The sequence below is a fragment of the Nicotiana tomentosiformis genome, chromosome 7 (assembly GCF_000390325.3).
Source record: "Nicotiana tomentosiformis chromosome 7, ASM39032v3, whole genome shotgun sequence".
Classification (NCBI taxonomy): Eukaryota; Viridiplantae; Streptophyta; class Magnoliopsida; order Solanales; family Solanaceae; genus Nicotiana; species Nicotiana tomentosiformis.
This window is the reverse complement of record NC_090818.1, coordinates 130,747,837-130,819,925: the sequence shown is the minus strand read 5'-3', so window position 1 is coordinate 130,819,925 and position 72,089 is coordinate 130,747,837.

Here is a 72,089-nt window from a genome sequence, read left to right as displayed (position 1 = left end):
CCGGGTGGATTACTTCAGAGGTTGGAGATCCCAGAGTGGAAGTGGGAGCGTATCACCATGGACTTTGTGGTTGGACTTCCTCAGACTTTGAGGAAGTTCGATGCTATTTGGGTGATCGTGGATCGACTGACCAAGTCAGCCCATTTCATTTCGGTGCTGACTACATACTCTTCGGAGAGGTTAGCTGAGATTTATATCAGAGAGATTGTCCGCCTTCATGGTATTCCAGTATCCATCATTTCAGACAGAGGTACACAGTTCACATCACGGTTTTGGAGAGCCGTACAACAGGAGTTAGGTACTAGGGTGGAGTTGAGGACAACCTTTCACCCTCAGACGGACGGGCAGTCCGAGCGCACAATTCAGATTCTTGAGGATATGCTCTATGCCTGTGTGATGGAGTTTGGAGGGTTATGGGACCGATACTTGCCAAATGTAGAGTTCGCTTACAACAATAGTTATCAGTCCAGTATTCAGATGGCACCGTATGAGGCTTTGTATGGTAGGCAGTGTCGGTCCCCAATGGGATGGTTTGAGCCGGGCGAGGCCCGATTGTTGGGTACAGATTTGGTCCAGGATGCCCTGGATAAGGTGAAGGTGATTCAGGAGAGACTTCACACAGCCCAATCCAGGCAGAAGAGTTATGCAGACCGTAAGGTTCGTGATTTGGCATTTATGGTTGGTGAGCGGGTCTTGCTTTGGGTATTGCCTATGAAGGGTGTCATAAGGTTCGGGAAGAAGGGCAAGCTGAGCCCGAGGTTCATTGGTCCTTTTGAGATATTTCGGTGAGTTGGGGAGGTTGCTTATAAGCTTGCCTTGCCTCCCAGCCTAGCAGGAGTTCACCCGATATTCCACGTGTCCATGCTCCGGAAGTATCACGGTGATCCGACTCATGTATTGGATTTCAGCTCAGTCCAGTTGGACAAAGATCTATCTTATGTTAAGGAGCCAGTAGCCATTTTGGACAGGCAGGTCAGAAAGCTCAGGTCAAAGAATATTGCTTCAGTAAAGGTCTAGTGGAGAGGTCAGCCGGTCGAGAAGGCGACTTGGGAGACCGAGCAGGATATGCGCAGCCAGTACCCTCATCTTTTCACAGTTTCAGGTATGTCTTTATACTCGTTCGAGGACGAACGATTGTTCTAAGAGGGGGAGGATGTAACGACCCGGCCGATCATTTTGAGAGTAATAGCCCCGATCCCCTATTAACTTCTTTCCCCAAATCTTTTTCTGCTATTGTGACTTGCCGGGATGATTGGTTTTGAGTTTCGGAGTATTTTGGGACACTTAGTCCCTAAATGAGAGCTTAAGCCCTAGGATTTGGACCGTAGTCGGAACTATATGAAGACGACCTTGGAATGGAATTCTGTCGGTTCCGTTAGCTCCGTTAGGTGATTTTGGGTATAGGAGCGTGTCCGGATTGTGTTTTGGAGGTTCGTAGCCCATTTAGGCTTGAAATGGCAAAAGTCAAATTTTTGGAGTTTTGGGCCGGTAGTGGAAATTTTGATATCGGGGTCGTTTTCCGATTCCGGAAGTTAGAGTAGGTCCGTAAAGTTGATTATAATGTGTGCGCAAAATTTGAGGTCATTCGGACGTGATTTGATAGGTTTTGACATCGGTTGTACAATTTTGAAGTTTCAAGTTCTTTAAGTTTGAATTGGAGGGTGATTCGTGCTTTTAGCGTTGCTTGATGGGATTTGAGAGGAATTTCTGAATTTTTCTGGTTCTGGTGTTTTCGCACCTACGGAAAAGAGACCACAGGTGCGCGAGCCGCACATGCGGAGATGGAAGCGCAGATGCGATAAATCGAGAGTTGTCCTAGGTTCGCAGGTGCGAGGAAGTTTCCGTATCTGCGATGCCCGCAAATGCGCAAGGATGTTCGCACATGCGCAAGATGCGCAGAAGCGGAAGGGACTCCGCAGGCGCGAGTACGCAGATGCGGCCCTTTCGTCGCAGATGCGAAGGCAGAGTGGGTAAGTGAGTTGTGCAGATGCGCACGTTTTTTCCGCATAAGCGCACCCGCATGTGCGAGCCCAGGTTCCGCAGGTGCGGAAATACCTGGGCAGTGATTAAAACCGAAGGGCTTCGCGATTTTTATCATTTTTGGCTTTGCAAACTGGGGTTGGGGCGATTTTTGAGAGCATTTTCGAGGCATTTCTTGAGGTAAGTTCCTTGTGCTTATTTTTGGTCAATAATCTTGCCTTGCCATGTATTTTCCCACCTAGTTAATGTGTATTTAAGGTGGAAATTGAAAGTTGGAGACTAGGGATTTGGGAGTTTGAATTGCGGATTGGAGGACCATTTGGTGTCGGATTTTAGTAAATTTGGTATGGTTAGACTCGTGAGTGAATGAGCTTTCTAGTTTCGTGAATTTTTTTGGGTTTCGATACATGGGCCCCGAGGGCCGGGTTTGAGCCAATTTCGGATTTTGGCCTAATTTTGTAGTTTTTCATGTGGGATTCATTCCATTAGCGCGTATTGATGGTATTGTACTGTGTTGAATAGATTCGGGCCATTTGGAGTCAGATATTCATGGAAAGAACGTGATATCAGGTTGATTTGAGCGATTCGGGCCTAGAAAAACATGCTTACGTATTTTAACTACCTAATTGACATTCTGTGCGTCATGTTCAGTTAAGTCCTTATTTGCCTTATCTGTGTCCAGTATAAACTGTATAACTCGATGTCATACCTGTCATTTCATCTTGCGTTGCATATTTAAATTGGGACTACGGACGTATTCCGGGAGATCCCCCTGTACTGCATATTTACTTTGGGACTACGGATGTATTCCTGGAGATTCCCCTGTACTGCATATTTACTTTGGGACTACGGACGTATTTTGGGAGATCTCCCTGTACTGCATATTTATTTTGGGACTACGGACGTATTCCGGGAGATCCCCCAACACTGCATATTGGGACTACGGACGTATTCCGGGAGATCCTCCTGTACTGCATATTCATTTGAAACTACGGGACGGTATCTCGAGAGATTTCCCACTGTGTTTACCTTATTTTGAGCCGAGGGCTCCCTTAACTGTTAAATTTTCAAAAATTTCTTTAACTGTGTTACCGTAAATTTTACTTATATCTTTTACTGTTTAACTTATTATATTTACTCCGGTAGGGCCTTTACCTGAACTCGTCACTACTCGACCAAGGTTAGGCTTGGCACTTACTGGGTACCATTATGGTGTACTCATACCCTTCCCTGCACATGTTTTTGTGTGCAGATCCAGGTGCGAGCTATCAGCCTCGGGGTTAGTACGTGCTGCTGATTCTAGGAGACTTCAAGGTACCTCTACTTGCGTCCGCAGATCTTTAGAGTCCCCTTCTACTCCCTCGTCTAGAGATTTTTCCTTATTATCTTTAGACTTTTGTATAGAGCTACATAGATTATAGCAGCTTGTGACTTAGTGATATTCCGGGTCTTGAGAAATTATTTTGTATATGTCGAGTGGTACTACTCTTGGCTATTTATAATATGTTGTTTATCCTTAAAAATATTGTGTTTCCTTTATATTTTTCGCAATAGTAGGCTTACCTAGTCGTAAAGACTAGGTGCCATCACGACACCTTACGGAGGGTTAATTTGGGGTCGTGACAGTAATAATATTAAGCGTTGAATAATATAATAGCAACACCAAGGAACAAATAGAGAAAAAAATCAAAACTTTCATCATACTAAAGAAGAAGGATAAAACTTATTTAAATTTGAGATGATTTTGTTTAAATTTGATAAGAAATGACATGCATGTGGATAGGGCTATATAACCAAAGTCTAACAGATAAAAGAAAACAAATTAAAAGTATTGAATAATAAAATAAATTAGATATAATGTGAGGATATTTACACTAAGAATTACTTTATAAAATAAAATAAAGTAAGTATACACAACTTAAAAATATTATAAAAAATTTAAGTAATTTAAGAATTTCAATCAATAGTTTAAAAATAAAATAAATATTTAATTTAATTTTAAAAATTACATATCTATCTATATTATATTAAAAATAGTAGTGGATAAAAATATTAAATATCACGACCCAAAATTCCCTCCGTTTGGGTATCGTGATGGCACCTAGTCTTAAGGACTAGGTAAGCCTAACATTAATGGAAGCAACAATATTATTCAAACGACATCTAACAATTTGAAATAGAAATCTCTTAAAGTTTTATAATTCCCAAATCCCGGCAATACAAGTCATAAGCTCTAAAGAGTGTTTGCTAGGAAGCTTCTAAATACAACTGTCCAGAACTAAGAATAAACAGTGCAAAATGAAAATGTGAAGGTGACTCCGAAGCCTGCGAACGCAGCAGCATGTTTACCTTGAGTCTCTACAGCAACGACCCGCACAGCTACTAACGAAACATACCTTGATCTGCACATAAAAAAAATGTGCAGAAGTATAGAATGATCACACCACAGCGGTGCCCAGTAAGTATCAAGACTAACCTCAATGGAGTAGTGACGAGGTGCAGTCAAGAGACTCACTAGTCAAATAACCAATGTCATACTAAATTAATCGAGAATAAATAGCAGTGATATAAACAGTAAGGCAGCAAGAACACCACAATTATTACTCTGACAAGTAAGAAGAACACAAGTACAATCAATTAAACAAGTCTTTCACATAAGAACCCTTCAAATAAATATTTCCTTCGAATTTGTATCCTTCGAATATAAAACCCTTTCAAATAAATATCTTAAAAATAAAATTCTTCAATTTAAAAGTCATCCTGTGACACCTCATTTCATAATCATCAAATACGGGTCTCAACCACTTTTATATTTCCACGGCACCTCGTGCCCATGTTTCTATCACTACTGCACGGACTACTCACGTGCCAATAATATCAATGTATATAAGATCCACATGATCAATTTATTCCTAATAAGGTAAGTTTAAAATATTTAAATCAAGTAGGAAATCAACAAAAGAATGAGTTTATTTTAAAAATCATTTGGGTGGAGAAAATAATATTTCAATAAAAACAAAACACCTGATAGTTGCCGATTTGGATGTGAAACTTATAAGAATTAAAGCATCTAATAATTTCTTTTATTCAAAACAACTTAACCTTAAAAATTAGTAAAAGCTGGAAACACAAATCCTCAGAGTCTCGTACAAGGGCCAAAGCCAACACATTGCAACAAGGAATACAAGCACACAGTAAAATCAAATAATACATCGCGGAAGAACACAAGGATTTACATATCACAAAAAAATAAAATAACCAAAGGCAAGTGCAACCATAGAAAATATCAACAAAAAGAGTACTCCCGAGGTACCGCCTCGTAGTCCCAAAAGTAAATATGCAACATCAACAATGCCCCCAGGCCATCACAAATCAATCCCCGACATAGCCCACCTTGTCTCGCCACGTGTACAATAGTAAAGTGAATGCCCGTCTTGTCTTGCCACACGTGCACAATAATATTCCCACCTTGTCTCGCCACATGCGCAACACTCCTCCCCCACCCCCCCCCCACACACACACACACACACACACACACACACATACACACACACACATATATATATATATATATATATATATATATATATATATATATATATATATATATATATATATATATATATATCCCGTATTGTCACGTCGCATGTGCAAATATCAATAGTAACAATAGCACGGCAGAAACCTCATGCAAACACCCGAACATAACTCCCACAATATAATGTGCCAATATCACATCTCATAAACTGCACCTCAAGTGCTCAGATATTACAACATAGCATAGATTGCACACCAAATGCTCAAATATTACAATTATCATAGATTGCACATCAAATTCTCAAATATCACAACTTGTCACAAAAATTAACCATATCTTATTTTCATAATAAGGAGCCCATGGCTCGACCATAATGTGCACAAAAATCTTAACAAAATATCCGAAAATTAACAACTCAACAAAAATAATATTTTACATAAAAATCAAGGTGGCAATTACACCAAATCATCATGTAAAAATAATTTCAATAAACAAAGATCTAGTCATGACAAATAGAGAATTTAATAGGTGCCAATAATTTCCCATTTAATACATAAGGGCGTCTAAAGATTTTTAACCAATGTAATTTGCACATATAACCCAAGTACGTACTCGTCACCTCGCGTACATGGTTTTCAATTACACAAATTGCACATAAGACTCAATGCCTAAGGGATAATTCCTCCACTCGAGGTTAGGCAAGATACTTACCTTTTTGAAGTTAGGACGATATTCCAAAATAGACTTCTTGCTTGAATTGGCTTCCGGACAGCTCAAATCTATCCAAATTAATTGTATAACTTCATTAAAATTCATTGGAAACAATTCCGGATAATAATACGTCAACTTAAAATTTTATTTCAAAAAGTCAACAAAAGTCAATGCCTGACCCGTCTCTCGGAACCCGACATAATTTTCATGAAATATGAACACCCATTCCGATACGAGTTCAACCATACCAATTTTATCGAATTCCAATAAGAACTCGACTTCCAAATCTTAAATTTTTATTTTTTGGAAGATTTTACAAAACTCTTGATTTTCCTCCATTAAATCCGAATTAAACGATGAATATAATCATATATTCATGAAATATAATCACTTTAGGATATAGAATACTTACCCAAGTCAAAGTCGTGAAGAACTCCTCCAAAATCGCCCAGAAACCGAGCTCAAAAATCTCAAGTCGAAAATGGCAAAATGACCATTTTTGGTCCTTAACATCCTGCCCAGTTTCGCACCTCCGGACGAATTTCCGCACCTGCGTGCTCGCTTTTGCGAGCAAAAATCTCGCTTCTGTGAAGGCCACTTCCAGTCGACCATCGCATCTGCGAAAGCTTTTCCGCTTCTGCGATGCTTCACGCGCACCTGCGATGCCCCTCCGCTTCTGCGCCTTCTCTGTCCGCTTCTGCGCTTCCGTAGGTGCGGGATTTTCTTCGCACCTGCGACCACTGTCATGCCCTTCCATCTTCGCTTCTGCGATGAAATCCTCGCTTCTGCGAGATCGCACCTGCGCCCAAAATTCTGCAGGTGCGAATCCAACAGCTGCTGCCATTTTCCAGCCGCTTCTTCCAAGTTCGAATTGCTCCGTTAATCTTCCGAAATCCACCCGAGGCCCCCGGGACCTCAACTAATTATACCAACATGTCCCAAAATACAATACGAACTTAGTCGAGGCTTCAAATCACATCAAACAATACCGGAATTGCGTATCGCGCATTGAATTGAATTATAAGTTTTCAAATCTTACAACTTCTATATTTGCGCCGAAACGTATCAAATCAATCCAGAATGACTTCAAATATTGTACACAAGTCATAATTGACGTAAGGGATCTATTCCCATTTTCGGAATCGAAATCCGTCCTCGTTATCAAAAATTCACCCTTCGGTCGGACTTTTCCAAAATCTTATATTTTCCAACTTTCGCCAAAATGTGCCGAATTGTCCTACGGACTTCCTAATACAAATCCGAACATACGCCTAAGTCTGAAATCATCATACGGAGCTATTGCCATCATCCAAATTCCATTCCGGGGTCGTTTGCTCAAAAGTCAACTCCCGGTCAACTCTTTCTATTTAAGCTTCAAAATGAATATTTCTTTAAATTAAATTCCGAATCTTCCGAAAACCAAACTCGACCACACACGTGGGTCATAATACATATTGTGAGGTTTATCGAGATCTTAAGTCATTGGACGGGGCGTATTTTCTTAAAACGACAAGTCGGGTCATTACATTCTCCACCTCTTAAACAAACGTTCGTCCTCGAACGTTCTAAGAATTATTCTGAGGTTACCAAATCGATGATTTTACTTTTACACATATACTCACGGTTGATTCCACGCTATCTCATTTGAGATAAGCGTGACAACATCATCTTGTTTGAGTTAATTTCTTTTATCCATATTTGTAAGCTTTAAGATCAATTTCTTACACTCCAAACATTTCAAAAGGTCTAAATTTTTTTCTTTTCACAACAAAGCACAGTATTAGTCTCAACTGGTTATAGCAACTCGTGCCTACGCACACATCAATCTTCTTGATAATGTTGAAGTAATTTAAAACTTTCTCTGGGGTGCTACATTATTCCCCGCTTAGGATCATTCACCCTCAAACACCTAACATAATTTATCTCTTCCTTTGTAAAACTCAATCCCCCAAATTATACTAACTCCCAAATTTTTCAGAAATTTTGGCAGAGTCTCCCCTGTAACTGGGCCTATCCACCTGCCAGAGTAACACCCAAACAACTCCTAACAACATATCCCCAACCTAACAAAATACTACAGGGTATATATCAATAACATTAATCTCATATTAATCACCACCTCATTTCAAATTTTCACAACACTGACAACAGAATGTGAGGCATGAAGATCTCATGATTGCTTACTCGGATTAATGAGTCACATTTAGCGCCGCCCGGGCACTCATCTCATAGGTTAAAACTCAATGTTTACAACACGAAAATGGCTGTATATGAACAGAAAAATATACAAGAGTTATCAAATAAGCCTAACAGGCATGACTCCCTATTAATATTAACAGGCATGAATCCCTATTAAATTTTTTTTTTTTTAAACTCATAATTATTTCATCACAAGGACCTCGTCCTTACATAACTTCCAACGCGACTTGCAACCCGGTTTAAATATTTCACATCATGTAAAAATGTGAGAATCTCATCCCTAACTCCGAATCACAAGTATGTTGCACATTGTGCCAACTGAAATTTTCAATTTCCTTTCTTTCTTCTTTTATATATTTCATAAATAATTTTCACAATAAATAATGAACCCTCATACCGGTAGGGCATATAATTCATAAAAATTGGAATCAATTATTCCGACACACATTAAACCCGCTGTAATGTATAATAAAAAATTACCTTTTGGGTTTATAGCCCTCAATGGTGTACAAAAATAAAATGATAGACAAGGGTTCACATCTTTAAATCTCCCAACAGGGATAAACATATAAGTGAAACACCATTTACGAAGCTCACCCATAAGTGGAGAATAATAGGAGGACCCACCTCAATATTCAAACCCGAATCAAATTGAGGGAAAAAAATATCCTTTTATCACAAAAATCAGGATCGTACCTGTAACGTCACCATCTGGTATATTGGCCTCAGCTGAATCATAGCAATTATATCAACAGGTCGGGTCTCCACCTCTAGCTGACTGAGCACGCGAAGTATTAACTGGAATAAAGCTTGTAGTCTAAATATTCTGATGAAATCTGTCTCTTCCAAGTCTGGGACATTTCTCTTGATGCGTGTGGTACAATCACACTGATAAAAACCCTTCTGAGGTCGCGGATGCTCGTACTGAGTCTGTGCCGGATAATTGGAATAACTACTATAAGAATCTCGCATCGGTGGTGCATTGCAAGAATTTACCGGAGCACCCCGAGTAATCTATTGTGCAGACTGAGCTGTCTGACTGTTCGAGCTTCTGCTATAATGGATCCTAGATGAAGTGCAAAAATTCATTGAACCCTCCAGATCTTCGAGACCTTTTGGCCTCCTTAGACTCTCTTTCCTCACCTAAAACACCCTTAATCTCCCTTGCAATCTCCACTACTTGTTGAAATGGAGTATCAGTTTGCAACTCTCTAGCCATGCATATTTTAATATCATAATCGAGCCCCTCAATGAATCTGCGAGCTCGTTCTCTGATTGTAGGAACTAATATAGGTGCATGACGGCTAACTCACTGAACCTGGCAGCATATTCTGACACTATCATAATGCCCTGACGCAACCGTTCAAACTCTGTATGCCACGCATCTCGGAGAGTCTGGGGAACAAACTCTTTCAAGAACATGTCCGAAAATTGAGCCCAAATTGGTGGCGTTGCATCGGTTGCTCAACCTTCTTCATAGATTTGCCACAACTGACACGCTGTGCCTCACAGTTGAAATGTAGTAAAGGCAACTCCGCTCACTTCCACAATACCCATGGTGTGGAGAATACAGTGACAATTTTCTAGAAATTCTTAGGCATTCTCTGTAGCCGTGCCACTGAAAGTAGGTGGACTATACCTCTTAAACCTTTCAAGTCTCTTTTGTTCTTCTTCTGATGACTCTCGTCTGACCTCAGGCCGAACCAGAATAACAGGTTGTACCGGTACTATACCCGGAACCTGACCAATGTGAACCTACTGCTCTGGAGTTACTCTGGCTGTGACACGTGCTCCTCGTCGGCCTCTGCCTCTACCCCTAGCGACATCCGCTCCGGGGTAACGTTATTAGCAACTGCAGCTCATGTCCTCACCATCTGTGAGAGAATGGGATGATAAAATTTCAAACTTCGAGATCAATGAACTCGCACGATGGAATAAAAGAAGTGAGATTATCCTAATAGTTCTGTAGCCTCTCGAAGATAAGTACAGACATCTCCGTACCGATCCGTAAGACTCTACTAAACTCGCTTATGACTTGTAGCACCTATGAACCTAGAGCTTTGATACCAACTTGTCACGACCCAAAATTCCCTCCGTTTGGGTATCGTGATGGAAACTAGTCTTAAGGACTAGGTAAGCCTAACATTAATGGAAGCAAAAATATTATTTAAACGACATCTAACAATTTGAAATAGAAATCTCTTAAAGTTTTACAATTCCCAAAACCCGGCAGTACAAGTCATAAGCTCTACAGAGTGTTTGCTAGAAAGCTTCTAAATAAAATTGTCCAGAACTAAGAATAAACAGTGCAAAATAAAAACTTGAAGGTGACTAGCCTGCGAACGCAGCAACAGGTTTACCTTGAGTCTCCAAAGCAACGACCCGCACAGCTACTAACAAAATATACCTGGATCTGCACACACAAAAAATGTGCAGAAGTGTGGAATTAGCACACCACAGCAGTACCCAGTAAGTATCAAGACTAACCTCCGTGGAGTAGTGACAAGGCACAATCAAGACACTCACTAGTCAAATAACCTATGTCATACTAAAATAATCGAGAACAAATAGCGGTGATATAAACAGTAAGGCAACAAGAACAAAACAGTTATTACTCTGACAAGTAAGAAGAACACAAGTACAATTAATTAAACAAATCTTTCACATAAGAACCCTTCAAATAAATATTTCCTTCGAATTTGTATCCCTCGAATATAAAACTCTTTCAAATAAATATCTTAAAAATAAAATTCTTCAATTTAAAAGTCACCCTGTGACACCTCATTTCATAATCATCAAATACGGGTCTCAACCACCTTTATATTTCTACGGCACCTCGTGCCCATGTTTCTATCACAACTGCACGGACTACTCACGTGCCAATAATATCAATATATACAAGATCCACATGATCAATTTATTCCTAATAAGGTAAGTTTAAAATATTTAAATCAAGTAGGAAATCAACAAAAGAATGAGTTTATTTTAGAAATCATTTGGGTGGAGAAAATAACATTTCAATAAAAATGAAACACCTGATAGTTGCCGATTTGGATGTGAAACTTATAAGAATTAAAGCATCTAATAATTTCTTTTATTCAAAACAACTTAACCTTAAAAATTAGTAAAAGCTGGAAACACAAATCCTCAGAGTCTCGTACAAGGGCTAAAGCCAACACATTACAACAAGGAATACAAGCACACAATAAAATCAAATAATACATCGCGGAAGAACACAGGGATTTACATATCACGGAAAAACAAAATAGCCAAAGGCAAGTGCAACCATAGAAAATATCAACAAAAAGAGTACTCCCGAGGTACCGCCTCGTAGTCCCAAAAGTAAATATGCAACATCAACAATGCCCCCAGGCCATCACAAATCAATCCCCGACATAGCCCACCTTATCTCGCCATGTGTGCAATAGTAAAGTGAATGCCCGCCATGTCTCGCCACACGTGCACAATAATGTTCCCACCTTGTCTTGCCACATGCGCAACCCCCCCCCCCCCCCCCCCCCACACACATATATATATATATATATATATATATATCCCGTTGTAAAAATAATTTCAACAAACAAGGATCTAGTCATGACAAATAGAGAATTTAATAGGTGCCAATAATTTTCCATTTAATACATAAGGGCGTCTAAAGATTTTTAACCAATGTAATTTGCACATATAACCCAAGTACGTACTCGTCACCTCGCGTACATGGTTTTCAATTACACAAATTGCACATAAGACTCAATGCCTAAGGGATAATTCCTCCACTCGAGGTTAGGCAAGATACTTACCTTTTTGAAGTTAGGACGATATTCCAAAATAGACTTCTTGCTTGAATTGGCTTCCGGACAGCTCAAATCTATCCAAATTAATTGTATAACTTCATTAAAATTCATCGGAAATAATTCTGGATAATAATACGTCAACTTAAAATTTTATTTCAAAAAGTCAACAAAAGTCAATGCCTGACCCGCCTCTCGGAACCCGACATAATTTTCATGAAATATGAACACCCATTCCGATACGAGTTCAACCATACCAATTTTATCGAATTCCAATAACAACTCGACTTCCAAATCTTAAATTTTCATTTTTTGGAAGATTTTACAAAACTCTTGATTTTCCTCCATTAAATCCGAATTAAACGATGAATATAATCATATATTCATGAAATATAATCACTTTAGGATATAGAATACTTACCCAAGTCAAAGTCGTGAAGAACTCCTCCAAAATCGCCCAGAAACCGAGCTCAAAAATCTCAAGTCGAAAATGGCGAAATGACCATTTTTGGTCCTTAACATTCTGCCCAGTTTCGCACCTCCGGACGAATTTCCGCACCTGCGTGCTCGCTTTTGCGAGCAAAAATCTCGCTTCTGCGAAGGCCATTTCCAGTCGACCATCGCATCTGCGAAAGCTTTTCCGCTTCTGCGATGCTTCACGCGCACCTGCGATGTCCCTCCGCTTCTGCGCCTTCTCTGTCCGCTTCTGCGCTTCCGCAGGTGCGGGATTTTCTTCGCACCTGCGACCACTGCCATGCCCTTCCATCTTCGCTTCTGCGACAAAATCCTCGCTTCTGCGAGATCGCACCTGCGCCCAAAATTCTGCAGGTGCGAATCCAACAGCTGCTACCATTTTCCAGCCACTTCTTCCAAGTTCGAATTGCTCCGTTAATCTTCCGAAATCCACCCGAGGCCCCCGGGACCTCAACTAATTATACTAACATGTCCCAAAATACAATACGAACTTAGTCGAGGCTTCAAATCACATCAAACAATACCGGAATTGCGTATCGCGCATCGAATTGAATTATAAGTTTTCAAATCTTACAACTTCTATATTTGCGCCGAAACGTATCAAATCAATCCAGAATGACTTCAAATATTGTACACAAGTCATAATTGACGTAAGGGATCTATTCCCATTTCCAGAATCGAAAGCCGTCCTCGTTATCAAAAATTCACCCTTCGGTCGAACTTTTCCAAAATCTTATATTTTCCAACTTTCGCCAAAATGTGCCGAATTGTCCTACGGACTTCCTAATACAAATCCGAACATACGCCTAAGTCCGAAATCATCATACGGAGCTATTGCCATCATCGAAATTCCATTCCGGGGTCGTTTGCTTAAAAGTCAACTTCCGGTCAACTCTTTCCATTTAAGCTTCAAAATGAGAATATTTCTTTAAATTAAATTCCGAATCTTCCGAAAACCAAACTCGACCACACACGCGGGTCATAATACATATTGTGAAGTTTCTCGAGACCTTAAGTCATTGGACGGGGCGTATTTTCTTAAAACAACAAGTCGGGTCATTACATTCTCCACCTCTTAAACAAACGTTCGTCCTCGAACGTTCTAAGAATTATTCTGAGGTTACCAAATCGATGATTTTACTTTTACACATATACTCACGGTTGATTCCACGCTATCTCATTTGAGATAAGCGTGACAACATCATCTTGTTTGAGTTAATTTCTTTTATTCATATTTGTAAGCTTTAAGATCAATTTCTTACACTCCAAACATTTCAAAAGGTCTAAATTTTTTTTTCTTTTCACAACAAAGTACGGTATTAGTCTCAACTGGTTATAGCAACTCGTGCCTACGCACACATCAATCTTCTTTATAATGTTGAAGTAATTTAAAACTTTCTCTGGGGTGCTACATTATTCCCCGCTTAGGATCATTCACCCTCAAACACCTAACATAATTTATCTCTTCCTTTGTAAAACTCAATCCCCCAAATTATACTAACTCCCAATTTTTTTAAAAATTTCGGCAGAGTCTCCCCTGTAACTAGGCCTATCCACCTGCCAGAGTAACATCCAAACAACTCCTAACAACATATCCCCAACCTAACAAAATACCACAGTGTATATATCAATAACATTAATCTTATATTAATCACCATCTCATTGCAAATTTTTACAACATTGACAACAGAATGTGAGGCATGAAGATCTCATGATTGCTTACTCGGATTAATGAGTCACATTTAGCGCCGCCCGGGCACTCATCTCATAGGTTAAATCTCAATGTTTAAAACACGAAAATGGCTATATATGAACAGAAAAATATACAAGAGTTATCAAATAAGCCTAACAAGCATGACTCCCTATTAATATTAACAGGCATGAATCCCTATTAATTTTTTATTTTTTTTTAAACTCATAATTATTTCATCACAAGAACCTCGTCCTTACATAACTTCCAACGCGACTTGCAACCCGATTTAAATATTTCACATCATGTAAAAATGCGAGAATCTCGTCCCTAACTCCGAATCACAAGTATGTTGCACATTGTGCCAACTGAAATTTTCAATTTCCTTTCTTTCTTCTTTTCAATATATTTCATAAATAATTTTCACAACATATAATGAACCCTCATACCGGTAGGGCATATAATTCATAAAAATTGGAATCAATTATTCCGACACACATTAAACCCGCTGTAATGTATAATAAAAAATTACTTTTTGGGTTTATAGCCCTCAATGGTGTACAAAAATAAAATGACAGACACGGGTTCACATCTTTAAATCTTCCAACAGGGATAAACATATAAGTGAAATACCATTTACGAAGCTCACCCATAAGTGGAGCATAATAGGAGGACCCACCTCAATATTCAAAACCGAATCAAATTGAGGGAAAAAAATATCCTTTTATCACAAAAATCAGGATTGTACCTGTAACATCACCATTTGGTATATTGGCCTCAGCTGAATCATAGCAATTATATCAACGGGTCAGGTCTCCACCTCTAGCTGACTGAGCACACGAAGTATTAACTGGAATAAAGCTTGTAGTCTAAATATTCTGATGAAATCTGTCTCTTCCAAGTCTAGGACATTCCTCTTGATGCGTGTGGTACAATCACACTGATAAAAACCCTTCTGAGGTCGCGGATGCTCGTACTGAGTCTGTGCCGGATAATTGGAATAACTACTATAAGAATATCGCGTCGGTGGTGCATTGCAAGAATTTACCAAAGCACCCCGAGTAATCTGATGTGCGGACTGAGCTGGCTGACTGTTCGAGCTTCTGCTATAATGGATCCTAGATGAAGTGTAAAAATTCATTGAACCCTCCAGATCTTCGAGACCTTTTGGCCTCCTTAGACTCTCTTTCCTCACCTAAAACAACCTTAATCTCCCTTGCAATCTCCACTACTTGTTGAAATGGAGTATCAGTTTGTAACTCTCTAGCCATGCATATTTTAATATCATAATCGAGCCCCTCAATGAATCTGCGAGCTCGTTCTCTGATTGTAGGAACTAATATAGGTGCATGACGGCTAACTCACTGAACCTGGCAGCATATTCTGACACTATCATAATGCCTTGACGTAACCGTTCAAACTCTGTACGCCACGCATCTCGGAGAGTCTGGGGAACAAACTCTTTCAAGAACATGTCCGAAAATTGAGCCCAAATTGGTGGCATTGCATCGGTTGCTCAACCTTCTTCATAGATTTGCCACAACTGACACGCTGTGCCTCACAGTTGAAATGTAGTAAAGGCAACTCCGCTCACTTCCACAATACCCATGGTGCGGAGAATATGGTGACAGTTTTCTAGAAATTCTTGGGCATTCTCTGTAGCCGTGCCACTGAAAGTAGGTGGACTATGCCTCTTAAACCTTTCAAGTCTCTTTTGTTCTTCTTCTGATGACTCTCGTCTGACCTCAGGCCGAACCAGAATAACAGGTTGTACCGGTACTATACCCGAAACCTGACCAATGTGAACCTACTGCTCTGGAGTTACTCTGGCTGTGACATGTGCTCCTCGTCGGCCTCTGCCTCTACCCCTAGCGACATCCGCTTCGGGGTAACGTTATTAGCAACTGCAGCTCGTGTCCTCACCATCTGTGAGAGAATGGGATGATAAAAGTTCAAACTTCGAGATCAATGAACTCGCACGATGGAATAAAAGAAGTGATATTATCCTTATAGTTCTGTAGCCTCTCGAAGATAAGTACAGACATCTCCGTACCGATCCGTAAGACTCTACTAAACTTGCTTATGACTTGTAGCACCTATGAACCTAGAGTTTTGATACCAACTTGTCACGACCCAAAATCCCCTCCGTTTGGGTATCATGATGGCAACTAGTCTTAAGGACTAGGTAAGCCTAACATTAATGGAAGCAACAATATTATTTAAACGACATCTAACAATTTGAAATAGAAATCTCTTAAAGTTTTACAATTCCCAAAACCCGGCAGTACAAGTCATAAGCTCTACAGAGTGTTTGCTAGAAAGCTTCTAAATAAAATTGTCCAGAACTAAGAATAAACAGTGCAAAATGAAAACTTGAAGGTGACTCCGAAGCCTGCGAAGGCAGCAACAGGTTTACTTTGAGTCTCTAAAGCAATGACCCGCACAGCTACTAACAAAATATACCTGGATCTGCACACACAAAAAATGTGCAGAAGTGTGGAATTAGCACACCACAGCGGTACACAGTAAGTATCAAGACTAATCTCAGTGGAGTAGTGACAAGGTACAATCAAGACACTCACTAGTCAAATAACCTATGTCATACTAAAATAATCGAGAACAAATAGCGGTGATATAAACAGTAAGGCAGCAAGAACAAAACAATTATTAATCTGACAAGTAAGAAGAACATAAGTACAATCAATTAAACAAGTCTTTCACATAAGAACCCTTCAAATAAATATTTCCTTCGAATTTTTATCCCTCGAATATAAAACTCTTTCAAATAAATATCTTAAAAATAAAATTCTTCAATTTAAAAGTCACCCTGTGACACCTCATTTCATAATCATCAAATACGGGTCTCAACCATCTTTATATTTCTACGGCACCTCGTGCCCATGTTTCTATCACAACTGCATGGACTACTCACGTGCCAATAATATCAATGTATACAAGATCCACATGATCAATTTATTCCTAATAAGGTAAGTTTAAAATATTTAAATCAAGTAGAAAATCAACAAAAGAATGAGTTTATTTTAGAAATCATTTGGGTGGAGAAAATAATATTTCAATAAAAATAAAACACCTAATAGTTGCCGATTTGGATGTGAAACTTATAAGAATTAAAGCATCTAATAATTTCTTTTATTCAAAACAACTTAACCTTAAAAATTAGTAAAAGCTGGAAACACAAATCCTCAGAGTCTCGTACAAAGGCCAAAGCCAACACATTATAACAAGGAATACAAGCACACAATAAAATCAAATAATACATCGCGTAAGAACACAAGGATTTACATATCACGGAAAAATAAAATAACCAAAAGCAAGTGCAACCATAGAAAATATCAACAAAAAGAGTACTCCCGAGGTACCGCCTCGTAGTCCCAAAAGTAAATATGCAACATCAACAATGCCCCCAGGCCATCACAAATTAATCCCCGACATAGCCCACCTTGTCTCGCCACGTGTACAATAGTAAAGTGAATGCTTGCCTTTTCTCGCCACACGTGCACAATAATGTTCCCAACTTGCCACAAAAATCAACCATACCTTATTTTTCACAATAAGGAGCCCATGGCTCGACCATAATGTGCACAAAAATCTTAACAAAATATCTGAAAATTAACAACTCAACAAAAATAATATTTCACATAAAAATCAAGGTGGAAATTATACCAAATCATCATGTAAAAACAATTTCAACAAACAAGGATTTAGGCATGATAAATAGAGAATTTAATAGGTGCCAATAATTTCTCATTTAATACATAAGGGCGTCTAAAGATTTTTAACCAATGTAATTTGCACATATAACCCAAGTACGTACTCGTCACCTCGCGTCCATGGCTTTCAGTTACACAAATTGCACATAAGACTCAATGCCTAAGGGGTAATTCTCCCACTCGAGGTTAGGCAAGATACTTACCTTTTTGAAGTTAGGCTGATATTTTAAAATAGCCTTCTTGATTGAATTGGCTTCCGGACAGCTCAAATATATCCAAATTAATTGTATAACTTCATTAAAATTCATCGGAAACAATTCCGGATAATAATACGTCAACTTAAAATTTTATTCCAAAAAGACAACAAAAGTCAATGCGGGACCCGCCTCATGGAACCCGATATAATATTTTTGAAATCTGAACACCCATTCCGATACGAGTTCAACCATACCAATTTTATCAAATTCCAATAACAACTCGACTTCCAAATCTTAAATTTTCGTTTTTTAGAAGATTTTACAAAAAACTTGATTTTTCTCCATTAAATCTGAATTAAACGATGAATATAATCATAGATTCATGAAATATAATCACTTTAGGATATAGAATACTTACCCAAGTCAGTCGTGAAGAACTCCTCCAAAATCGCCTAGAAACCGAGCTCAAAAATCTCAAGTCGAAAATGGCAAAATGACCATTTTTGGTCCTTAACATTCTGCCCAGTTTCGCACCTCCGGACGAATTTCCGCACCTGCGTGCTCGCTTTTTCAAGCAAAAATCTCACTTCTGCGAAGGCCACTGCCAGTCGACCATCGCATCTGCGGAAGCTTTTCCGCTTCTGCGATGCTTCACGCGCACCTGCGATGCCCCTCCGCTTCTGCGCCTTCTCTGTCCGCTTCTGCGCTTCCGCAGGTGCAGGATTTTCTTCGCACCTACGACCACTGCCATGCCCTTCCATCTTCGCTTCTGCGAGGTCGCACCTGCGCCCAAAATTCCGCAGGTGCGAATCCAACAGCTGTTTCCATTTTCCAGCCGCTTCTTCCAAGTCCGAATTGCTCCGTTAACCTTTCGAAATCCATCCGAGGCTCCCGGGACCTCAACTAATTATACTAACATGTCCCAAAATACAATACAAACTTAGTTGAGGCTTCAAATCACATCAAACAATACCGGAATTACGTATCGCGCATCGAATCGAATTATAAGTTTTCAAATCTTACAACTTTTATATTTGCGCCGAAATGTATCAAATCAATCCAGAATGACTTCAAATTTTACACACAAGTCATAATTGACGTAAGGGAGCTATTCCCATTTCCGGAATCGAAATCCGTCCTCGTTATCAAAAATTCACCCTTCGGTCGGACTTTTCCAAAATCTTACATTTTCCAACTTTCGCCAAAATGTGCCGAATTGTCCTACGGACTTCCTAATCCAAATCCGAACATACGCCTAAGTCCGAAATCATCATACGAAGCTATTGCCATCATCAAAAAAATTTTCCAGGGTCGTTTGCTCAAAAGTCAACTCCCCGGTCAACTCTTTCCATTTAAGCTTTAAAATGAGAATATTTCTTTAAATTAAATTCTGAATCTTCCGAAAACTAAACTCAACCACACACGCGGGTCATAAGACGTATTGTGAAGCTTCTCGAGACCTTAAGTCAGTGGACGAGGCGTATTTTCTTAAAACGACAAGTCGGGTCGTTATATTAAATAAAGTTAAAAGTTAATAAATAATCACATGAAAACGTAATAATATTACATATTAGATAACGTTAAACAATAGTAAGAAAAATAGTTAAAATTCAACTAAAAGGAAAAGACTATTTGAACTTGCGATTAGAATGTTTTTAAAGTTATGATGAGAATACTCAAAATACAGATATGACAACAAAATTAAAGTCTTGCTAGATAAAGAAAAATAAAAATTGATACCATATTAAAAATTTAAGTATACTAAATAAATATCTCATGTAGGTAATTTTACTAATGAAAAGAAATCCAAATTTGTATCTTAAAACTAAATAGAGAAAAATATTTAATTATATGTAATGCAAAAATAATTATACAAAAATAATTATAAGACATTTCAATATATTTGAAATATTATAAAAGAGCTTATGTAGTAATTTTTAGACTAATTCAAAGTTATATTTCAAAATAAAATGTGATATTATTTTGAGTATAGGTAAAATATTTATGTAAAAAGCTAATTAAAATTTCTTATTAGGAAAGAGAATGTATAAACAAGAAAATAGAGACTTATATATTAAATTTATTTAAAAATAAATAAATAAAATTATTAATTATATTCAAAAATATTATTGGTAGATTTAAATGATAAAAGAGTTTCGAATATGAGGATAATAGTGTAGAAATATATTAAATTTCAAGAATAAAAAAATTATATTTATTGATTATTGTTAAAAGGATAATAAGCAAGACATAAAGTCAATTCATAAGTGTGATGACTCAAAATTTCATCTTTAAATTTAATAATTAATTATGTGTTCTAAAACCTTAAAAAGTACTATTTATCATTCCTCGACTTGCGTGCGCAATCCGTAAAAATTTTATGGAAAGTTTTTATGCGAAAAATGGATTTAAAATGTGGATTAGAGCTTTAAAACTCAATTGAGTTGACTTTGGTCAATATTTTGAGAAAACAGACTCGGATCAGTGTTTTGACAGTTTCGGTAGGTCCGCATCGTGATTTGGGACTTGGGCGTATGCCCGGAATCAATTTTCGAGGTCCCTAGCCCGAGATGTGGAATTTTGAAGAAAAATTAAAATGTTTAAGTTCAAATAGTGACCGGATGTCTAATTATGTGAAAACGACCCCGGAATAGAATTTTGATAATTCCAACAGCTCCATATGGTAATTTTGGACTTAGGAGCGTATTCAGAATTTTATTTGGAAGTCCGTAGTTAAATTAGGCTTGAAATGGCTAAAAACAAGAATTTAAGTTTGGAAGTTTGACCGATGAGTTGACTTTTTGATACCGGAGTCGGAATCCAGTTCTGAAAATTTTCATAGCTCCGTTAGGTAATTTATGACTTGTGTGTAAAATTTGAGGTCAATCAGATTTGATTTGATAGGTTCCGACATCGAATGTAGAAGTTGAAAACTCTTAGTTTCATTAAGCTTGAATTGGGGTATGATTCATGATTTTAGCGTTGTTTGATGTGATTTAGAGGTTTGACTAAGTTCGTATGATGTGTTAGGACTTGTTAGTATATTTGGTTGAGGTCTCGAGGGCCTCAGGTGAGTTTCGGATGGTTAACGGATCAAAAATTGGAGTTAAAAAGCTGCTGTAATTTTTCCTCTTATGTTGGACATTCTGGGTTGTGATCGAGCCCAGATATCGAGCCAGATATCGAGCCTAGGTATCGAGCCCATATATCGAGCCCAGGGTTGATGAGGCACATGCTCGAGCTTGTGTATCGAAGCCATGATCGAAGGTCCAGCTCGAGGGCCATGATCGAAGGTCCAGCTCGAGGTCCATGATCGAAGGTCCAGCTCGAGGGCCATGATCGAAGGCAAGGCTCGAGGGCTAGGATCGAGACCCAAGATCGAGGGTCACAATCGAAGGCTCAAGCTCGATGCCATGATTGAGGCTATGATCGAAGGCCCAACCTCGATGCCCTGATCGAGGCCATGACCGAGGTCCAGACTCGAGCCTGTGATCGAAGCCGCGATCGAGGTCCAGTTCGAGGACCAGTTCCGAAGGCTGCTGGGCAGTTTTATAAAAAGAGGGCATTCGTCCCATTCGTCATTTTTAACAAATTGGAGCTTGAGCAGAGGCGATTTTTGATAGATTTTCAAGGAAAAGATATTGGGGTAAGTGATTCTAACTTGGATTTGGTCTATAAACATAAATACATCATTGTTTTCATAATTTAATTAGTGTTTTGAGATTGAAATTTGGAAAAGTTTAGAAATCTCATAGAAACGAATTTTTGAGATTTCGGTATCGATTTGGAGTCAGATTTGAGTGAAACTGTTATGGTTGGACTCGTAATTGAATGGGTTGTCAGATTTCATAACTTTCGTCGGATTTCGAGATGTGGGCCCCGCGGGCGAATTTTTAATTAATTTCGGAATCTTTTCTTTAAAATATAGTATTTTCTTATAGAATTGATTCCTATAATATTTAGTGATTGTATCGAATTATTTTGGCTAGATTCGAGCTAGACGGAGTTAGATAATCGTGGAAAAGGCCTTATAGTGGATTAAATTGGAGCAAGACGAGGTAAGTCTCTTGTCTAATCTTGTGAGGGGGAAATTACCTCATAGGTGATTAAGATTAAACAATTGTTGCTAAATTGTGGGGGCTACGTACGCACGAGGTGACGAGAGTCCGTGCGTAGCTACTATTAATGCTAAAGTCCGGGTAGTTTAGGACTCAAAGCATGCCTTACTTGTGTAAATTGTATTCTTTGATTTATTTATATTAATTGATATCTATATGAATATATTGTGAATTGTTAGATAAAGATATTAAAGGATGAAAATCTCATAGGCTTGATTGTCTGTTTAAATCAATTAATTGTCAAAAGAAATTGTTCTCATCCCGAATTTACCTTATAATGAATATACTCTCCTTCCGGAGGCACATAAGAAAATGTCCTCATTTCTTGTGGAGCGGGCCGAACGCCTCGGCAGGATAGATGCATCTATGGATCGCGCCGCACGTCCCTCGGCAGTGTACACGACACTCTGGATCGGGCCGTACGTCCTCGGTAGAAATCGTGCTTAATAATAATAATTATACGATACTTTAATAATTTATTTCAGCTTGTGAAGTTAATTAATAAATTGAAAAATCCTTGGAATTTAATGAATTATTATTCTTGCTTGTTTAGGAATTAATTGTTACTCCTGTAAATGAGATTTAATTGATAAATTAGAATTTATCTGAATTGAAGGAATTTAATTAATATATTGAGAATTGTTACATTTGATGGAATTTGATTATTTCTGCTGATTAAATAAATTATTGTAAATTCTGTAAATCATGTTGATTTAAATATTCTAGTTTTATTTCAGTTATTGTTATTGACCCATAGTGAGTGTCAAAGTCGGTCATCTCGTCTCTACCACTTCGAGATTAGGCTTGATACTTACTGGGTACACGTTGTTTACGTACTCATATTACACTTGCTGCACTTTTTGTGCAGGATCTGAGACAGGTACTAGTGGAGGACCTATCATCACATACCCACGTCATTCCGAGGCATAGTGGTGAGCTGTCTTTCTGAGCCGTTCTGCAGCTACCAGTGTCTCTTCTTATATTTATATTCTGTCTATTTCATTTCAGACAGTATTTGGAGTTTTGTATAATCTAATAGATGCTCATGCACTTGTGACACCGGGTCTTGGCACACACATTGGTAGAAGTTGGTATTTCATTATTTTCTTGGAATAAAAGTTTAACCAATGTACGATTGACTTATTAGTTAGCTTGCCTAGCTGTAGTGTTGGGCGCCATCATGACCTATAGGTGAAATTGGGTCGTGACAATAAGCTAAGAAAAAATCACATTATAGTATAACAATATTAAGTAATAAATAATGCAAAAACTATAAGCAAGGAACAATAAAGAGAAAAAATATTTGTCTAAAAGTATAGAAGGATAAGACTTATTTGAATTTGAGATAAAAAATAAAGTGGTAGTAATAATATTTTTAAAAATAATATGATTTACAACTTGTTTGGATGGTTGTTCCCTATCGTATTATATCGTGCTGTTACTTTAAATACAATGTTTGTTTTGATTGTTACTTTAATCTTATTGTATCGTATCGTTAAATTCATCGTTATGTAACGACGAAAAGTGTCACTTTATGAAACAACATATTTGGTGTGGTGGCGTCGTTTCTTAGCTTTTTTTTCTCGCATCTTGCCCTTCTTTGTTATTAAATAATCATATTTTATTATTTATCTTACTTTTTATATAATAATTCTACTATGTATTCTATTTTTTCTTAGTAATATTGCAAGTTTATTCTTCATATTGTTAGTGTGTGATATCATGAAACGACGGCAAACGATACAATCTATTCAAACATTGTATTCATCAAACAATACAATACATTACAATACAATACAATATGATACATTATGAAATGACATGTGACAATAATCCAAACAAGCTGTTAATGTGCTCAAACTAGACAGATCATAACATTATATGTTTAGTATTCTTATATTGATCGTAAAGCAAAATACAAATGCCAAAATCAAGGGGTTGGGTTATTACGGATATCAAAAAAAAGTTATCCACTATGAGATTTGAAAAATGGTTTCATGTCGTGCTTCTTAATTAATATCTAATAATCATTTATAATTTCTATTTCGAAGGTTTAATTTTAAGGTTATTTGCACATAATTCAAATAACCCAAATCATAATTTGACATGGTTCATGTCCGCGCATCACGCGAGGTACTAATACAAGTTATATTTAAAGGAGGGTAGTGAAGCATGAGGAAAAGCCAAGTGTCAAGCTATAATGAAGCCACTTGGAAATTTTAGGACAACATTAATAATTAAAAATTATATATGAAAACATAATTAATGGAAGTGGTTGAATGAATCTTATACATAATCTAAATAGATCTTAAACAAATCTAATCTATATATATATATATATATATATATATATATATATATATATATATATATATATATATATATATATATATATATATATATTATATCTATATATTGATCCACTCATAGATTTTCTTCTATATTAGCTGGAAATATGGAGGCAAAATATTAATTAAAAAACTATAATAGAAAAAAATAAAAATAGAAAGACGTAAATTGGGATAAAATATGACTATTTATACTTTGGAGTAAGTTAAAATATAAAATAAAACTAAAATTTACTTAATATATTAAAGATTTATTGACTTTAAAAATTAAAAAAATTCAAGCAACAAAATAAGATCTTACATAAAATATACGAATTATTTATAAGGTAAGAAAAAAATTAAATAATCAGTAAAAAATATTTTAATAACAAGAATAATAAAGTCATATTAATATTGACAAATCGGGCAAATGGATATTTTATACGTACATAAATATTTCTTATATAATTAAAAAAAATTAACTTAATAAGAACAAATCTTAACCACTTGGATAAATAGCAAATGAATTACTATGCGAAAGAATATACATAAAGTGTGTGTGTGTGTGTGTATATATATATATATATATATATATATATATATATATATCTTTCAAAACATGCATTTAAATTTAAATTTAAACAGTTAGATATAGATATCTATATCGATATTATATTAAAAAGAGGGTAGTGAAGCTTAATATTAGGCTAAGTGGCATACTGAAAAAAGTCACTTGGTACTTTTAGGACAAAATCTAAAAATATTTATAAAATTTAATAAGAATTAAGGCAAATCAAATTTGATAAAATTTAACTTAAAGGTATAAATCAACTAAGATTGACTCCTATTTTCATTGTAAATAAATTCCAAAACTTTCTGAAAATAAGAATTTCTATTTTAGTAATTATTTACTAACCACATGATCCCTTTTCTTCCATTTCATAATTGTTTTAGAAATATTATGTAAAAAAAATGATAGTGGAACCATTTTTATAAAAATTTGAGAAAAGAATTTGCTTATAATAAAATATGATAAGAAAAATCACACTTTAGAATATGAGAAATAGAGAATTTGCTTAAATTTGGGATGAGAAAGTTTTGCTTAAGTATAATAAGAAATGGCATGCATGTGGATGATGACACATGACTAAAGTCTAATAGATAAAAAAAAAACTAAGAAAACTAAATAATTATAAATAAATTACAAATAAGGTGAGGATATTTATACTAAGAATTACTTTAAAAAATAAAATAAAGTATACAAACTTAAAAATATTATTAATAAATTTAAATAAGTTAATAATTTCAAGCAATAGTTTAAAAATAAAATAAATATTTAATTTAATATAAAAAGTTACATATCTATCACTATTATATTAAAAAATAGTAGCGGATAAGAATATTTAATAAAGTGTAAATTTAATAAAAAAAAGTTACATGAAGACGTGATAATATTACATATTATATAACATTATAGCAAAATTAAGAAAAACAATTAAAATTCAAAAAAACATATATTAAAAATAAAAATAAAAAAGACTTTTGAACTTAAGATTAGAAAGTTCTTAAAGTTATGATGAGAATGCTTAAAATATAGATATGAACACAAAATTGAAGTCTTGCTAGTTAAAAAAAATAAAAATTTGATACCAAATTAAATATTTAAATACTAAATAAATATCTCATGTAGGTAATTTTACTAATGAAAATTATAAGCTAAATTTGTATCTTAAAACTAAAAGAGAAAGATATTTAATTGCACGTAATGAAAAAATAATTATAAGAAAATTTAATAGATTTGAGACATTATAAAGGAACTTATGTATTAATTTTTAGACTAATTCAAAGTTATATTTTAAAATTAAACGTGATATTATTTTGAGTATAGGTAAAACAAATTGTGAAACAAATCTAATTAAAATTTCTTAATATGGAAGAGAATATGTAAAGAGGAAAATAGAGATAATGCGATGAGACTTATATTTTAAATTTATTTTAAAATATATAAATTAAATTATTAAATAATACTCAAAATATTATTGATAGATTTAAATGATGAAAGAGTTTCGAGTAAGAAGATGATAATGTAAAAATATATTAAATTTAAGAATAAAAAATTTACATTTATTGATGAATACTAATAGGGTAATAAGTAAGATATTATATTAATTTATATGCTAATAAAAGTTCACATTACAGTACAACAATATTAAGTAATAAATAATGCAATAACTATAAGCAAAGAACAAAAAGAGAAAAAGAATTGTCTAAAAATCTAGAAGGACAAGACTTATTTGAATTTAAGATGAAAAATAAAGTGGTAGTAAAACTTTTGCTAAAATAATATGATTTAATATGCTCAAACAAGACACATTACAACGTTATATGTTGAGTATTCTTTAATATTGACTGTAAAACAAAATAAAAGTGTCAAAATTAAGGGGTTGAGTTATTATAGTACATAAAAAGAGAAGAAAATAGGTTATCCACTATGAGATTTGAGAAATGGTTTCATGTCCTGCTTCTTAATTAATATCTAATAATTATTTATTATTTATATATAGAAGGTTTGATTTTAAGGTTATTTGCACATAATTCAAATAACCCAAATCATAATTTGACATGGTTTATGTTGCGCATCGCGCGGGTACTAGTACTAGTATTACACTAAAAGGAGAGTATCGAGCAAATGTTAAGTTAGGTGGCAAGCTAATAAAAGCCCATGTAACGACCCGACCGGTCATTTCGAGAGTTATAGCCCCGTTCCCCCATTTCCTGCTTCTTTTTGTGTTCTTCAGCTATAATATGATATACCGGGTTAGTTGGTTTGGGTCCGGAGTAGTTTCAGAGTGAATTGATGATTCCGTTAGCTCCGTTAGGTGATTGTGGACTTAGGAGCACTCTGGAATGTGATTTGGAGGTCCGTGGTAGAATTAGGCTTGAATTGGCGAAAATTAGAATTTTGGCGATTTTGACCGGCAATGGAAATTTTGATATCGAGTAGGTTCGTGCTGTCATTTCTAACTTGTGTACAAAATTTGAGGTCATCCGGACATGGTTTGGTAGGTTTCAGTATCGTTTGTGGAATTCGGAAGTTTAGAAGTTCTTAGACTTGAATCCATGCGTAATTTAGTGTTTTGATATTTGATTTGAGTGATCCGAAGGTTCAACTAAGTTTGTATGAGGTTATAGGATATGTTGGTATGTTTGGTTGTGGTCCTGAGGGTCTCGGGGTAATTTCGGGTGGTTAACGGAAGGTTTGGAGTTGGAGAAGTGCAGCTGAAGCTGATGCTACTGGTGCTTTTCGCACCTGCGGAGTGGGAACCGCAGGTGCGAGGCCGCAGGAGCGAAGGAAGAGCCGCAGGTGCGGCTAAGGGAGACATGGGCTCAGACCGCAGGTGTGATAGAAATCCCGCATCTGCGGTGGTCGGAGAAGCGATTTGGGAGGCGTAGATGGATCGCAGGTGCGGCTTGGGTCCCACATCTATGATGACCGCAGATGCGGTCAAGTGATCGCAGGAGCGGAGTTAGGCTTTTAATGAATTTCCGCAGAAGCGGAGCCCGGTTCGCAGATGCGGTTCCGCAGGTGCGGAACTAGGACCGCAGGTGCGGTTCTGTAGGTGTGGAACTAGGACCGCAGGTGCGGTTTTAACTGGACAGAAAACCCTAGCTCGAGGCTTTTTCTTCCATTTTCAATTTTGGACTTGGGTAGCTCGGGAGAGAGGCGATTTTTTGAAGGTTTTCAAGGAGGACGTTGGGATTCGAGACGTTCGGAGGCCGAATTGAGAGGCAAGGGCATTCCGAAGTAGGACTTTGCTTGGTTTGAGGTAAGTAACATTTTCAAACTTGATTCTGAGGGTTCGAGACCCCAAATTATATACTATGTGATTGGTATTGAGGTGACGCACATGCCAAGTGACAGGCGTGCGGGCGTGCACCGTGAGAATTGTGAACTGGGTGATTCCATGGCACCGTTTAGTGACTCTATCCTGTTGATATCCATGTTTTCATCAGGTGATAAAGTAGTTGAGCTGTAGATCTAGATATCATGTTTAGGCTTTGTGCCGGTATTGGTTGGACCCTTAATGGTCGTTTCTTGCTGTCATCTCACTAGTTTCATTTACTATTCCATACTCAGTCATGATCATGCATTTTAATATCATATCTCGGTCTCATTTATTTATTGATTCATCATATCATTGTTTCGGGTTGTTTTCATGAAATTGTGAGCCCGTGGTGAGATTAGAGAGGTTGATGACTGAGTGAGGCCGAGTGCCTGATTATGAGTGACAGTTATGGGATCGGGCTGCACACCGCAGTGGTTATATTAATGATTATGATAGCGCTTGGGCTGTAGGAGCCCCTCTGGAGTCTGTAACACACCCCCAGTGAGCGCGGATGATATTATTGAGGGATGGATTTCCCTAGACATGGATTTGTCCGAAGTACTTGACACCTGGAGATGGATTTCTCCACATGGTTGGATTACCCTTTTTCCTCGGTACTGGTGACTTATATTCAGTGTTGTATATGTTCTGGGATGGATTTTCCTAGGCCGGATGGCCATATACAGTACCGAGTGATTGATTACTTGAGAGTGGAGCACATGATGCATTTCATATAGTTTGTGCATTGGCATGTAGAGATAGCTGAGTTGTATACCTTACACTGTTCAGATCTGTATTTCCTTTACTGTTTGAGCTGTATATTTGACTTGAAAGCATGCCTACGTTTCTGCATATTTATTTCATTTATACCTATTGAGGTTGAGTTCGTCACTACCTTTCAGTCCAAAGTTTGGACTTGTTATTTACTGAGTTGGTGTACTCACGTTACTCCAAGCACCTCGTGTGCAGATCCAGGCGATACCGGTCGTAGCGGCGGTTGCTGATTGAGGATCCTAGAGTTTTGGAGACTATCAAGGTAGTTGCACTGCGTTCGCGGGCCTTGACTCTCCTTCTTTATCTTTGTCGTACTTTCAGTTTATATCTCTAGATACTGTAATAGACTATATTTCTGATCTAGACGCTCATGTACTCAATGCCACCCTGATTTTGGGCTGGATTGTATCACTTTGGGATTTTATTATGTTTCAAACAGTTTTTCTTTAATGTTAAATGTTTCTGTTAACGTTTTCAAACTTATTGTTGTTGGTGTTGGGTTGTTGAGTTGAGGCTGGCCTAGTTCCACAATAGGCACCATCACGACGGTTGATTTTGGGTCGTGACAGCCCCCGAGCAATTTTGGACTAGATTCATTGTTAATGGCTTTAATATCAATTTAGTATTCATTTTATTTAAAAGAAAGAATAATAAAAATAAAAGTTCAAATTTTAGGTTAAAGATATAAATAGATAAGTCCAACTTAAATTTGAGATAAGTAGATATATTTGAATTCCTTGTGCGAATTTTTTTAAAAAGTGCGTAATTAGTATTCACTTTATTTAAATAAAATAAAAGGAAAAACAAAAACAATTAGCGTAAAAATTTAAATAGGTAAGTGCCATTTAAATTTTAGATGATATGGTATATCTGAATTCTACACACTAAATTAAAAAAAAAAAAAGCAGTCTTAATAGACAAACAAAATGATAGATGAAATTTTGTAACTGAAGTCTTACAAAAAATTAAAGTCGCTTATGAGGTGTTGGAAACTCTTAAGACTGCGAGGCCTTTTGGAGAATATCGGACTGACTTGGCCTAAAATGGATAATGTAACACTATATTAAAAGTATATCTAAACTAGTTTAGCCCAAACTTTTCTGGAATTTTATGATTGTTTGTAAGAGCTAGCTTGATTTTTTTTCTCAAGTAATCCTTATTATAAATACCTGCCTTAGTCTTGGTTAGTATCAAGTATTAAATAAAAGAAAATACTTTTTCTACAATATAAAAAGAAAGTACGCTTTTTGTATTAAAAAAAATATTTTTTCTACATCATGAAAAGAAAGTACTTATTTTGTTTAAATGAAAGAAAATACATTTTCTACAACATGGAAAGAAAGTACTTTGTAAAAAAGCAAATATTTTTTCTACATCGTGAAAATATTTTACTTATTTTGTTGAAATAAATGAAAATACCTTTTCTACAACATGGAAAGAAAGTACTTTGTAAAAAAGCAAATATATTTTCTACATCGTGAAAAGAAAGTGCTTATTTTGTTGGAAAAAAATACTATTTCTACAACATAAAAATAAAGTACTCATTTTGTAAAAAAGAAAATACTTTTTCTACATCATGAAAAAAAGTCTTTATTTTATTAAAATGAAAGAAATATTTTTTTCTACATCATAAAAAGAAAATACTTATTTCGTTGAAATGAAAAAGTAAATAATCTATTTGGGGGTGGGGGTTCGGGGGTATGGTAGGGTAGGGGTTGGTGTGATGACCCGATAGGTCATCTTATATTTTAGAACTTAATTCTGCGCTTTGAAGCCTTAAATACCTCATTTTAGCCTTTCTCGATTTGCGTGCGCAATCTGGGTATTTTTTCGAAAAGCTTTTATGTTAAAAACTGAGAAAATATGAAATTTTTACCTTAAAATCCATTTGAGTTGACTTCGGTCAACATTTTGAGCAAACAGACCCGAATTCGTGTTTTGACGGTCCTGGTGGGTCCGTATCGTGATTTAGGACTTGGGTGTATGCCCGGAATCGAATTCAGAAGTCCCTAGCCCGAGTTATCGCACTTTGTTGAAATTTAAAAGTTAAAGGCTTAATGACTTTGAAGTGTTTGACCAATGTTTGACTTTTTGGATATCGGGTTCGTATTTTGGTTTCGAAACCCGATATAGGTCCAATACTATATTTATGACTTGTCTCTCAAATTTGGTGAGAAACGGAGTTGGTTTGGCGTGATTCGGACGTCCGGTTGTTAATATAGCAATTCTAAAGTTTCTTGAAAATTTCATTTCATTTTGGTGTCTGATTCATAGTTCTAAGTGTTATTTTGGCGATTTGATCACGCGAGCGAGTTCGTATGATGTTTTTAGACTTGTGTGCATATTTGATTTGGAGTCCCAAGGGCTCGGGTGAGTTTCGGATAGGGTACAGAGTGGTTTGGACTTAGAAAACTCAGCTGGTTCTGCAATTTCTGGTAACTGGTATCTGATCTCGCAATTGTGAGATCAGTGTTTGCATTGGCGAACATTCCCCAATCCTGACAGGCTCGCATTTGCGAAGAGTACCTAGGTCAGCATTAGTCCGCATTTGCGATCAAGAGGTCGCAATTGCAGGGAGGCCAGAGTTTGCATTTGCGAACAATACTTCACATTTGCGAAGTGAGGCTAGGGCAGGCTTGGTCGCAAATGCAGAAGATCAACGTTCGCAATTGCGAACAAGTCATCGCAATTGCAATGAAAGCAGAGATGGGAGGACTTCGCTTTTGCGACTGTTTCTTCTCATTTGCGAACCTCAAGTTGCAAATACGACATCTGCAACTGATCAAAATGGGAGTTAGACGGGATTTTTGTTCATTCTTCAAATTTCAAAACTAGAAAACCCTAGAGGCGATTTTTCAAAGAACTCTTCTTCCCCAAGTCATTGGTAAGTGATTCTAACCTATTTTCTTTCAATCTTTCATTACATTTCCTAAGATTTCAACCTAAAATCTAGTGTTTTCATGGTGAAAATTGGGTGTTTGGGTAGAATTAGGGATTTTTGTAAAATGGGGATTTAGACCTCGAATTGAGGTCGGATTCCAAAATAAATTACATAACCGGGCTCAGAGGTGAATGGATAATCGGGTTTTGGTCCGAATTTCGGGTTTGGACCAAGCGGGTCCGAGAGTTGACTTTTTTAATAATGACCTAAATTGAACCCTTTGTAATCGTGGGTAGTTCCTAAGACTTAATTTGAATCGTTTGGTTGGTAATTTGCTAGATTCTATTGGTTCCGGGGCTTGTTTGAAAGGCAAAGTTGTGATTGAGCTTTGAGTGGTCCTTTGGAGCGAGGTAAGTGTCGTGGTTAACCTTAACTTGAGGGATTAGGATTTATTTGTCTATTTGCTACATGTTTAGATGTTGGTTACAACGTATATGTGAGGTGACGAGTACTTATGCGTTGTTGTCGGGTTAAAGCATACGGGTGGGACTTGTTCCTTGCAATTATTGCTTACTCTGATTATGTTATCCATGCTTAAACTAGCTATTTGTTAAATGAATCATTCTTATCGTGTTTATGGGCTTTTGTGATAATTGAGTATTGATTCCAAGTTGAGATTGGTATTGCGGAGCCGTTGTTGAAATAAAGCTTGTACTTGTTGATCCTATATCCCTGTTATTACTTGTTCATTGTTATGTGGTAAGGGAGAGTGTTAATGCACTAAGGGTGATGTCGTGCCATATTGTGAGTGTTAATTCACGAAGGGTGATGTTGTGCCATATTGTGAGTGTTAATGCACGAAGGGTGATATCGTGCCATATTGTGAGTGTTAATGCACGAAGGGTGATGCCGTGCCATATTGTGAGCGTTAATGCACGAAGGGTGATGTCGTGCTATATTTATTGAATTATATTGTGAGGTTGAGAGTAAAAGCACCAAGGGTGATACCGTGCAATTTTCTTCATTGTGTTTAGTTGTTTCCACTTGTTAATAGCATGTTGATTGTTCTGGTTATCATTTTCGTTGTATCCCTTATATCTTGTGCCCCTTTAGCATGTCCCCCTCCCAATAGTACATGTTTAGCTGTTATTGTTATTTTCTTGTACATATACTGTTATCTGCACAGGTTTATTATGTGGGTGTCTTGCCATAGCCTCGTCACTACTTCGTCGAGGTTAGACTCGACACTTACGAGTACATGGGGCCGGTGAACTCATACTACACTCTGCACTTCTTGTGCAGATTTTGGTACCGGCCCTAGCTGATCGCGAGACTCGGCAGTCCGTACTTGCTTATCGGAGACTCAAGGTAGATCTGCTTGCGTCCGCAGACATTGGAGTCCCTTTCTAGTTTTCTTATTTTACTATTTCTTTTCATTCAGAACAGTTGTATTTCATTCAGACTCTGTTTGTAGAAAATCTTATAAGCTCATGATTTGTGACTCCAGATCCAAATTGTATCAGATATTATGGGCTTTATGTTATTCCGCACTCGGTTTTATTTCATTTTGGTTTAATTGACTGTATCTATTAAATTGAATAATAATTGACTTAACGATTTTCTAATGTTGGCTCGCCTAACAAGTGAAATGTTAGGCGTCATCACGGTCCCAAAGGTGGGAATTCCGGGTCGTGATAAGTTGGTATCAGAGCACTAGGTTGTCTAGGTCTCACAATTCACAAGCAGGCTTAGTAGAGTCTAGAGGATCGGTACGGAGACGTCTGTACTTATCTTCCAGAGGCTATGAAGTTTAGGAACAAATTTCACTTCTATTCTTCTCTATCATGCGATTTTGTTTTCTCATTGCTAATTGAACTCTTCTACTCTTGTTCTCTCGTAGATGGCGAGAACACGTACTGTATCTTCAGCTGAGCAGCAGCCAGAGCCTCTAGTGGAAGCTCCTACGAGGGGCAAAGGTCGAGACAGAGGTCATGCCAGAGGCCGAGGCAGGGGCAGAGCTCAACCCAGAGCTCCAGCAGGAGCACCAGCAGTGGAGCCTCAGGTGGAGTTTGATGAGGAGGTTCCAGCCTAAACTGTACATGTTGGACCAGCTCAGGTTTCGAAGGGGTTCATCGCCACCCCAATGATTCAGGACGCTTTGGTCCGTTTGGTGGGCCTTATGGAGAGTGTGGCCCAGACTGGTACATTTCCCATAGCATCAGCCGTCTCTCAGGCTGGAGGAGGATCACAAACTCCTGCTACTCACACTTTGGAGTAGATGGCTCCCCAGTGTCAGACTCCAGCAACTCAGTCAGTCGGAGTAGTTCAGCCGGTTATTGCGGCACTGGCTGGTTATGGGCCAGCTATGTCTTCTGAGGGCTTATTGAGGTTGGACAAGTTCACCAAGCTCTTTCTAGTTCACTTCAGTGGTGTACCTTCTGAGGACCCACAGGATTATCTTGACCGCTGCTATGAGGTATTGCGGAACATAGGTATAGTTGAGACCAATGGGGTCGATTTTGCTGTATTCCAGATGACAGGATCCGCCAAGAGGTGGTTGAGAGATTATATGTTGACCAGACCAGTTGGGTCGCTTGCAATGACTTGGGAGCAGTTCTTACGGCTATTTCTAGAGAAGTTCCTCCCTATCACATTGAGAGAGGATTACCGCAGGCAATTGGAGCGTCTACAGCAGGGCAGTATGACTGTTACTCAGTACGAATCCTGTTTTGTGGATTTAGCCCGTCATGCTCTCCTTTTACTACCTACTGAGGGAGAGAGAGTGAGGAGGTTTATTGAGGGACTCACTCATCCTATCAGGCTAACATGCGACTGCTAATGTTGCGAGGAGGATCGAGATGGTTCTTGCACAGGAGAGAGGGCAGGGGTCTGATAAGAGGCCTCGTCAGTTTGGTGGGTTCAGTGGTGCCTCGACTGGAGGAAGGGGTACTTTTGGTAGAGGCCATACTCCTAGTCCATTTCATTCAGCACTCCAGGCGTCCCATGGTGCTTCAGGTGGACGTGGCCCTCATATGCCTTATTTTGACCAGCTAGCCTACAGTGCACCACCAGCTCCTATTAGTGCACCTCCGCTCCAGAGTTTTCAGGGTGGCTACTCAAGTCGACAGGGTCTGTTTAAGGGTTAGCAGTCACAACAGCCGAGGTCCTGTTATACTTGTGGTGATCCGAGGCACATTGCTAGATTTTGCCCTCGTGCATCGAGTAGTTCACATCATCAGGGTTCCCGTGCCATGGTCCCGGCACCGGGTGCTTCACCGCCCGCTCAGCCAGCTAGAGGTAAGGGTCACACAGCTAGAGGAGGAGGTCAGGCCATTAGAGGTGGAGGTCAGGCCGCTTGAGGTAGAGGCCAGCCAACTAGGTCCCGTTCTAGAGATATAGTTCAGAGTGGTGGGGACCAACCCCGATGCCATGCTTTTTCGGCCAGGCCCCAGACTGAGTCATTTGACGTTGTTATCACAGGTACTGTTTCAGTTTGCAGTAGAGATGCTTCAGTTCTATTTGATCCAGGTTCTACTTACTCCTATGTGTCATCCTATTTTGCTTCATATTTGGTTGTGCCTCGTGATTCTTTGAGTGCTCCTGTGTATGTGTCCACACATGTGGGAGATGTTATTGTTGTAGATCGTGTTTATCGTTCATGTGTGGTTACCATTGGGAGTCTTGAGACTAGTGTAGATCTTCTACTTCTCGATATGGTAGACTTTGATGTAATCTTGGGTATGGATTGACTGTCACCTTATCATGCTATATTGGATTGTCATGCCAATACGGTGACCTTAGCCTTGCCGGGGTTGCCTCGATTAGAGTGGAGAGGGACTCCTGCCCATTCTACCAGTAGGGTTATATCTTACATGAAGTCTTGGCGTATGGTCGAGAATGGGTGTCTAGCTTATTTGGCTTATGTCCGCAATTCTAGTGCAGAGGTTCTTTCCATGGATTCAGTACTAGTTGTCGGTGAGTTTTCAGAGGTGTTTCCTGTAGATCTGCCGGGGATGCCACCCGACAGGGATATTGACTTCTGTATTGATTTGGCTCCGGGCACTCAACCCATTTCTATTCCGTCATACCGTATGGCCCCGCCAGAGTTGAAAGAGATGAAGGAGCGGTAGCAAGATTTGCTTGATAAGGGCTTCATTAGACCTATCTTCTCACCCTGGGGTGCGCCCGTGTTGTTTGTGAAGAAGAAAGATGGATCGATGAGGATGTACATAGATTACAGGCAATTGAACAGAGTCACTATCAAGAACAAGTATCCATTGTCGATGATTGATGACTTATTTGATCAGCTTCAGGGTGCCAAGGTGTTTTCAAAGATTTATTTGAGGTCTAGCTACCATCAGTTGAGGATTAGGGAATCCGACGTCCCTAAGACAGCTTTTTGGACTCAGTATGGGCATTATGAGTTTCTAGTGATATCATTTGGGCTGACAAATGCCCCAGCAATATTTATGGATTTGATGAACCGGGTGTTCAAGCCCTATCTGGATTCCTTTGTGATTGTGCTTATTAATGATATCTTGATCTACTCCCGCAGTCGAGAGGAGCATGAGCAACATCTTCGGATTGTACTTCAGACTCTGAGAGACATCCGGTTATATGCTAAGTTTTTGAAATGCGAATTTTGGTTGGACTCAGTCGCCTTCTTGGGGCACGTTGTATCAGTAGAGGGCATTCAGGTGGATCCTAAGAAGATTGAGGCAGTTCAGAACTGGCCTAGGACCACTTCAGCCACGGAGATCCAGAGTTTCTTGGGTTTGGTGGGCTATTAACGTCAGTTTGTGGATGGGTTCTCATCTATAGCAGCCCCATTGACCAAGTTGACCCAGAAAGGTGCCCCATTCAGATGGTCAGACGAGTGTGAGGCGAGCTTTCAGAAGCTCAAGACTGCTTTGACTACATCGTCGGTGTTGGTGTTGCCCATAGGTTCAAGATCTTATACGGTATATTATGATGCATCTCGTATTGGACTTGGTGCGGTATTGATGCAGGATGGAAGGGTGATTGCATATGCATCGTGATAATTGAAGGTTCACGAGAAGAATTACCATGTTCATGACTTAAAGCTGCCAACCATTGTTCATGCGCTAGAGATTTGGAGGTAATATCTTTATGGTGTGTCGTGTGAGGTATTCACGGATCATCGGAGCTTGCAGTATTTGTTCAAACAAAAGGAACTCAATTTGAGGCAGATGAGGTGGTTGGAGATTTTAAAGGACTGTGATATCACCATCTTGTATCATCCTGGGAAGGCCAATGTGGTGGCCGATGCCTTGAGTAGAAAGTCAGCGAATATGGGCAGCCTTGCGTACATTCCAGTCGGTGAGAGACTGCTTGCGTTAGATGTTTAGGCCTTGGCCAATCAGTTCGAGAGATTGGATGTTTCTGAGCCCAGTCGTGTTCTAGCTTGTACAGTCGCTCGATCTTCCTTGTTTGATCGCATCAGGGAGTGGCAGTATGATGACCATCATTTGCTTGTCCTTAGGGACATATTGCAGCACGATGATGCCAAGTAGGTTACAGTAGGAGATGATGGAGTTTTAAGGATGCAGGGTCGTGTTTGCGTGCCTAATGTGGATGGACTTCGTGAGTTGATTCTTGAGGAGGTTCATAGTTCTTGGTATTCCATTCATTCGGGCGCCGCCAAGATGTATTAGAACTTGCGGTAACATTATTGGTGGAGGAGAATGAAGAAGGACATGGTTTTATATGTAGCTCGGTGTCTAAATTGTCAGCAGGTAAAGTGTGAACATCAAAGACCTGTTGGTTTGCTTCAGAAGTTAGAGATTCCTGAGTGGAAGTGGGGGCGTATCACTATGGATTCTTTGTTAGACTCCTACGAACTCAGAGGAAGTTCAATGCAGTTTGGGTCATTGTGGACATGCTGACCAAGTCAGCGCACTTTATTCCTGTGGCAGTTACCTATTCTTCAGAGCGGTTGGCAGAGATTTACATCCGCGAGATCGTCCGTCTTCATGGTGTGCCCGTGTCTATCATTTCTGATCGAGGTACGCAGTTCACCTCGCACCTTTGGAGGCAGTACATCGTGAGTTGGGCACACAGGTGGAGTTGAGAACAATATTTCATCCTCAGATGGACGGACAGTCCGAGCGCACTATTCAGATATTAGAGGATATGCTATGTGCTTGTGTTATAGACTTCATAGGTTCTTGGGATTAGTTCTTGCCGCTTGCGTAGTTTGCCTACAACAACAGCTACCAGTTGAGCATTCAGATGGCTCCCTATGAGGCATTATACATTAGGCAATGCCGATCGTCGGTTGGATGGTTCGAGCTGGGGGAGGCTCGGTTATTGGGCACAGATTTAATACAGGATGCCTTGGATAAGTTCAAGATTATTCAGGATCGACTTGTCATTTTAAGAATTTAAGCCCCGCCTGGCGGCATAAGGCCCTGAGAAACTTCTTATTATGTGTATTGACTTGCGTGCGTGGTTGAATTCAGTTACCGAATGATTTGGGACACTTGGTCCCCAAAACGGAAGCTTAAGTCTTAGGATTTTTACCATAGTCGGAGTTGTGTGAAGACAACTTCGGAATGGAATTTCGATGATATCAATAGCTCCGTATGGTGATTATGGACTTAGGAGCGTGTCCGAAAAATTATTTGGAGGTCCGTAGGGGAATTTGGCTTGAAATGGCGAAAGATGAATTTTTGGGAAGTTTGAACGGGAAGTTGACTTTTTGATATCGGGGCCGGAATCCGATTTTGGAAATTGGAATAGCTTCGTTATGTCAATTATGACTTGTGTGCAAAGTTTGAAGTCATTCTAGATTGGTTTGATGTGTTTCGGCACAAGATATAGAATTTGAAATTTCAAAGTTCATTAGACTTGAATTGGGGTATGATTCATGGCTTTGATGTTGTTTGATGTGATTTGAGGCCTTGAGCAGGTTCGTGTTATGTATTGGGACTGGTTGGTACGATTGGATGGGGTCCCGAGGGCCTCGGGTTTGATTCGGGGTGGTTCCAGACCAAGTTTGGGTGTTTTGATGCTACTGGTTGCTAGTTCTGGCATTGTTCTTCGCATTCGCGAGGATCCTCTCACGTTTGCGAAAAAGGATTTTGCTGTTAGGACTTTGTTCTTCGCGTTCGCGAAGAGGTTCTCACGTTCGTGAAGAAGTAAATTTAGTTGTTCATCATTTGCATTTAGAGGCTGATATCTCGCAATCTATAAGAAATTTGGAGATGATACAAAATTTAGAGTTATAGCCCTTTGTGTCTAGTTTTCAGAAAGGTAAACCATTTGTCATTTGGAGTTGTGTACAAAATGTTATGGTAGATACACTATAGGCTGTCCGGGAAGAGTTTGGAAATCTCTATTGCACATGGCTGACATTGGAAGCTTATATCTATAAGGAATTGGGAGATGAGCAACAAATTATAGTTATAGCCCTTGGAATTTAGTTTTCAGAAAGTCAAACCATTCATCATTTGGAGTTTTGTACAAAACATTATGACCATTATTCTAGAGGCTATCTGAGAAGAGTTTGAAAAAGACTTTTGAAGAATTTGTTCTTCGCGAACGCAAGGGGAGTCTCGCGAACGTGAAGAACAAACCCCTAGGCAGTAGAATAAAGTCCAAATTCGTGTCATTCTTCCATTTTTGGACCAAGGAAGCTCGGGTGAGGCGATTTTTCGAGAGTGTTTCAAGGAAAACATTGGAGTAAGAATTCCTAACTTGATTTTGGTTAAATTACATGAATCTATTGTTGTTTTTATCACTAAATTAGTGAATTGAGTTGAAATATTTAGAAAACTCTCTAGGTTTAAATTTAAGATTTGGAGGTCAATTTGTTATTGGAATTCGATAAAATTGGTATGGTTGAACTCGTATCGGAATGGGTGTTCGAATTTCATCAAAATTATATCGGGTTCCGAGGGGCGAGCCCCGCGTTGATTTTTGTTGACTTTTTGGAATAAATTTTTAAGTCGGCGTATTATTATCCGGAATTATTTTTGATGAATTTTAATGAAGTTATACAATTAATTTGGATAGATTTGAGCTGTCCGGAGGTCAATTCAAACAAGAAGGCTATTTTGGAATATTGGCCTAATTTCAAAAATGTAAGTGTCTTGCTTAACCTCGAGTGGGGGAATTACCCCTTAGGCATCGAGTCTTATGTGCTATTTGTGAAATGTGAAAAGCCGTGTACGCGAGGTGACGAGTACGTACTCGACTTATATATGTAAATTTTATTGAGTTAAAGTCCTGAGCATATTGTATGGTAAATTGGGTAATTGTTGGTATATATTTAATCATCTAATTGTCGTGCCTAAATCCTTGTTGTTGTTGAATCTGTTGTTATATGACAATTTGATGTGATTGTTACTTGATTATTTATGTAATTTTGTGAATTTGTTGGTTTGATAATTATTGGAATTTAATTTCATTATGGTTTTTCTCTCTGCAAATAATTAATTAAATGAGTTTAAGAAGAGGTGTTTATATAATTATTAAAAATTTGAATTTAATGAATACTTTGCTTTATGTTGAGTAATTTCTATCTCTATTGATTGTTTTCGGGTGTTGTGCACATTGTGTGGAGCTTTTGGCTATTTGGTGTGAAATTAATTGACTTGATTGTATCTTTGGAATTTAGTTATGGCCATTGGGTAAATTGTGATATGAATTGATTTTGTTATGTTGATGTGATAATTTTCCATGTAAATTGTTGTGTTGTGTGAGTTGTTATTTTGGGGAGATAAGGGTGGCATTTCACCATTGATATTATGTGGTTATAAGGGTGGCATTTCACTATTGTGTTTGTTGGAATATTGTCTGGGTGGAGCGATAAGGGTGGCTATAGGATCGATAAGGGTGACAATAGGAGCGATAAGGGTGGCTATTGGTATTGTCTGGCCGGAGCGATAAGGGTGTCTATAGGAGTGATAAGGGTGGCAATAAGAGCGATAAGGGTGGTTATTGTCACGAACGATATGTGATGATGTGGGGTTATGGTGTTGATAATTTTCATGTGATGTTGTGATTTTCTTATGTTTACTTTTATACCTTGTGCAATTTGTCTTGTTGTTGGTAAATTGATAACAATCTGATTTATGTTGAAATTGAGAGCCTGTGGCTATTGCCAGGCGGTTTATAAAATAAAATGTGGGCACGAGGTGCCGTGAGTAAATAATGAGGATATTTGGCACGTGAATTATCCATGTAGTTGTGATATGAAATGTGGGGCGCGAGGTGCTGTGATGAAATGATAATGATCATTGGCATGTGAATTGTCTGTGCAGTTGAGATATGAAATGAGGGCACGAGGTGCGGGAAAAATATGATGATTTAATTATGGGTACGAGGTGCCGTTGAAATATGAAAAAGGGACGAGACCCGTATTTTTATGATTATGAAATGAGGTATCACATGGTGACTTTTTAATTCAAAGAATTATATTTAAAATATTTATTTTGAAGGATTTTTACTTAGAAAGTATTATATGAAAGAATTGTATTTGACGGATATTTATTTGAGGAAATTATATTTGAAAAGATTTATTGAAAGAATTATATTTGAAAAATAATTATTTGAGAAAATTATATTTGAAAGGGAGTTATCTGGAAGAATTATATGTGAAAAATATTTATTTGAAGGACTTGATTTAATTGGGTGTAATTGTGTTTATTAATTGTTGAGTAATATTAATGGTATTCTTGTTGTCTGTTGTGCATATCACTGGTTGTTTTACCCTGCCCTTATTATTATTTGTCTCCTATTATTTTGTGTATTATATTGCACATGTTATTAGACTAGTGAGTGTCTTGATTGTACCTCATGTCTACTCCATTGAGGTTAGGCTTGATACTTACTGGGTACCGATAATGGTGTACTCATACTACACTTCTGCACATTTTTGTGCAGAGCCAGGTATTGGAGACATCGGACTTGAGAAGAGTTAAAGCGGGATCGTAAGGATTCAAGGTAGAGCTGCTTGGTCGTCGCAGTCCCTTGGAGTCTTTTCATTTCATTGTACTGTTAATTTTAATCAAACAGTATTGTATATTCGGTCCTCGTGATCATTCCATGTATTCAGTTAGAGTTCGTGACTCAGTACTACCAGTCTTGGGAGGTTGTACATTCATATTTGTTCCGCTGTTAGTTTTGGTTACTTATTTAATTAAAAAAATGGCTCCAAAAATTTAATTGAGATCGGCTTACCTAGTCTTAGAGACTAGGTGCCATCATGACGCCTGTGGTTGGATTTTTGGGTCGTGACAAGTTGGTATCAGAGCTTTAGGTTCATAGGTTCTACGAGTCACGAATGAGTCTAGTAGAGTCTTGCGAATCGGTATAGAGACGTCTGTACTTATCTTCGATAGGCTACAGTACTGTTAAGAAATTTCCATTTCTTTCATTCCTGTAGTGCGGAATTTGTTGAATTTGAAATTTAAGCCTTTGTATCTCTATTCTCTCACAGATGGTGAGGACACGTGCTACCGGGTTAGCTGAGCAGACATCCGCACATACTGCTAGGGCTGCAAGAGGCCAGGGCCAAGGTAGAGGCCGAGGAAGGGCACGTGCTACGACTAGAGCACCTATTAGAACAACAGTTGAGGAGGCACCAGTAGCTCCAGTTGGGGGACAGGTACCAGAAGCACCTGTTGTTACCCCCGGACTTCAGGAGACTTTAGCACAGTTCCTGAGTATGTTCGGTACATTAACTCAGGCGGGATTGATCTCTGGTACACCAAACATTCCGTAGATTGGGGGAGTAGCTCAGAATCCTATCACAACTCCAGAGCAGTAGGTTCACGATGGTCAGGTTCCGGGAGTAGTACCGGTACAACCTGTTATTCTGGTTCGACCTGAGGTCAGGCCCGAGGCATCAGAAGAAGAATAAAAGAGACTTGAAATGTTTAAGAGGTATAGTCCAACTACTTTCAGTGGTAGAGCTACAGAGGATGCCCAAGGATTTCTAGAAAATTGTCACCGTATTCTCCGCACCATGGGTATTGTGGAAGTGAGCGGAGTTGCCTTTACTACATTTCAACTGTCAGGCGCAGCGTATCGGTGGTGGCAAATCTATGAAGAATGTAGACCAACCGATGCCACACCACCAACTTGGACTCAATTTTCGGAAATGTTCTTGAAAGAGTTTGTTCCCTAGACTCTCAGAGATGCGTGGCGCATAGAGTTTGAACGGTTGCGTCAGGGTACTATGACAGTGTCAGAATATGCTATCAGGTTCAGTGAATTAGCCCGTCATGCACCTATCCTAGTTCCTACAATCAGAGAACGGGTCCGCAGATTCATTGAGGGGCTCGAATGTGATATTAAAATATGCATGGCTCGAGAATTACAAATTGATACTCCATTTCAACAAGTAGTGGAGATTGCAAGGAAGATTGAGGGTGTTTTAGGCGAGGAAAGGGAGTCTAAGGAGGCCAAAAGGTCTCAAAGATCTGGAGGGTTCAGTGGGTTTTACTCTTCAGCTAGAACCCATTATAGCGGAAGCTTGAGCAGTCGGTCAGCTCAGTCTGCACATCAGATTGCTCGGATTGCTCCAGTAAGTTCTTACAAGGCACCACCGGCATGAGATTCCTATAATGATTATTTCAGTTATCCGGCACAGACTCAATTTGAGCAGTTGCGACCTCAGAGGGGTTGTTATGAGTGTGGTGATGTTAGGCACATCATGAGAGATTGTTCCAGACTTGGGAGGGGTGGATTTCATCAGAGCACTCAAGCTATAAGCTTTATTCCAGTTAATACTCCACGTGCACAGTCAGCTAGAGGTAGAGAACAGGCGGGTAGTGGGCACCTAAGAGGTGGAGGCCTGACCCGTTTATATAATCGCTATGATTTGGCTGAGGCCTATACACCAAATGGTGTCGTTACAGGTACGATCCCGATTTGTTATAAAAGAATATTTCTCCTTAGTTGGATTCGGATCTGAATATTGAGGTAAGTCCTCCTATTATGCTCCGCTTATGGGCGAGTTTCATAAATTTGTGACCCACTTATATGTGTATCCTTGTTGGGAGATTTAAAGATGTGAGCCGGTGTCTGTCATTTTATTTTTGTGCACCATTGATGGATATAAGTCCAAAAGCAAAATTTTATTATTTAATACAGTGGGTTTTGATGTGATTTCGGAATAATTGATTCTAATTTTTATGAATTATACGCCCTACCGGTATGAGGGTTCATTATGTGTTGTGAAAACTGTTTATGAAATATATTAAAAAGAAGAAAGAAAGGAAAGTTGAAATTTCAGTTGGCACAATGTGCAAAATACTTGTGATTCGGAGTTGAGGACGAGATCCTCGCATTTTATGTATGATGTGAAATATTTAAACCATGCTACAAGTCGCGGTGGAAGTTATATAAGGACGAGGTCCATGTGGTGAAATATTTATTAGTTTAAAATTATCCCTTTGTGAAATTAATTTGTACAATAATATTTAATAGGGAGTCATGCCTGTTAGGCTTATTTGATAATATTTGTATATTTTTCTGTTCATATTCAGCCATTTTCGTGATGTAAATATTGAGTTTTAGCCTATGAGGTGAGTGCCCAGGTGGCGTTAAATGTGACTCGTTAAGTCGAGTAAATAGTTATGAGGTCTTCATGCCTCACATTCTATCATCAGTAATGTGAAAATTCGAAACGAGGTGTTAATTAATATGAGATTTATTGATGATGCTGGAATTAATTATGAACAACTTTTAAGACGTGAGATGTGGTGATGAGCATACATATGATGTACTTCATGTCTTGATATCATAATGATAATACAATGCTTGTAATGCTGAGATCAGTGTTATTGATATATACCTTGTGGATGTATTGTTAGGTGTCGTTTTGGTGTTACTCTGGCAGGTGGATAGGCCCATTTACAGGGGAGACTCTGCCGAAATTTTCTGAAAAATTTGGGAGTTAGAAAAAAAAAGAAATTTGGGAGATTGATATGTGTGAAAGAAGAGATAAATTATGTTATGTGTTTGAGGACGAATGATCCTAAGCGGGGAAGAATGTAACACCCCAGAAGAAAAAAAAATTGTAGTACTTCAACACTATCAAGAAAGTTGATGTGTGCGTAGGCACGAGTGCTACAGCTAGTTGAGACTAATACTGTGCGTTGATGAAAAATCGGACTTTCTGAAATGTTTGGAGTGTAAGAAATTGGTCTTAAGGTTCAGAAATATGGATAAACAAAATAATCTCAAATAAGATGGTGTTGCCGGACTTACCTCCAATGCAGTAACGTGGGACCAACCGTGAGTATATGTGTAAAAGTAAAAAAATCATCAATTCGGTAACTCAGAATAAATATTAGCACGTTCGAGGATGAACGTTTGTTTAAGAGGTGGAGAATGTAACGACCCGACTTGTCGTTTTATGAATTTAAGCCTCGCCTGGCGGCATAAGGCCCTGAGCAGCTTCTTATTATGTGTATTGACTTGTGTGCATGGTTGAATTCAGTTACCGGATGATTTGGAGTGATTTGGGACACTTGGTCCTCAAAACGGAAGCATAAGTCTTAGAATTTTTACGTAGTCGGAATTGTGTGAAGACGACTCCGGAATGGAATTTTGATGATGTTAATAGCTCCGTATGGTGAATATGGACTTAGGAGCGTGTCCGGAAAATTATTTGGAGGTCCGTAGAGGAATTTGGCTTGAAATGGCGAAAGATGAATTTTTGGGAAGTTTGGCCGAGGGGTTGACTTTTTGATATTTGGGACGGAATCCGATTCTTGAAATTGGAATAGCTTCGTTATGTCAATTATGACTTGCGTGCAAAATCTGATGTCATTCCAGATTGGTTTGATGTGTTTCGGCACAAGATATAGAATTTGAAATTTTAAAGTTCATTAGGCTTGAATTGGGGTATGATTCATGGCTTTGATGTTGTTTGATGTGATTTGAGGCCTCGAGCAGGTTCGTGTTATGTATTGGGACTGGTTGGTACGATTGGACGGGGTCCCGGGGGCCTCGAGTTTGATTCGGGGTGGTTTCGGACCAAGTTTGGGTGTTGTTATGCTACTGGTTGCTGGTTCTGGTGTTGTTCTTCGCGTTCGCGAGGATCCTCTCGCGTTCGCGAAGAAGGATTTTACTGTTAGGACTTTGTTCTTCGCGTTCGCGAACAAGGAAATTTTGCTGTTCGTCGTCTGATTTTAGAGGCGGATATCTCGCAATCTATAAGGAATTTGGAGTTGATCCAAAAATAAAAGTTGTAGCCCTTTGTGTCTAGTTTTCAGAAAGGTAAACCACGTAGCATTTGGAGTTGTGTACAAAGGTAATGGTGGATACACTATAGGCTGTCCGGGAAGAGTTTGGAAATCTCTGTTGCACAGGGCTGACTTTGGAAGTTTATATCTCGTAATCTATAAGGAATTGGGAGATGAGCAACACATGAAAGTTATAGACCTTGAAGTCTAGTTTTCAGAAAGTCAAACCATTCATCATTTAGAGTTTTATACAAAATATTATGACCATTATACTAGAGATTGTCTGAGAAGAGTTTGAAAATGACTTTTGAAGAATTTGTTCTTCGCGAACGCGAGGGGAGTCTCGCGAACGCGAAGAACAAACCCCTGGGTAGTAGAATAAAGTCCAAATTCGTGTCATTCTTCTATTTTTGAACCAAGGAAGCTCGGGTGAGGCGATTTTTCGAGAGTGTTTCAAGGAAAACATTGGGGGTAAGAATTTCTAACTTGATTTTGGTTAAATTACATGAATCTATTGTTGTTTTTATCACTAAATTAGTGAATTGGGTTGAAAAAATTAGAAAACCCTTTTGGTTTAAATTTAAGATTTGGAGGTCGATTTGTTATTGGAATTCAATAAAATTGGTATGGTTGAACTCGTATCGGAATGGGTGTTCGGATTTCATGAAAATTATGTCGGGTTTCGAAGGGCGAGCCCCGCGTTGACTTTTGTTGACCTTTTGGAATAAATTTTTAAGTTGACGTATTATTATCCGAAATTATTTCGGATGAATTTTAATGAAGTTATACAATTAATTTGGATAGATTTGAGCTATTCGGAGGTCAATTCAAGTAAGAAGGCTATTTTGGAATATCGACGTAACTTCAAGAATGCAAGTGTCTTGCTTAACCTCGAGTGGGGGAATTACCCCTTAGGCATCGAGTCTTATGTGCCATTTATGAAATGTGAAAAGCTGTGTACGCGAGGTGACGAGTACGTACTTGGCTTATATGTGTAAATTTTATTGAGTTAAAGTCCTGAGCATATTGTATGATAAATTGGGTAATTGTTGGTACATATTTAATCATCTAATTGTCGTGCCTAAATCCTTGTTGTTGTTGAATTTATTGTTATATGACAATTTGATGTGATTGTTACTTGATTATTTATGTAATTCCGTGAATTTGTTGGTTTGATAATTATTGGAATTTAATTTTATTATGGATTTTCCCTCTGCAAATAATTAATTAAATGAGCTTAAGAAGAGGTGTTTATATAATTATTAAAAATTTGAATTTAATGAATACTTTGCTTTATGTTGAGTAATTTCTATCTCTATTGATTATTTTTAGGTGTTGTGCACATTGTGTGAAGCTTTTGGCTATTTGTTGTGAAATTAATTGACATGGTTGTAGCTTTGGAATTTGGTTATGGCCATTGGGCAAATTGTGATATGAATTGATTTTGTTATGTTGCTGTGATAATTTCCCCTGTAAATTGTTGTGTTGTGTGAGTTGTTATTTTGGGGAGATAAGGGTGGCATTTCACTGTTGATATTATGTGGTTATAAGGGTGGCATTTCACTGTTGTGTTTGTTGGATTATTGTCTGGGCGGAGCGATAAGGGTGGCTATAGGAGCGATAAGGGTGGCAATAGGAGCGATAAGGGTGGCTATTGGTATTGTCTGGGCGGAGCGATAAGGGTGGCTATAGGAGTGATAAGGGTGGAAATAGGAGCGATAAGGGTGGCTATTGTCACGGACGATATGTGATGATGTGGGGTTGTGGTGTTGATAATTTTCATGTGATGTGATTTTCTTGTGTTTACTTTTATACCTTGGAGTTGTGGTTGTCGTAGTCCCTTGGAGTCTTTACATTTTATTGTACTGTTAATTTTAATCAAACAGTATTGTATATTCGGTTCTCGTGATCATTCCATGTATTCAGTTAGAGTTCGTGACTCAGTACTACCAGTCTTGGTAGGTTGTACATTCATATTTGTTCCGCTGTTAGTTTTGGTTAATTATTTAATTTTTAAAAAATGGCTAAAAAATATAATTGAAATCGGCTTACCTAGTCTTAGAGACTAGGTGCCATCACGACACCTGTGGTGGGATTTTTAGGTCGTGACAAGCTCAGACCAGGCAGAAAAGTTATGTCGACCGTAGGGTTCGTGGTGCTGCATTCATGGTCGGAGAGAGAGTGTTGCTCCGGGTGTCACCCATGAAGGGTGTGATGAGATTCGGAAAGAAGGGCAAGTTGAGCCCTAGGTATATCGGGCCTTTTGAGATTCTTGAGAGAGTGGGACAAGTGGCTTACAGGCTTGCGTTGCCACCGGGTTTATCAGCAGTTCATCCGGTGTTCCATGTGTCCATGCTCCAGAAGTATCACGGCGATCCGTCCCATGTGTTAGATTTCAGCTCTATCCAGTTGGACAAGGATTTGACTTACGAGGAGGAGCCGGTGGCTATTCTAGCCCGACAGGTTCGTCGGTTGAGGTCGAAGAGGTCAGCCCGTCGAGGCAGCTACTTGGGAGTCCGAGTCGGATATGCTGAGTAGATATCCCCACCTTTTCACCAGCCCAGGTACTTTTCTATGTCTGTTCGAGGACAAATAGTTGTTTTAGAGGTGGAGAATGTTACGACCTTATAGGTTATCTTATGTTTTAGAACCTAATTCTACGCTTTGAAGCCTTAAATACCTCATTTTAGTCTTTCTCGATTTGCGTGCATAGTCCGAATGTTTTCCCAAAAAGCTTTTATGTTAAAAACTGAGAAAATATGAAATTTTTGCCTTAAAATCAATTTAAGTTGACTTCAGTCAACATTTTGAGCGAACGAATCCGGATTCATGTTTTGACAGTCCCGGTGGGTCTGTATCGTGATTTGGGACTTGGGCGTATGCCCGAAATCAAATTCGGAAGTCTCTAGCCCGAGTTATCGCACTTTGTTGAAATTTGAAAATTAAAGGCTTAATAACTTTGAAATTTTGACCAATGTTTGAATTTTTAGATACCAGGTCTGTATTTTGGTTCTGGAATCCGGTATAGGTCCAATACTATATTTATGACTTGTTTGTCAAATTTGGTGAGAAACAGAGATGGTTTGGCGTGATTCGGACGTCCGGATGTTAATATAGCAATTCCAAAGTTTCTTGAAAATTTAATTTGATTTTGGTGTCCGATTCATAGTCCTAGGTGTTATTTTGGCGATTTGATCGCGCAAGCGAGTTCGTATGATGTTTTTAGACTTGTGTTCATGTTTGGTTTGGAGCCCCGAGGGCTCGGGTGAGTTTCAGATAGGCTACAGAGTGGTTTGGACTTAGAAAACTCAGATGGTTCTGCAATTTCTGGTAACTAGTGTCTGATCTCGCAATTGCGAGATCAGTGTTCACATTTGCTAACATTCCCCAATCCTGACAGGCCCGCATTTGCAAAGAGTACCCGGGTCAGCATTAGTTCGCATTTGTGATCAAGAGGTCGCAATTGCGGGGAGGCGAGAGTTCGCATTTTCGAAGTGGGGCTGGGGCACGCTTGGTCGCATTTGCGATTAATTTGGTCGCAAATACGGAAGATCAATGTTCGCAATTGCGAACAAGTCATCGCAATTGCGATGAAAGCAGAGATGGGAGGACTTCACTTTTGCGATTGTTTCTTCGCATTTGCGGGACTCGCATTTGCGAACCCCAGGTCGCAAATGCGACATCTACAACTGATCAAAATGGGAGTTTGACGGGATTTTTGTTCATTCTTCAAATTTACAAAACTAGAAAACCTTAGAGGCGATTTTTCAAAGAACTCTTCTTCCCCAAATCATTGGTAAGTGATTCTAACCTATTTTCTTTCAATCTTTAATTACATTTCCTAAGATTTCAACCTAAAATCTAGTATTTTCATGGTGGAAATTGGGGGTTTGGGTAGAATTAGGGATTTTTGTAAAATGGAGATTTAGACCTCGAATTGAGGTCGGATTCCAAAACAAATTATATAACCGGGCTCGGGAGTGAATGGGTAATCGGGTTTTGGTCCGAATTTCGGGTTTGGACCAAGCGATCCTGGGAGTTGACATTTGTTGACTTTTTCAATAATGACCTAAATTGAATCCTTTGCAATCGTGGGTAGTTCCTAAGACTTAATTTGAATTGTTTGGTTGGTAATTTTCTAGATTATATTGGTTCAGAGTTTTGTTTGAAAGCCAAAGTTGTGATTGAGCTTTGAGTGGTCCTTTGGAGCGAGGTAAGTGTCGTGGTTAACCTTGACTTGAGGGATTAGGACTTATTTGACTATTTGCAACATGTTTAGATGTTGGGTACAATGTATATGTGAGATGACGAGTGCTTATGCATTGTTGTCGGGTTAAAGCATGCGGGTGGGACTTCTTCCTTGCAATTATTGCTTATTCTAATCATGTTATCCATGCTTAGACTAGCTATTTGTTAAATGGATCGTTCTTATCGTGTTTATGGGCTTTTATGATAATTGAGTATTTATTCCAAGTTGAAATTGGTATTGTGGAATCGTTGTTGAAATAAATCTTGTACTTGTTGATCCTATCTCCCTGTTATTACTTGTTCATTATTATGTGGTAAGGGAGAGTGTTAATGCACGAAGGGTGATGTCGTACCATATTGTGAGTGTTAATACATGAAGGGTGATGTCGTGCCATATTGTGAGTGTTAATGCACGAAGGGTGATGTTGTGCCATATTGTTAGTGTTAATGCACGAAGGGTGTTGCTGTGCCATATTGTGAGTGTTAATACATGAAGGGTGATGTCGTGCCATATTGTGAGCGTTAATGCATGAAGGGTGATATTGTGTCATATCTATTGAATTATGTTGTGAGGTTGAGAGTAAAAGCACGAAGGGTGATACCGTGCAATTTTCTTCATTGTGTTTAGTTGTTTCCACTTGTTAATAGCATGTTGACTGTTCTGGTTATCATATCCGTTGTATCCCTAATATCTTGTGACCATTTAGCATATCCCCCTCCCAATACTATATGTTTAGCTGTTATTGTTGTTTTCTTATACATATATTGTTATCTGCACAGGTTTATTATGTGGGTGTCTTGTCATAGCCTCATCACTACTTCGTCAAGGTTAGGCTCGACACTTATGAGTACATGGGGTTGGTTGTACTCATACTACATTCTGCACTTCTTGTGCGGATTTTGGTATCGGCCTTAGCTGATCGCGAGACTCAGCAGTCCAGACTTGCTTATCGGAGACTCAAGGTAGATCTGTTGGCGTCCGCAGACCTTGGAGTCCCTTTCTAATTTTCTTATTTTACCATTTATTTTTATTCATAACAGTTGTATTTCGTTCAGACTCTATTTGTAGAAAATCTTAGAAGCTCGTGAGTTGTGACTCTTGATTCAAATTGTATTAGATATTATGGGTTTTATGTTATTCCGCACTCGGTTTTATTTTATTTTGGTTTAATTAACTGTATCTATTGAATTGAATAATAATTGACTTAACGATTCTCTAATGTTGGCTCGCCTACCATATAAAATGTTAGGCGCCATCACGGTCCCGAAGGTAGAAATTCTAGGTCGTGACAGTTGGGGTGGTGGGAGGTGGGTTGGAAGTAGGTAGAATGTTTTAATTTTACTACTTTTTTATTATTCTGATCTTTATTAGTATTATATGATAAAGAACTATCAAATAAAGTTATAAATCTAAATTGAGAAAAGCAATCATTAGGCATGAATTGATATTTATTCCAAAATATAAGACAAGAGGCAACAAGAAGAAAAAGAATTCATCATCATAAACCATTCTAGAATGATATTTACGAAAATGAAAATAAATATTATTGTTATATATGTGAGAGTATTTTATAAATGCTTGTTTAAAAGTTGAGAATATTACATTTGGGTCAATTTGGGCGGGTTGGGTTACAACTTATTATTTAGCCCATCTTAACCCAAGTGAACATTGGGCAGGGTTGGACAATGACACATTTATTGAGTCAACCCATCTTGATCATCCCAAATACAACTCAAAGATCCCATTTGCCACCCATGTTAAGAGAGTGTCATTTGAAATGGTAACAGAATCTTTGATAGGAAAAAAAGGCAGACAAAAAAGCTAAATATCTTTTTTCTTTCACACGAGAAGGAAAGCACTTTTGGGGCTGACGGTATTATTTTGGATGGCTTAACGCGACTAGAAGACCACGCCGTGCTCAATCAAATAATGGACACTGACTATGATTTGGATTGTCTTCCTGGATCAATGGAAAGATAACCCTGTTCTACACTTAATCAAGACGAAAATTATGCCTTGTCTATTCCTCATAAGAACTTTCTCATAATAAGCAAGCCAACTCCAGTTAGCCCAACATATTTTCAATGCCAATAGGATTACAATTAGATGAAAAGGTGTCAACTACAAACCATGACTATGTGAGGTGAAATGGTATCTCAAGAATTTTAGTCACAAATCAAAGTGATCGTCCATGTAATAAAAAATCGACAGTTGACGAAGAAAACTAACTTCAATTATGGACATTCTAGTACGCCCCTTCACATATGGTTTTCAAGAAAGAAAAAAAATAGAATTGCATAAAACATATAAGAGCAAATTGTGTTTCTTAAATTTTCTTATACTTCTACAAACTTAAGTTGAGAATATTGCAAAGATTTGGGTCAATTTCGACGGGTTGAGCACAAACTATTATTTAGCCCATCTTAACCCAAGTGAATATTGGGAAGGGTTGGGTAATGACCCATTTAATGAGTCAGTCCATCTTGATCAGCCCAAATACAACTCAAACATCCTATTCGCCACCCCAATTTATCAAGTTATAGGACCTTGATTTCCCTAATCTCCCTAACTTTATTTCAATGTATTGGTTATTAACCAACTTTAGGCATTACTTCCTCACAATAAGTTTCTCATAATAAGCAAGCCTACTCCAGTTACCCCAACATATTTTTAATACCAATAGAATTACAATTAGATGAAAAGGTGTCAACCACAAACCATGACTACGTGAGGTGAAAGGGTATCTCAAGAATTTTAGTCACAAATCAACGTGATCATTCATGAAATAAAAAATCGACAGTCGATGAAGAAAAATAACTTCAATTATGGACATTCTAGTACGCCTCTTCATATATGGTTTCGAGAGAAAAAATATTAGAATTGCATAAAACACACAAGAGCAAAATTGTGTTTCTTAAATATTCTTATACTTCTACAAATATAAGTTGAGAATATTGTGAAGATTTGGGTCAATTCGGGCAGGTTGAGTTACAACCTATTGTTTAGCCCATCTTAACCCAAGTTAACAATGGGAAGGGTTGGGCAATGACCCACTTAATGAGTCAACCCATCTTGATCATCCCAAATACAACTCAAACAACCCATTTGCCACCCCTGTGAATCAAGTCATAGGACATAGATTTTCCTAATCTCTCTAGCTTTATTTCAATGTGTTAGTTATTAACCAACTTTAGGCATTACTTCCTTATAAGAACTTTTTCATAATAAGCAAGCCTGCTCCAGTTAGCCCACCATATTTTCAAATGCCAATAAGATGACAATTAGATGAAAAGGTGTCAGCCACAAACCATGACTTCATGAGGTAAAAGGGTATCTCAAGAATTTTAGTCACAAATCAACGTGATCGTCCATGTAATAAAAAAATCGACAGTCGATAAAGAAAAATAACTTCAATTATGGACATTCTAGTACGCCCCTTCACATTTGGCTTTCGAGAAAGAAAACAAATTAGAATTGCATAAAACACACATGAGCAAAATTGTGTTTCTTAAATTTTCTTATACTTCTACAAACTTAAGGTGAGAATATTGCGAAGATTTGGGTCAATTTGGGCGGGTTGGATTATAACCTATTGTTTAGCCCATATTAACACAAGTAAATATTGGAAGGGTTGGGCAATGACCCATTTAATGAGTCAACCGTCTTGATCATCCTAAATACAACTCAAACAGCCTATTTGCCACCACTATTAATCAAGTCATACGACATAGGTCTCCCTAACTTTATTTCAATGTGTTGGTTATTAACCAACTTTAGGCATTACTTCCTCATAAGAACTTTCTCGTAATAAGCAAGCCTACTCCCGTTAGCCCAACATATTTTCAAATGCCAATAGGATTACAATTAGATAAAAATGTGTCAACCACAAACCATGACTACGTGAGGTGAAAGGGTATCTTAAGAATTTTAGTCACAAATTAACGTGACCGTCCATATAATAAAAAAAATGACAGTCGACAAAGAAGAATAACTTCAATTATGGACATTCTAGTACGCCCCTTCACGTCTAGTTTTTGAAAGAGAAAAAATTATAATTGCATAAAACACATAATAGCAAAATTATGTTTCTTAAATTTTCTTATACTTCTACAAACTTAAGTTGACTATTAAAACTTATAAGAGACTAATAATTTTAAAAAGGGACTAATAATTATTAGACTCTTGTAGAGCTTCCCAGATCTCCTTAGCAGACTGACAAGCTGAGATGGGGGTATAGTCATATGATCTGATGCCATAACAAAAATCTTCTTTACCCTGAAATTTTTTTCAATAGCCTTTCAATCAGCATCGTTGTACTCGTTTCTTGTTTTTGGGACTGTAACTATTCTCTCACCAACAGTTTCCATGGGAACAAAAGGTCCACCATATATTACATCCCACAACTTTAAGTCTTCATCCATGCATTCTTGTTTTCCACCAACCATAGTACTGGCCGTTGAATCTTGGTGGTCTATTCGTTGATTGTCCTTCCTCGAAGTTTGGTGGACGTAGATCCTTTCTAGGTGTTAACCTTTTAGAAAGAACCTTCTCTAATAACAATTGATAGAAACTAAGAGTCCACCAAACTATATAGAGAACCAAGTTCTCTATCAGTTCCCACAGTAAGCAACAGACTATAAAACCAAATAGTATATGGAACCAGGTTCTCTATCTGTTCTCACAGTAAATCGGCAGTAAATAAAGAACACACGATATTTACGTGAAAAACTCCTTGCTCAAGAGATTAAAAGCCACGACCTACCCTAGTAGGATTTCAACTTCACTAAACCGAGTAAACTTCAGATTATAACCTATTACAATCTAGAAATTAAACTCTTTATCCCTCACCCCTTACAATAACTCTATTGTAAGCCCTTTTCAATAACTCTATTACAAAGCAACAAAACTTGACTAAGTCTAGTCAAGAAACTAAACCAAATAGTGGTTTAAATCTATCCTACAAAGACACTTCTTGAAAGTAGTGTAGGATTACAAATGACGAACAAAATAACAAAGACTCAACAAACCTAAGGACTTAAGATATCTTCAATCTTTGGATCTTGTCATATCTTCAATCTTTGGAACTGGTCCTTGAGGTTACACCAGCTTTGTTCTTGAGAGAGGAGGTGGCTAGCACTTAGGAGAATATGATTTTTTGGATTTGCAAGTGTTACACAAATGAAATCCCTTGCCTCATGTTGATAATATGTGTGTGAGGTCATCAAGAATGATTCAATAAAGTGTCCTTTAGTTTTGCCTTAGCAAGATACAACTGTGTTGATGTACTGCTGCCAGACGGTACATGCACCAGTCTGTCAGACGGTACAGTGCAACAGCTTTTACAGCTATAGAGTTGACTGCACGATGACCAGGAGAACTGATCCCTATATGTTCCCTGTTATGTTCCCTCATCTGATTTCATTGAGAGTTGAACCAGACAACTGACTAGTTACTCTGAACGTAACAGATCTAATTGTATCAGGTTCCTTATCTGGTTCTCTCATAAAGTTTGTCAAATCATCAAAACAAAAGACGCATAATATATCAATTTCCCATTTTTTGATAATGACAGATTTAGAATTGATATTCTCCCTGAGAACCAGATCTCCACATTGTTCCCCCCTACGAATTAGCCATATTCCCCATGAGAACCAGACCAAAAGACCTGATCACAACTGGTTCCTCAAGACTTTTGGCAAATTATCAAAATACAGAATAACATAACTATCGAATTCCCCATTTTTGATGATGACAAACCCATAATTGATATTCCCCACAAAAATCAGATTCCTTACATGTACTGATCACATCTGGTCCCTACCTGGTTCCTCGAGAACGTTTGGCAAATCATCAAAACATGAAATAACGTAACTTAGAGCAATTTCCCCCTTTTTGATGATGAAAAATCCAAAATTGATGTTTCCTCTGAGAACCAGATTCCTCACATGTTCCCTTGCGGATCAAACCTATAATCAACATGTTATCAACAATGTTCCCCCTGCGAAGCAGAGCTATCTTTCATGCATAACACAACATATCAATTTGATTTTGTTCTTCCTGTTACAACCCATATTCGCGTATGTTAGATCACGTTGTAAGTTAGTCGACGTAAATCCGAGAAGAGATTATCTTTGAGATTATAAGAAGTTAATCCTATTGGTCTTAAACGATACAAGGGTGTATAAGAGTGGTTAACAAGTATTAGAAGTTAAACGAATCAAGGATGTTGTAACTCGTATTATCGGGTAAAACTAGAGGTGATTAATAGTACCAAAAGGTTGTGTTTTAAGGTATTTGAATCATATAATATTTGTATCATAAGTCTTGAAGTCAAACGAGTTATGAAACAAAAGTCGACAAAAGTTCTCGCAACTTACGTTCATAATTTTACTTAAACTTTAGGTCAAATATTACTATGCTTTTCTCCCAATTTACTAGGAATTACCGAGAGATCTACCCACAAAATTGAAGATCTATGAGTCTAGTTTCCAAATCATAAAATCGTTTGTCAATACGATCTCGGAGAAGAGAGATATTCGCGTTTTCGCAAGACTGCGCCAAGCAGCTCTCTATGGGGGCCACATAGGCGGTTAAGACATATGGATATATATATAACACACCTCAACCCCGTTTTAAGTCATTATTTTTCCGTATATTCAGACCTTATAATCCTAAAAATACTCTTTCAAGGTTCTCTCATGATCCAAGACAAAAACAAAGTGCAAACAACACAAATCAAGTGTCGGGAATCCCGGGGCGCTAGTAAGTTTCTTGTTCTTCTTATTGTTGCTGATTTTTGTGTTGTTCCAGCTCGTGTGGGAGGTTGTTTTAAGTGGTTTATGTTCTGTAAAATACTCTCTCAAGTTTTTAATATCAACCCTAGGTGATTTCAAGTCGTCTAAAATGATTCTAGTGCCGAAAAACCCTAATTGATTGCTAGTTTCGCTTTCTTGTTCTTGTGACAGCATTGGAGGGATATTTCATGGTCAATTAAGGTCAAATTGGAGTTGTTCTTTCTATTTAAAGGTAATGAGCCTCTTACCATATATGTATTTAAGATTATCCAAGTTATGTCTAAGTTGTTGAAGCTAGAACTTGTGAGATATATATTAAAAGGTTTGTTAGTAATGTTGTTGGTTGATGGACTATTTTGGGAGGCTCAATATAATTATTATTGATGTTGTTTGGGCTGTTTTATGATTTTTTTAACTTGTGGGAAGTCAAATAAATAGGGGAGGTATTGTCTGTTTCATCGTAAAATAGGTTGCGATCGATACATAATAGTTACGACGGTTACACGATAATGATAGTGTCATTTCTCTTATTGTAGACTAAGGAGTAGTGAGATTTGCATAGCTTGAGGTTGGGCAGTATATACAAGGTATGTGAGGCTATCCCTTTCCCTCTTTTGCATGACTCTGATTGCACATAATATAATGAACGAGCTTCCAAATATACTCCACTCTTAGAAGCTAGCAGTACTTACATTGTTTCCCTTCTTATAGAACGATTGATGTTGATGTTACTTCTCTTATTCTTATGTTATCAATGTTGTTGGTGCTTCATGATTCTTATAAGATTCTTGACGAAGAGTTAGTCCTAATAACGTGTACGGAGAATACTGACCTTACATCACTCCGAAAGGTTGAGAATGTGATTCCAATGAGTCCAGCACATATCATATATATATATATATATATATATATATATATATATATATATATATATATATATATATATATATATTTTACTTTACCGAGACGCGCTATAGTCGGCCGGGTATGACACCTATTGTGCAACCACTGATCAGTTGAGTTTTATCGAGCTTCACGTGCGGGTATGATTCTACCACGCCTTATGATGGCCGGGTACGTTTCTACCGAGCCTATTATGGCTGGGTACGATATGATGATGATTCCCATAGAGGCGTATGTTTTAAAAGTTTATGTGTATATATATATATATATATATATATATATATATATATATATATATATGTATGTATCATGCATTTTATGTCAGTAGCCCTTAGAGGTACCCAGATGTTATAGTTGTATATTCTCTATCCTTGTTTATATTACTGTTCTTATTTATGATTTCCTGCCTTACATACTTAGTACTTTATTCGTACTGACATCCCTTTTATTTGTGGACTCTGCATGTCGTGCTACAGGTCCTGATAGACAAGTAGGCGAAGCTCCCCCACCATAGTAGGCTGCCTAGTTCAGTGGTTATTGGCGAGATCCCTTCTCTGAACTTGCCGTGATCTTGGTATGCATTTTTGTTATAGACATTATGGGTATGTCGGGGCCCTGTTCCGGCAATGTTGTAGCACTTATGTCCCTTTAGAGGCTCATAGACAGGTGTCAACTCATGTATAGTTTGGATTGCCTTGTTGACTGATTTTTGTTGTATAGTCTCTCATTGCAACTTGCCAGCTCGTACCTTATACATAGCTTCATGACAGCCTCGTCGACCCATGTTATATATGTTCATGCCATTATCTATCATTGTTGGTTGTTTAGGATTCATGTCTACCATTTATATTAATCTCATCGACCCTTATAGATAATAAGAAAGGTTAGATAAAATGTGTGTTGGTGCTCGGCAGGTATGGCCCGGGTTCCAGTCATGGCCCTCCATATTGGGTCGTGACAAACTTGGTATCAGAGCAAGTCTATCCTAGGGGTTTTTTGTGAGCCGTGTCTAGTAGAGTCTTGATTATGGATGTGTAGCGCACCACATTTATAATCAGGAGGCTACATGATATCTAGGGTTGTTACCTTCTTCCTGAATCTAGATCGTGCGTAGCGTTGAGTAGTAAGTGTTCGTCTCTAATATTCACCTTGTTTTCTTTCAGCGATGCCTTCGACTAGGAAGAAAGCGATTAGTAGACTGCTTGATACAGCTGCGGGAAAGGGTACCAGTCAGGTGCCTCCAGCCAGAGCAGACCAAAGTGAGGCTCAAAGTGAGATGTCGTATCATACCTCATCTAGGATCAGAGTGAGATGCCGTCTCATACCTCATCTACTCTGTCTCCTCCAGATAATATTAGGAGAAACCCAGCACCTCTAGTTCCTCCGTCTGGCATTACAGACCAGGATATGCGGAGAGCGGTGCAGTTGTTGACTAGCTTGGTAGCTGCTCAGGCTTAGAGGCAGAATATTGGTGCTGCTGATAAACTAGTTAGTGCGAGAGTTCATGATTTTATTAATCTAGATCCTCCAGTGTTTACCAGATCAAACCCCAAGGAGGACCCGCAGACTTTTATTGATCAGGTTCATCGTACATTACGGGTTATGCATGCTAGTGATACGGAGGCAGTAGAGTTGGCTTCTTATCGGTTATGGGATTTAGCGGTTTTCTGGTATGATAGTTGGGAGAGATCCAGGAGTCCAAACACTCTTCCAGTTGTGTGGAAGGAATTTTCTGAGGCCTTTCTTTGTCACTACTTGCCAGTTGAGATACGACGAGCTAGAGCTGATAAGTTCTTGAACCTTCAACAAGGTAATATGAATGTGCGAGAGTATAGTATGCAGTTTGATTCTTTAGCAAGGTATGCTCCCCATATGGTGGTCGAGATGAGCGATAGGATGCACTTATTCGTGAACGGGTTGGGACCATATCTGATAAATGAGTGTACGACAGCCTCCTTGGTAGAGGGCATGGATATTTCCCGTATTCAGGCTTATGCCCAGACACTAGGGGATCGTAAGCGCCAGGAAAGGGCAGATAGGGAGCAGGATAGGGGCCAGCATAAGAGGGCAAGATTTGCAGGGTATTTTGATGACTTTAGAGGTAGTATCAGGCCCTAGTCTTCGAGGAGTTCGACGCCGCCTATAGCTAGTGCTCCTCCACAGTTTCAGAGGCCTTGGTATGATCGATTTACCTATTCTGGTTCAGGTTAGAGTTCGCGGGCATCAGACTCACAATATCATAGGGATACTAGTCGGACGAGACCCCCAACACCTCGTTGTGATCAGTGCGGCTAGGCCCACTTTGGACTGTGCCGTCGAGGTTCCGATGCGTACTATTCTTGCGGACAACCTGGCCATATGATGCGGGATTGTCCTAACATAGGAGGTAGTGGTATGGCTCAGCCGACTGGATATGTGTCTCATTCTTCCTCATCAGTTCGACCTCCAGCACCGGGTTTTCAGCAGTCGACAGGTCGTGATAGAGGTAGAGGTGCAGTGCCGAGCTCACGTGGTACTCAAAATCGAACATATGCTCTAGTAGGTCGACAGGATCTCGAGTCATCTCCGGATGTTGTTACAGGTATATTGTCTGTGTTTTCTTATGATATATATGTGTTGATTGATGCGGGATCTACATTATCATATGTTACACCCTTTGTGGCTAATAAGTTTTGCGTTGAACCTGAATTGATAAGTAAACCACTCTCGGTATCTACTCTGATATGAGATTTTGTGATTGCTAGAAGGGTATATAGAGGTTGCATAGTGATGATTTGTAGTCGTCAAACCTCAGCAAATTTATTTGACTTAGAAATGGTTGATTTCGAGGTGATAATGGGAATGGACTGGTTGGCCTCATGCTATGCAAATATTAACTATCGTACGAAGATGGTTAGGTTTCAGTTTCCTAGTGAACCCGTCATCGAATGGAAGGGGAACATTGCTACGCCGAAAGGTAGGTTTATTTCCTATCTTAAGGCAAGGAAGATGATCTCAAAAGGTTACATTTATCATTTCGTTCACATTAGGGATGCGGAGGCGAAGCCACCTACTCTACAATCAATCCCCGTGGTCAATGAATTTCCAGATGTTTTCCCAGGTGAACTCCCAGGTCTTCCTCCTGAAAGGGAGATTGAGTTTAGCATTGATGTGTTGCCTGATACTCAACCGATCTCTATCCCTCCATACAGGATGGCCCCGGCAGAGTTGCGAGAGTTGAAGGCACATTTGAAGGACTTGTTGGATAAGGGCTTCATTAGGCCTAGCACTTCACCTTGGGGTGCGCCAGTCTTGTTCGTGCGGAAGAAAGATGGGTCGTTAAGGATATGTATCGATTATCGACAGTTGAATAAGTTTACTACGGCCTTACGGAAAAGATATGGGCACTTTGAGTTCTTGGTGATGTCGTTCGGGCTAACAAATGCCCCAGCAACTTTTATGGATCTCATGAATAGTGTATCCAGGCCCTATCTTGATGTGTTCGTGATCGTATTCATTGATGACATTCTGGTGTATTCTCGTTCGGAGGAGGAACATGCGGTCCACTTGCGGATAGTATTACAGACACTTCAGGATCGTAAGTTATATGCTAAGCTCTCCAAATATGAATTCTGGCTAAACTCAGTAGCATTCCTTGGCCATGTGATATCTGACAAGGGTATTAGTGTCGACACTCAGAAGATCGATGCAGTGAAGAATTGGCCGAGACCTACAACACCGTCAGAATTCCGCAGCTTCCTAGGGATAGCAGGATATTATAGGTGGTTTGTAGAAGGGTTTTCCTCTATATCAGCACCATTGACTAAGTTAACACAGAAAGCTACCAAGTTCCAGTGGTCTAACGCTTATGAACGTAGTTTTCAGGTGCTAAAGAATCGATTGACATCCACGCCAGTGCTCACTCTCCCAGAAGGAACAAAAGGTTATGTGGTATATTGTGATGCCTCAGGTATATGTATGGGGTGCGTGGGTGCGTATTGATGCAACGTGAGAAAGTGATTGCTTATGCATCAAGACAATTGAAGAAGCATAAAAAGAATTACCCGACTTATGATTTGGAATTGGCTACAGTAATATATGCTTTAAATATATGGCGGCACTACTTATACGGCGTCCATGTTGACATCTACACATATCATAAGAGTTTACAATACATCTTCAAGTAGAAGGAGTTGAATTTGAGGCAGCGTAGGTGGCTTGAATTACTGAAAGATTACGATGTCGAGATATTCTACCATCCCGATAAAGCCAATGTTGTGGTAGACGCTTTCAGTCGTAAGTCAATGGGAAGCTTAGTACACATTGAGGCAGGTAGACAGGGGTTGACTAAAGAGCTTCATCAGCTAGCCAATATGAGAATCAAAAATCTCTGATGAAGGAGGTGTTACTGTGTAGAATACATCAGAATCATCTTTGGTAGCCGAGGTAAAAGCACAGCAATATGAAGATCCTACCTTAGTACAATTGAGAGAGAGCATTCAGCAGTGTAAAATTACGATTTTCGAGATCGAAGGAGATGGGGCACTGAGATACCAGGGTCGATTATGTGGGCCTAATGTGGCAGGGTTGCGAGAGAAAATTATGATTGAGATTCACCAGTCTCGATATTCCATCCATCCCGGCTCGACAAAAATGTATCATGACGTTAAGGAGCAGTATTGGTGGGATAACTTGAAGAAATCTATTGCAGAATTTGTAGCCTAGTGTCCTAATTGTCAACAAGTAAATATTGAGCATCAGAAACCCGGTGGATTGATTCAAAATATAGAGCTTTCGACCTGGAAATAGGAGGTGATTAACATGTACTTCATTATTGGATTACCTCGCTCTTATCATAAGTTTGACTCCATCTGGGTGATAGTTGATCGACTTACAAAATGTGCCCATTTTCTGCCAGTTAAGACAACTTACACGGTTGAAGATTATGCAAAGTTGTATATCAAGGAGATTGTTAGGCTTCATGGTGTGCCGGTATCTATTATATCAGACCAAGAAGCTCAATTTACAGCTAACATTTGGAGGTCTTTTCAGAAGGGTTTAGGCATACAAGTGAATCTCAACACTGCATTCCATCTGCAGATTGACGGACATGTTGAACGCACCATTCAGACGCTTGAAGATATGCTACAATTATGTGTTCTAGATTTCAAGGGTAATTAGGATGACCATTTGGCACTCAGAGAATTCGCCTACAATAATAGCTACCATTCCAGTATTAAAATGGCCCCGTACGAGGCACTGTACGGGAGGAGATGTAGATCACCAATTGGATGGTTTGAAGTCGGTGAGACAGAATTATATGGACCATATTTGATTCACCAAGCCATTGAGAAGGTGAAAGTGATTCAAGAGCGACTGAGGACGGCACAAAGCAGGCAAAAGTCTTATTCTAATGTCCGACGTCGTGATCTAGAATTTGAGGATGGTGATTGGGTTTTCCTGAGGATCTCACTAATGAAGGGTGTTATGCATTTTAGGAAGAAGGGTAAGCTGAATCTGCGGTATATCGGGCCGTACAAAGTTCTTAGACGAATTAGACAGGTTGCTTATGAGTTAGAATTGCCATCCAAATTGGAATTTGTCCACACGGTATTCCATGTATCTATGTTGAGGAAATGTACTGAAGACCCTTCTCGGGTCATCCCTATCAAAGATGTACAAGTTACAGAGGATCTATCATATGAAGAAGTTCCAGTGGCTATATTAGATCGACAAGTTCGCAAGCTCAGAACAAAGGATGTAGCTTCCTTCAAAGTATTATGGAGGAACAAGAATACATAAGAAATGATATGGGAAGAAGAAGAGGAGATGAAGTCTAAATACCCTTACATGTTCCAGATTGAAGATAACGAGGATGTAGGGGGAACGCAGTACGCATTAGAAGGTGAAACGGCTCTATGAGGTAAGCAATAGCTTGAGAATACTCTTTCTTAATACAAAATGGTGATATGAAGAAAATGTACATATCCATAATGCTTTGTATATCCTTGTAAGGCCATGGGTTGGGTGTAACTGCTTGCAAGTTTGGCTAGTGTCCATTTTATAGGGGAAACACATCTGAAAATTTCCGACGGAATCCACGATGAGTTAGACGCCCCAAAAACCCTTACATTCAAGGACGAATGTTCCTAAGAGGGTGTTACAACCCATATTCGCGTACGTTAGATCACGCTGTAAGTTAGTCGACGTAAATCCAAGAAGAGATTATCTTTGCGATGATAAGAAGTTAATCCTATTGGTCTTAAACAATACAAGGGTGTATAAGAGTGGTTAACAAGTATTAGAAGTTAAACGAATCAAGGATGATGTAACCTGTATTTTTAAGTAAAACTAGAGGTGATTAATAGTCCCAAGAGGTAATGTTTTAAGGTATTTGAATCATATAATATTCGTATCACAAGTCTTGAAGTCAGACGAGTTATGAAACAAAAGTCGACAAAAGTTGTCGCAACTTACGTTCATAATTTTACTTAAACTTTAGGTCAAATGTTACTGTGTTTTTCTCCTAATTTACTTGGAATTACGGGGATATATACACACAAAATTGAAGATCTATGAGTCTAATTTGCAACGCATAAAATCGTTTGTCAATACGATCTTCGAGTAGAGAGATATTCGCGTTTTCGCAAAACTGCGCCAAACAGCTCTCTATGGGGCCCACATAGGCGGTTGAGACATATGGATATATATAACACGCCTCAACCCCGTTTTAAGTCATTCTTTTTCAGAATATTCAGAACTTAAAATCCTATAAACACTCTCTCAAGATTCTCTCATGATCCAAGACCAAAACAAAGGGCAAACAACACAAATCAAGTGTCGGGAATCCCGTGGCGCTAGTAAGTTTCTTGTTCTTCTTGTTGTTGCTAATTTTTGTGTTGTTACACCTCGTGTGGTAGGTTTTTTAAAGTGGTTTATGTTCTGTAAAATACTCCCTCAAGTTTTTAATATCAACCCTAGGTGATTTCAAGTCTTTTAAAGTGATTCTAGTGCCCAAAAACCCTAATTGATTGCTAGTTTCTCTTCCTTGTTCTTGTGGCAGCATTAAAGGGATATTTCGTGGTAAATTAAGGTCAAATTGGAGTTGTTCTTTATATTTAAAGGTAAGGAGCCTCTTACCATACATGTATTTAAGATTATCCAAGTTACGGCTAAGTCGTTGAAGCTAGAACTTGTGAGATATATATCGAAAGGCTTGTTAGTAATGTTGTTGGTTGGTGGACTATTTTGGGAGGCTCAATATGATTATTATTGATGTTGTTTGGGATGTTTGGTGATTGTTTTTACTTGTGGTAAGTCATATAAATAGGGGAGGTGTTGTCCGTTTCATCGTAAAATAGGTTGATGTCGATACATAATAGTTACGATGCTTAAACGATAATGATAGTGTCATTTCTCTTATTGTAGACTAAGGAGTCGTGATATTTGCATAGCTTGAGGTTGTGCAGTATATACAAGGTATGTGAGTCTATACCTTTCCTTATTTTGCACGACTCCGATTGTACGTAATGTAATGAACGAGCTTCCAAAGATACTACACTATTAGAAGCTAGCAGTACTTACATTGTTTCCCTTCTTATGGAACGATTGATGTTGATGTTACTTCTCTTATTATTATGTTATCAATGTTGTTGGTACTTCCTGATTCTTATAAGATTCTTGATGAAGAGTTAGTCCTAATAACGTGTATGGAGGATACCGACCTTACGTCACTCCAAAAGGTTCAGAATGTGATTCCAATGAGTCCAGCACGCATCATATATATGTATCTATTTTACTCTACCGAGCCGCGCTATAGTTGAATGGGTACGGCACCTATTTTGCAACCACTGATCAGTTGGATTTTACCGAGCTCCATGTGGCCGGGTACGATTCTACCGAGCCTTATGATAGCCGGGTACGTTTTTACCGATCCTACTACGGCCGGGTACGATATGATGATGATAATGTCCACAGAGGCATATGTTTTAATATATATATATATATATATATATATATATATATATATATATATTGCCCTCAGAGGTACCCAGATGTTACAGGTTGTATATTCTCTATCCCTGTTTACATTATTATTCTTATTTATTCTATCCTGCCTTACATACTCAGTACATTATTCGTAGTGATGTCTTTTTTATTTGTGGACGCTTCATGTCTTGCTGCAGGTCCTGATAGACAGATAGGCGAAGATCCCCCACCATAGTAGGCTGCCCAGTTCAGTGGTTATTGGCGAGATCCCTTCTCCGAACTTGTCGTGGTCTTGGTATGCATTTTTGTTATAGACATTATAGGTATGTCGGGGCCCTGTTCCGGAAATGTTATAGCACTTATATCCCTTTAGAGGCTCATAGACAGGTGTCGACTTATGTATAGTTTGGATTGCCTTGTCGACTGATTTTTGTTGTATAGTATCTCATGGTAGCTTGTCAGCTCGTACCTTATACATAGCTTCATAACAGCCTTATCGGTCCATGTTATATATGTTCATGCCATTATCTGTCATAGTTGGTTGTTTGAGATTCATGTCTACCATTTATATTGATCTCGTCGGCCCTTATAGATAATAAGAAAGGTTAGATAAAATGTGCGTTGGTTCTCAGCAGGTATGGCTCGGGTGCCAGTCATGGCCCTCCAGTTTGGGTCGTGACACCTCCCCCCTATTGACACTGAATAATAGAAGAAGCACAACCAAAAAGAAGTTCAGCAACATTAACTCATGTCACTTGGGCAACACAGCATAAACAATAACAAGAACAACAAGTGAATGTCATTGCACCAAATAGAGTGATTGCCTATAGTAGAGTAATTATAACAAAAGCGCAGTAGTTTCAACGATACAGAATATGAAAATTTAAACAACTAAAGTACCAATGTCATCAAACTTAGGGATCAAAAGAAGTTAGGAATTCGAGGAAATTTGGAAGGAGTGAAAGACATGGATCACTGGGCAGGAAGAAAAGTAAGGGGCTAAGGCCTTGATGAGCATGTCCATTTGTTCATTCACAATCCTTTGATCAATGATCATATGCTCTCTCAGGTCCTTCACTTGTTTCCTCAATCTTTCATTCTCACCCTTCAATTGAGCATTCTATTCTGCCAAGGGTCCACGGGGACAAGGTTCTCTACCTATCTGAGTAGGCTAAATCATCAATTAGATCACCAAGAATCTCCCTAAGCTTCTCCTTATCAAGAACAAACTCAGTCCTAATTTTTACTTCTTCTTCATAAACGTTGGGACTTGGAGGAACAAATAGGTGATTCTATTTTTGGAACTCAACAGTGTCAAGAAGTTCCTCCATTTTTCAGCAATATCATAGTCAACACTCTACCTAACAACACTTTTTGAGACTTCAGAGTCTTCTACCTCTCCAAACCCGATAACTCAATCTTTTGCTTATGTAAGGAACCAGGTTCCTCACTCACACTACCCTTTCTTTTTCCTGAGTGGCCATGTCTCCCTCTTCTTCTTCTTAATATGTTCACCCTTATCATCTGTTGCATCTTTCTCAGCCGCCTTTCTATTCTTCATTTTGATCTTTTTTGAATTCTTTCTCACACGTGAAGATTTTTCGACTTCATTCTCTCTTCTAAATTCACCACATCAGCAAGTCACGCCACATCATCATCAATCAACCTACTTTTCATCAATCCGTTTTACTGGATCAAAAGTTCATTTAAACACAGAACTCAAAAAGAAAAAGATCTTCACTAGAATTAACATCATGAGAAGGACTTGAGGGATCAGGTCCCTCATTCAGTTCCCCCCTTTTTCAGCACATTCTGTCACGACCCAAAATCTCACCCATCGTGATGGCGCCTATCTCAATACTAGGAAAGCCGAAAATCTCAATAAACCACAATTTTTCTTAAGTTTGAAAATATAATATTTCAATAAAATTCATAAATCTTACAATTACTGATACAACCACTCCCAAAACCTTATGCCACTGAGTACATGAGCATCTAATCTGAATACTAGTCTGGAAAATACGGTCTATAATAGTCTGAGGCCAAATACAATAAACAAGGAGATAGGGAAGAAGAGACAAGGTCTGCGAAACACGGCAGCTACCTCTGAATCTCAAAAAGAAAAAAAAAAGTCAACTGTACGAGAGAATTAACTCCAGCTATGACCGGGAATACCTGGATCTGCACACGAAGTGCAGGGTGTAGTATGAGTATAACCAACTCAGTAAGTAATAATAATAAATAAAGAACTGGAGATAGTGATGAGCTACACAGCTACAGTTCATATTCAGTAGTTCCAGCAAAGAATAGACATGCTTTCAAATCTGGCAGTTTAATGTCAAATCAATTTTTATACAGTTCATGTTCATGTAATCCATATATAAAATCTTTCAGAGATTTCACAACAATGACAGATAGCAACTAGGTGCAACAACAAATGAAAATCAAGTACAACCTCTCAGGACAATAATCACTCACTGGGCTCCCAGCCCTCATCACTCATTCTCAATAGGTACTCGCGCTCACTGGGGGTGTACAGACTCCGGAGGGGCTCCTACAGCCCAAGCGCTATAATCTGCACGGACAACTCACATGCTGCACGGACAACTCACGTGGCATAATATAAATATCTGGATCTGCACGGCCAACTCACGTGCTATAGTATAATATAAGGATCTTCACGGACAACTCACGTGCTATAGTATACTATAAGGATCTGCACGGCCAACTCACGTGCTATAGTATCAATATCTCACAATCATGCCCTCAGCCTTACTCAGTCATAAATCTCTTTAGTGTCTCTGGCTCTTAATAATCATGAAATCAGCCCAAACAACAATGATATGATGTATCAATAATAATAATAATAGAGACTGAGATAAAATATGCAAGTAAAAGTTGAGACTGAGTACATATAGCATTTAGTAGGCAATTCAACAAGTACGCGACCTCTGTGTGTCCCAACAGTACTATCACATAGCCTAAGCATGATTTCTAACATGATTTACAGTCAAATTTTATCAACACATAGAGAGCATATAGCTAACAGCAAATTATTCAACTTTACAGATTTCCGGGACGGACCAAGTCACAATCCCCAAGGTGCACGCCCGTCACCTAGCATGTGCGTCACCTCCAAAATAATCACATGATACCAAATTTGGGGTTTCGTACCCTCAGGACCAGATTTATAACTGTTACTTACCTCAAACCGTGTAATTCTTTATTCTGCTATGCCCTTGCCATGAGAATTGGTCTCCGAAAGCCTCGTATCTAGCCACAATTAATTCGATTCAGTCAATACCAATTATTGTAATTAATTTCATAAGGAGATACTAATTTTCCAATAAAATCCGAAATTAACTCAAAAATTACCCGTGGGGCCCATGTCTCGGAACTAGATAAAAGTTACAAAATATGAACGCCCATCCAACTACGAGTCCAACCATACAAATTTCACCAAATTCCGACATCAACTCGACCCTCAAATCTTCAATTAAAGTCTTTGAACATTTCTACTATTTTCAACCCAATCTTTACCCATTTGAACTCAACAATCTTTACATAAACCTTATTGATATGTATAAATAATACTATTATACCCAAGAATCATACTCTTAATAACCCATCTTTATCCAAACTCAAAATTGAAGACTAGGGGTTAGAACCTTACCTCTTGGGTGAAGATCTTGTGATATTTCTTTATTGGATTTCAAAGCTTGAACAAGATCTTGATGAACAAAGCACTCTCCCTTCTCTCTAAAAATGTCATATTTTTGCTCCAAAATGAGTCCCAGGGCCTATTTATCAAAATGAGATCGGGTTATGAAAATAGAAAAATTAACCCTCCGAAAACAAGTTTGCGATCGCATAATGGACCGCAGAATGGGTATACGGGCCGCAAAGTCGATCGAAAAATTGGTGTCCAGAACTGGGCTCCTCAGGTCCATTCTGTGACCAGTTTGTGGTCGCAGAAGCAGTTTTGAGATCGCATAGCTATTTTACAATCGCATAATTGGTCGCAGAATTGCATTCTTCGAGCCTTTGGTAATTTGGTCATAACTTCTTGTAGGAATGTTCAAATGACGAACGGTTTGAAGCGTTATAAACTAGACTAAAAGATATTTAATTTTATAGGTAAAACATCTGATAACTCTTCATATCAAGAGAGGTATGCTTGTTTGAACTTAGATCTTGTGCGAACTCACTTGAAACTTTAGTCTTATGAAATTTCCAACTTCTACATTCGATGCCGAAACCTACCGAATCAAGTCCGATTGACCTCAAATTTTGCACACAAGTCATAAATGACATAACAGAGCTATGAAAATTTTTAGAACTGAATTCCGACTCCGATATCAAAAAGTCAACCCCGTGGTCAAACTTTCCAAAAATTCAACTTTCGCCATTTCAAGCCTAATTCTACTACGGACCTCCAAATAATTTTTTGGACACGCTCCTAAGTCCAAAATCACCATACAAAGCTATTGGAATCATCAGAATTAAATTCCGAGGTCGTTTATACATAAGTCAATATTCGGTCAACTATTTTAACTTAAGCTTCCAACATTAAAATTCATTCTTCCAAGCTAACTCTGAAATACCTTAAAATCAAAACCGACAATTCACACAAGTCATGATACCTCGTAAGAAGTTATTCAAGACTTCAAATAGTTAAAAAGAGCATAAAATAACCAGTCGGGTCATTACACATTCACCAATTCCTCCATCCTTCAAGACTTCTATAAACCCAACAACAATTTCATCCTCATGCTCTAGAATTTAGATCTACCCCATTCCCTTTCAGTTAAACTCCCATCAAAATCTACCAAAGACTTCTTGGGGTTTTGATTCATATGGAGTTAGGATTTTGGAAGGTGACATAGTTGGGTTCACTTCTGGAATATTTGGAGAGAAGGATTCTTTTTGAGAACGTTGATTTTGGTTTTGAAGAAAAGAATCGGTTTTGGTTGGGTGTAAGAGAAGGAAGTGGTTTTTGGGGGCAACGGGTCAGTTCAGAAAATGTTTAACATTTTGGACTTCAAAAATTATGAGAGAGGCAGGAATAAATTAATGACATGACACTTCAGCAGTTTAAAAGGGCATATAATTATTGGAGAGACTACTAACCTGTGTCGCAGGAACCAGGTTCCTTGACGGTTTTTGAAAATTTGAGCAAAGGCTTCTACAAGTGCAATGTCACCCTTACTTGTTTTGTCCTGAAATTGTCATGTGTGTATACCTGTAACAGTATAGATTTGAGTTAGATGTCGCCGAAAAATACTTTTTAGCATTGTACCTTTCCTTCTTAACACAGCCAATCATCGAGGGACCAGGTTCTTAGTTGAGTTTGATCAACCCCATCTCCAAACGATTTCTTTCAAAATGTTCCATGCTCAGCACCTTGGTGAAGATGTCTGCTACTTGGTTCTCCATCTTCCAGAACTTCATACAAATCAGACCCTTTTCAACATTATCCCTCAAAAAGTGATGTCTCACATCAATGTGCTTTGTCCACTTGTGTTGTACCGAGTTCAGGTCAACTTTATAAGTAGAAAGAGCCACAATGTTTATTTCTGATGTCCGACATGAGATCAAGCATGACCCTAAAAAATGTGTCATTCCAAATGTGCTCTTTCTATCCACCATATATCC